The sequence below is a fragment of the Cervus elaphus genome, chromosome 30 (assembly GCF_910594005.1).
Source record: "Cervus elaphus chromosome 30, mCerEla1.1, whole genome shotgun sequence".
NCBI classification, from domain to species: domain Eukaryota; kingdom Metazoa; phylum Chordata; class Mammalia; order Artiodactyla; family Cervidae; genus Cervus; species Cervus elaphus.
The window spans coordinates 83594516-83665711 of NC_057844.1; the positions used below are offsets into that span (position 1 = coordinate 83594516).

A 71196-nucleotide genomic window follows, 5' to 3' on the forward strand; every position below is an offset into this window, starting at 1 on the left:
GGGGTAATTACCGCCCAGCACTGCCAGTCAAGCCTTGCCTCTTACCTATGTGCTCAGCTGAAGCAGGCCCTGTTCACAAACACAGCATCCACGCCAGGACTTGGACCAAATAGCACCTCAAGCACAAACCAGAACAAACGGCACTAATTTGCTTGAACCCCAAATGGAGCCAAATTCGAAGCTTTTATTTTTGAAACTGCTAGTAGAAGAGAACCACAGCTTCAAAAACACCAGGAAAAGAGCCTCAACCAGACATTGCGACAGGAAAGATTCCTGAAATCTATTTCAGTGTGAAAATGCCATGGCGTTCTTACTCTCCTTTCTAAAACTGCTGAATCTGTCATTAACACGATAACCTACATCATCTGACGGCCCCTACATGGAGCCACACTTTATTTACCCTAAGATCTCTCAATCAAGTGGAGACATAATCAGTGTGATCAATTTAGGGATTTCTACAGTATCTATTCCTGTGACACATTAAATCTATGTCTCTATAACAGAAGTAATTGATTTTTTTTCCCATAGCAGGATTTTTTTTTTTTTTTCAGTTCCAAGAACAGCTGAGGGCTGCAGAACTGAGCAGATGGCCCCACGGAAGAATCTGCTCGGTAGATAAGATAGTTTATAAGAAATATTGTACATCCTGAATAACTGTCAGACTAGGTCACTTTCGCTATTGGATTGGACTATACCAAAATATTAGGTCTCAATTTTTCCAGAGCTCACAGTAACTTTCCTGCCTAGACCTGGACTTAAGCTTGGATTTTCCCTCATTCACAGAACCTGGCCTGTGACCACGTCTGGGGATCCAGTCTTAACTCTGCTGACCGCACTGGGGTCTTAATAATTATACCACGTCTGACCTGAGTAAAAGGTTGTGGCTGCCGTTGTTGGGTCACTAAGTTGTGTCCGACTCTGTGACCCCGTGGACCTCAGCATGCCAGGCTTCCCCGTCCTTCACTATCTCCCAGAATTGGCTCAAATTTATATCCATTGAGTCAGTGATATTATCTAAACATCTCATCCTCTGTCGTCCCCTTCTCCTCTTGCCCTCAATCTTTCCCAGCATCAGGGTCTTTTTCAGTGACTTAGCTCTTTGCATCAGGTGGCCAAAGTAGTGGAGCTTCCGCCTCAACATCATTCCTTCCAATGAAGATTCAGGATTGATTTCCATTAGGATGGACTGGTTTGATCTCCTTGCTGTCCAAGGGACTCTCAAGAGTCTTCTCCAGCACAATTCAAAAGCAGCAATTCTTTGGTGCTCAGCTTTCTTTATGGTCCAACTCTCACAACCGTACATGACTATCGGAAAAACCATAGCTTTGACTATATGGACCTTAGTCAGAAAAGTGATGTCTAGCAGATGCTGTCTAGGTTCTGGGTAGTAGATTCCTAAAGATAGGGTTCAAGGACTTAGCCAAGCCCTGAAGCAGAATATGACTAAGCAACTTTGTAAATCCTCAGAAAAGTACAGCGAGGTGTTTATCAGAGAAAAGAGATGCTCCTTACCAAAGAAAGAACATTATCTTGGTCTGAGAAAACGGTAGACTCTCTCCTTGCTGCCGTGACGGGCAGCCTCTACCTTGAACAGCAAATTTGCAGATTAATGAAGACAGTAAAATATGGTGCATCCTGCTGCCTCCAGCTGCAATATTTTATTCACGTCAGAGCTGTGGGAGCCTTGATTTATACGGACTTTCATTAATAGGCAAAATTCAATGTGAAGGATTCACCTCCGGGCTCCCTTAAATTCAACACTCGGTCAAACGTGATGGGTGCGCCCCTTCCTAAGGTGATCCTTCCCAAGAAGACAAAGAAAAAACAGGGGGAAAGGAATGACAAGCAGGTTAGAAAGGTGGTCAGATGAAACCATTTAAGCGGCTGGAATAAATTGTGCAGGTCCCAGTATGGCCCTGACTGTCCCAGTCATAGATCAGCATCGGTCTACAGTGGAGTCATTCTACTTTATTTCTAAAGCTTTGTACTCCCAAGTTGGTTTTTTTTTTAAGAAGTATACTTGATTTACAATGTTGAGGTAATTTCTGGTGTATAGCACAGTGATTCAATTATATGTGTATATATATACTCTTTTCCATTATGATTTATTGTGTGTTAAGTTGCTTAGCCATGTCCAACTCTTTGCGACCCCATGGACTGCAGCACACCAGGCTTCCCTGTCCTTCACTGTCTCCTGGAGTTTGCTCAAACTCATGTCCATTGAGTTGGTGATGCCATCCAACCATCTCATCCTCTGTTGCCCCCTTCTCCTCTTGCCCTCAGCCTGTATTAATGTAATGTATAATGTAATAAAGGTCGATTACAAGATATTGAATACAGTTCCCTGGCTATATAGTTCCTTGCTGTTTATCTTTTCTATGTAGTCCTGTATCTGCTAATCCCAAGCTCCACATTTATCCCTGCCCGCACTTTCCCCTTTGGTAACCTGAAGCTTGTTTTCTATGTCTGTGCGTCTGTTTCTGTTTTGTAAGTAAGTTCCCTTGTATCATTTTTATAGATTCCACACACGTGATGGCATATATTCACCTTTCTGTCTGACTGACTTCACTTAGTGTGATCAGCTCTAATCTGTCCCTGTCGCTGCAAATGGCATTATTTCACTCTTTTTATGACTCAGCAATACTCTTCTGTGTATATGGATATATATGTACCACATCTTCTTCATCCACTCCTCTGTCAATGACCTCTAGGTTGCACTGATGTTTCGGCTATTGTAAACAGTGATGATGTGAACACCGGGGGAGGGGGGGGTGTATCTTCAGATCAGAGCTTTCTCAGGATATGTGCCCAGGAGAGGACTTGCTGGACTCTAGAATAATCCTATTTTTAGTTTTTTAAGGACCCTGAATACTGTTTTCCATGATGGCTTCGCCAATGGACATTACAATCCTACCAACAGTGCAGGGAGGCGGGGGCTTCTCTTTTCAGTAGAGACATTTAAAATCTCAGATAGCTAATGTATGGTGTCAGATGTTTGAAAATGTGTGATTTATTTTCTCCATAAATTGTGAATGCTTTCCAATTTGCCCCAAGCTTTTAAGAAGCTCTAATTGACCCAATGCAGAAATTCAATTACATATTTTATCATCATTTCTATACTCAAGTGCTTGATTTCTTTAGGTTCGGAACTTTCATTCGCTCACTCACTCATTCACTTGCTTCCGAGCCTGACAGCAGAATTGCAGGGAGGTATAAAACCATGTGCATGCGTGCTAAGTCACTTTAGTCAAGCCCAACTCTTCGCAACACTATGGACTGCAGCCCACCAGGTTTTTCTGTCCATGGGATTCTCTAGGCAAGATACTGGAGTAGGTTGCCACTTCCTCCTCCAGGAATCTTCCCGAACCCAAGGATTGAACCTGTGGTTCCTGCATTGGCAGGAGGGCTCTTTACCATGAGGGCCATCTGGGAAGCCACCATAAAACCATATAGGGCCCTCCAAATTGATTATTTTTTACTTTTCTAACCATTAAAATGTAACTCAAACTCACAGAGTTAGAAAAGGAACTCATGGTTGCCAAGGGGAGGGAACAGTTAAAGACTTTGGGAAGGTCACGTACACATTGCTATACTTAAAATGGATAACCAACAAAGACCTATTGTATAGCACATGGAACTCTGCTCGATGTTATGTGCCAGCCTAGATGGGAAGGGAGTTTGGGGGGAGAATGGATACATGTATATGTATATGTCTGAGTTCCTTCACCGTTCACCTGAAATTATCACGTTGCTCATCAGCTATACCGAAGTACAAAATGCTTTTGGTGTTAAAAAAAAAAGTAACTCCAGTACATAAATATATCTGCCAAGAAAGGAAGCGGGTGCTAAGTGTTCTGATAGAGTAGGACAGGGCAGTGGGACCCCTTGGGATCTGAAGTCCAGCATTTTAACCTTCAGGCTATTCTAAGTCCTTGGCGATCACCCATGATACTGGCGCAGAACCCGCGGCCAGCCCCCAGATGGCTCCAGTCTGGGGCAAAGCAGGGACAAGCAGAGCCACCCACCCCGGGAGCTCACGCCGACTGCCACTCCCGAAGGAACCAGAAGGGTCCACCTTGCCTTACACAACTCCTAAGTTTAATCTGGGGCTCAGAGCGGGAGGTGGCTCAAAGGGTGGATGACCTGAGGTCACCTGTACTCTGGCAAGGCATCTCTTGAGCGTGGTGAATCGGCGCGGTGGCCCTGTGCCCAGGGCAGAGATTTGAGAAAATCACCCGTGGCAACAATGAGGCCAGGAGTCCTCAGTGACTGCCAGGAAGCTTGCTGAGTGTTGGAGGGAGAGAGATTTCATGTGTAATCCAATTTGGAACAACAACAACACCAACTGAACGCTCCCGGTTCTGCAAGGGAGAAAGCCAGCCCGAGTCTGAGGGGACCCTGATGGTGTCACTGGCCGGAGGTGGGGGCTGGCTTCCTGGTGAGACATTTATCTCATCAAGCTGTGGTCTCCACGACTGCAAATCGGGAGCCCCTACCTCAAAGGTTCTGTGAGGCTTCAAGGCCAGCACCTAAGTACTCCGCAAACCAGTTATTATTTCTATAAGCCTCTGGGTAACTGTGACGGGCCATGCCAAGCGGCAAAGGCCCCCTAAACAAGGGGGGACCCTAATTACCCTAATATAAGCTCCACAGAGACGCTCTCCAGGTTGGCCCTCAGAGTGGGGACCTGTGAGAAAGAGGTACAAAGTTGGCATCATCAGCGACAAGAGGGAAAATTCAGCCTCACAGCCTTCTTGCAGACCTTCTTGAAGTCTTGGAGAAAACTTCAACAAGGAAGAAATAGCAGCACACAGAAATGAACCTTAGCAGCAGGAAGGAGCCTCTCTGCGCCCCAGCTGCTGCTGCTGCTAAGTCACTTCATCGTGTCCGACTCTGCAACCCCAGAGGCGGCAGCCCACCAGGCTCCCCTGTCCCTGCGATTCTCCAGGCAGGAACACTGGACTGGGTTGCCATTTCCTTCTCTAATGCATGAAAGTGAAAAGTGAAAGTGAAGTCGCTCAGTCTTGTCTGACTCCTAGCGACCCCATGGACTATAGCCTACTATAGTAGTCTATAGTAGGACTATAGGCTCCTCTGTCCATGGGATTTTCCAGCCAAGAGTACTGGGGTGGGGTGCCATTGCCTTCTGAGCCCCAGCATCTCTGACCAGAGGGATGCAGATCCTGCTGGGTGCTAATTAGGTGAATGAACCTTAAATATAAGCCTCATTTCCCCATGGAGACCCTCCGCCTTCACGCGAATGGACAGGCTGTGGCCACTGGCCAAGGAGCAAGATATGGGTGAGGACCAGTGATGATGGGGGCAGGCTAGTCTGCAACAGGGTTCCACTCTACCTGCCCCCCAGACATCTAAAAACCTTTCCCAGGCAAGGTATGATCCCAGAATGAAGCCATCTTCCCTCAACATCCACTTTTATTCCACATATTTTATGCAGCAGGCAATGTGCTGACTGTTTTAAGCAGGTGATAATTTCTAATCCCCACAATGACCCTGAGACGTAGTATTATTGAACCAACAAGCTGGATAAGTGAGGCTCCCAGAGACTGAATCCCTGGCCCAGCTGAAGACACATGGATACATGTAGCACTTTGCTCGTCCCATGTTCCTTCCTCTCCCCAGGATTCTGAATGCAGGTGGATAGAGAGCTATCCCCAGGGGTGGACTCTGAGCAGGGCTGCAGAACCAGGCCCAGGTGTGGGTCTGGTCGACCAGTTGGGTAACAGTTGCAGGGTCGGGCTTGGGGCCTTCGTTCCTGCCCTGTGTAATCGCCAATCCTCAAGCCACCCCAAATATATATTGGCTATAAGCTAGAACACACTCCTTGCCGGGCTTCCCAGGTGGCGCTAGTGGTAAAGAACCTGCCTGCCAACGCAGGAGATGTTGAGAGATGTGAGTTCGATTCCTGGGTTGGGAAGATCCCCTGGAGGAGGGCACAGCAATCCACTGTAATATTCTTGCCTGGAGAATCCCAGGGACAGAGGAGCCGGGCAGGCTACAGTCCATGGGGTCGCAAAGTCAGACACGACTGAGGGACTTCTCATGGCCTGGCACGAAGTCCTTGCCAAGAAATTCAGCTTCAGAATCGGCGCCCTCCACAGCTCACCGCCCCCCGCCCCCAACAGCCCTTCCCGTGGAGACCTGAGGCTGCGCCTGCCCTGGCCCGTTCAGGGGGGAGGACCCAGATGACAGAAACGGGGCCTGCAGAAGCCCAAGGTCCAGGGCAGAAGGCGCTCAGCCACCAGTGACAACGCTGAGCGGCATGGGAGGCTGACCGCGTGGTGCTCCGGGGAGCACGTGAGTCCGTCGGAGCCAGGAATTCCCGGAGGGAGTGAGAAAGGCCCGCGTGTTAGACAAACCGGGGACTCACGGGGCCGACGGGACCTGTGCGGAGATCTGGAGGGCCGGGTGGCCGCGTGTGGGAAAACCCGAGGCGCTTGGCACGCCCAGAGGAGGGGAGGGGCTCGAGGGGCCGTGCCGCCAAGCTGGCGCTGGGGCTTCCTCGTAAAGGCCATCGGGGGGGGGGGGGGCGGCCTGGGGCCCAAGGCAAGACAGCTGCAAGCATCTCAGACGGGAAGCTAACCAGTGCCAGGGCTGGGGGGTAGGATGTTGAGAGTAACCATCCAGGCAAGAGGCAGGAGGCGAGTGGAATTGCCAACGGCAGCGGTGACCGACGAGACGGGACAGAAACGTGGTGGAGACAACCTTCACCGCGCTGGAACCGGGCTGTGTGAAAAACTACGAAGACGTGGGCAAATTTCACATACAGGCGAAAATACGGTTTTCTTCCGGGGCGGGGGAGGGGGGAGCTTCAGTTATTAAAAGATGTCCATGACCCAAGCAAACGTCCCTATCTGATTTTGGAGACGCGCGGCGTCCAGCGGGCAGGACGGGGTACTTGACCGGATGACGAGAGGCAAGCAGAGGGCATCACTTGTGCACAGGCTTCTTCCGGGGAAGCCTCAGAGGAGGGCGGCCTACAGACGCGCCAGAGAGCCGGCCGAGCCAGGAGGGCACACGCGCCCACAGGCCCCGCGCGGCTCAGCTGCGCCTGCTCTTTAATTGGGTTAAGCGGTCCAGTGCCAGGGGAAGCGCGCCCGTCCAAGCCAGGGAAGGCTCCAGCTCCTTCACACACCTCTCCCTGGAGGGACCACGTGATGCTCGGCACGCGGAGGACGTGACTCACTCCGCCCAGGGTTGGAGACCTCAGCCCGGGAAAGGAGCTCCCGTCTCAGCCCAGACAGGGAGGGCCCCCTCCGCACATTCCGCAGGTAGACGCAGAGGCAGCAGAGAAAAGCAAGCAGCAGGACCGAGAAAGAAAGGCCGCCACTCTCCCCATCCACGCGCTTTCAGGCTGGTCCCGGACAACTGCCAGCAGCCGGGGGGTGGGGGGGTGGGGGGGAGGCGGAGGAGGGGTGCGGGGGGGGGTGCGGAGAAGGCGGCGGGCGCGCTGCAGACGAAAAACAACAGCCCGCCCCCCGGCCGAGGCAACGCTGCTGCGCACAAGAGGACTGCCACGGTGGGGGCAGATCAAAGGGCCCCCGGGCACCTCGGGGGCGGCTCCCACACTTACAAAAGCACCTCTGTGCCTTTAACTGCAACCCCGGGAAGGGTCCCCGGGTTTCACAACCGGAATGCAGTCCGCAGTGATGTGGTTTGGAAATTAACCTGGCTGCTCTTCCCACTGCTGTTTTAAATATTAATTAAAGTGTTTTCCCCGATCAGGAATGCCTGCAGGCTGGCAGGGTTAAGCAAAGGCCCTTCATGCCTGCCACCCCGCAGGGCCCCTGGCTCCCTCGTGCAGGGTTCAAGGATTAAACCTCTCCCGAGTCTGCCCGGGGACCCTGGCCGCCCTCACTGGCATCATGCTGGAGGAGACACACCTCAACACGGCTTTCCAGAATTCATCCATCACTTCCTTCCCCGCCCCGAGGACGACCGAGCAGTGAAATTTAAGAGAGTTGAGTTGTAGAAGAAACAGCTGGAAGGGCGTCGATCTCTTCCTGAATCTGTAGGCATCTCATCCACGAGCCTGTTCCTTTCTTCTTGTTTCCTGTCCCAGCAGTGTCTGGAAAATTCACAAACAACTCACATTTCAAGAACAAAGGGACTACATACAGCTGATTCACTTCGATGTACAGCAGAAAGTAACACAACACTGTAAAGCAACTGTACCCTATCTTTTAAAAAAAAAAAAAGTGAAAAAAGAATACGTTGACTTGTCTAGATGATATATTTTTAGGGCATCATAGTGGCTCAAAGTTTGAAAACCACGGAAACCTGAACCCTCAACTTGCAAAACTGTAGACAGGCTCAGCTTCCAGCAGCCTGCTCCAATCTCTGACTCTGCATCCTCAATTTGCAACTTCTAATATTATAATATCATGTTTTTAAACTGAAGGTTTGTAGTGGTGCTTAAGATATACAATCATGCCGGGACTTCCTCATTACGTACATGTGGTTCATATATCTGCCACCAGGATAACAAAGTTAAGTCATAGTTACTGCCATAGGTTTTAGATAAGTTTAGCCTAATACATCCTTTCCAGTTCTGAATTACAATTTGGACTGTATCCATAAACTTCTTGGATGATGTTAAGGATACGTCTTTCTTTGTGATTTCAGAGAACTTTGTTTCCTGTAAAATCAAGGGTCAGGTGATTTAAATTCAACAATGCAAAATGTAAGGCTAATTGGTCATCTGTAACAAAGGCAATTCAGTGTCTAAGCCAAAGAGCAGATTATTCCAAACTTTATGTAACGTGTGGAAGTAGATAGCAATATAAATAAGGAAATCCAGTTGATTTACTGAAAATGGAGCTACTCTATTTCCCTACTTGGGATTCCCAGGTGGTTCAAGTGGTAAAGAATCTGCTTGACAATCCTTAGGTCAGGAAGATCAGCGTCTATTTATAAAATTCAAAAGAGGTGAATGAAGGTCAAGATTCATTGTAATGAGCATTTAGGGGTGCTCATTCACCCCTAAACACAGAGCGCCAGCAGAAACTCTTATCACTGTCGACTTACGCTTTGAGTCTATCTCTACAGTATACACATACCCCGCCCCCAAGCTGCAAACTTAGCATGAGCCAGTTAGGGTGTCAGAAACCCTGTACCAAACTAGTTTATTTAATGAGGAAATGTAGTCAGTCCAGAGGCAGGGCCCACTACAGCCTAGAGGACCTATCAGTCTCCAGTCTCAACCCTCAGGCTCATCCATCCTGCATTAGCTCTGCCCCTTGGCTGGCACCTCCTGGAGTCCTGGGCTGACAGCCTGAGAATGTGCCTACATCCACTAAGGCCTGCACGGGCATCGGCAATCTCTTAGAAATGTCTGTGGACTGGCGCTGGGGAGTCTCCAGCAGAGGAACAGGCTGTGTGCAGTTTCAAGCCCCTAACCCCAAAATAACGCAAGGGGATGGAGTTCATTGATCCCCCAGGATTTCTGCACCGGGAAATAGGACTCAAGCACTCTGAGGCTCCTTCCAACTCCAAGAGCCTGTGACAGTATACCTGTTTGAGACAGTCCCACTTTGCCAGGATGGAAGATTCACACAGCATTTATTGAATGCCTACTGTATGCAGGGCACCCTTCTTCTAGGGTCTGGAGAGCAGGTGTGAAGAAGGCAGACCTCACCGCCGCGGGTCACTTACGTTCTTGTAGGGAAGACGGACAGCACACAAGATCAATCAGGGAAACACACGGTCTTGGGAAGAGCGACAAGCAAGACAGGAAAGTGCATATGAAGTACTGAGGCACTGCTCAAGTTTTCATTTTAAATAGTAGCCAGGGAAGCACGGACCGAGAAAATAATTATCCTAGTCTCCCGCCTCCAATCTTTGTCCCTGAGGCAAAGATCTGGGTTCAAGTCTTTTATCCGGGAGCCAACTCCAGGAAGCCCAGCAGGGAAATCATGGGGTGGGCGGGAAGCAGGGTGCATGGAGATGTAAGAGTGAGCCCCTCTGGGGCAGTGGGGACTCAGGGTGGCTAAGGACTGGTAGGGGAACAGCTCGGATGTCCCTCCAATAGAGGACCAGGTGGAGTCGAGATCCTGGGGCCCAGGGAGCCGCCCTCTACAGTGGGCACAGGGAGGTGTCCACGGGCAGCAGCCCCTGCAGGGAGACTTCGGAAGACGCAGGGCTGGAGTCGGGGGCGGGGAGGCAGAGCCAGCGATGGAGACAGAAAGGTTTCCAGGACACAGACTTTGCCTCCAAGTGACGCGGGGACACATCTGACCTGTTTTCTTAACAGGGTCACGATGCTTCCGAATGAAGAATGAACTGAAGGGCAGCGGGAGCGGCGAGCGGGGGCAGTCTGGGAGCAAGCCAGGGGCTGGGTGGGGGCCTCGGCGGTTCTGGGGACCACACGGAGAGGTGCCGCCAGGGGAAGGGGGGTCAGGGGGTCCGAGGCAGCGTTAGGTCAAATCTGCATGACTGAAAGGTCCATTGAAAGGTCACGCAGGAAGAGCGAGAGCTGGCTACAGGAGCGGGGGCGAGAGAGATGCATGGAGGTGGACAGCATGAGGAGGCTAGAGGGACGGGAGAGGGTGGGCGGAAAACCAGTCTCTTCCTGCTGCCATGTTTGTGTGTCCGCCCCTCTGACACCAATCCAGGACGGCACACCTGAAGTGCAGCGTAAGAATATGAAGCGTCCAACTTACTACAGTGAGGAGATCCTTGCATTTGCTGCTGATGGGGTAGGAAGTAGGTTTGGGGAGTGATGTCCGTCCTTTTCCATTAAGATGCATCGGCTTCAGGGAGGGAACACCAGACCTGCTGCCCCCTCAACCCCAACGCAAACTGATTTTATTCCCCTTCAAGTCTCCATACCTTAAAAAAATGAATGTGCATGTTATGAGGTTTAACATAATTTTCATTGAGCAAAAGAATTCAGGGAAAGAGCTGCTCAAACGGCCAATATCAGCTGGTTAGACCGTCTAAAGAAACACCTGTGTGGTTGCAGGTCTGTCACTCGGATGCTTAGCTCAGATTATGTCAGTGCTCGATGCACACACTCAGGAGATCCCTCTTGGTACCCAACAGAGTCCAAGCTCTTCTCCTTAGGGTTCTAGGCCCTTACGATTTATCTCCAGCTTCTCATCTGAGGATCCCCAGGGCCGTGTGGCCCAGGAACAAGAGGAAATCAGGGGCCCTCCCTACACATTTACGTGTAGGGAGCGGCCTGCTCCCCACACAGAGGTGGGGACCAGAGACAGGCTGGAGCAGAGTCCAGCGGAGCAGGTGCAATTAGCGACGTGTTAGGGAAGGAAGGGATGGAGCTGGTGAGACCCCAAAGACAGAAATGGATGGGACATGGGGAGGGCCACGGGGGCTATCAGAAGGAACTGCCAGCCTCATTGACTCAGAGGAAACAGTCAGCAGGCGGAACGGGTTGTCAGGGAAGACAGGGATAAGCTTGTTAAGTAAGTTAGATTTAGGATGCCATTCAGAAAACCAGGAGGAGAAGGGGGTGACAGAGGACGAGATGGTTGGATGGCATCATCGACTCGATGGACATGAATCTGAGCAAGCTCTGGGAGTTGGTGATGGACAGGGAGGCCCGGCGTGCTTCTGTCCGTGGGGTTTTGCAAAGACTTGGAGGATATGACTGAGCGACTGAACAACAAGAAAATCCGACAGAGGCGGCCTACAGGACCCTGTGAGTGTGCGATCCTGGCTTGTGGGCTGGGGAGCAGCTGCAGAAAGGCGGGAGCAGAGGCCAAGGAGGAGGTCGCAGAGGAGGGAAACACAGACCCAGGAGGTCACGGAAGGCACGCCGGGGTCCACGAGGGTCAGAGGGCAGAGGACGCAGGGAGGGCTGGAGGAGGCGGCCAGCTGGGCGGCTAGAGCCCGGGGGAGGCAGCGCCATGCGTGCGGAGGTGTGGAGCCTGCGCGCCGTGCGTGCGGAGGTGTGGAGCCTGACGCTCCGTGCGTGCGGAGGTGTGGAGCCTGCGCGCCGTGCGTGCGGAGGTGTGGAGCCTGACGCTCCGTGCGTGCGGAGGTGTGGAGCCTGCGCGCCGTGCGTGCGGAGGTGTGGAGCCTGCGCGCCGTGCGTGCGGAGGTGTGGAGCCTGACGCTCCGTGCGTGCGGAGGTGTGGAGCCTGACGCTCCGTGCGTGAGGAGGTGTGGAGCCTGACGCTCCGTGCGTGCGGAGGTGTGGAGCCTGCGCGCCGTGCGTGCGGAGGTGTGGAGCCTGACGCTCCGTGCGTGCGGAGGTGTGGAGCCTGACGCTCTGTACCCGTCTGAGCGCACTCTTCCAAACTCACACACCTGGGGAAATGGGAGCAGCTCTCCACCCAGCTCCCCCGTCGTGTTCTCAGGAGAGCTGCGTGAGGATGGACGCAGAGCGGAGGGTCTCGTCGTGAGCGGCCCGCAGAGAAGGTGCTGAGGATCCATCGCTGGCGGGCAGGGCCTGCAGTCACCACGGATCTGCCCTGCTCCACCCGGAAGAGGGGGAGTCCATCCTCCTTCCAAGATGGAGCTGACGGGTTCTCTCTCAGACGCTCTCCGTGACTCTGCAGAACAGCCCCGGGGGCTCCAGCGTCCCGCCTCCACTAGTCTTTGCTCTCTACATGAGGTCCGAGGGGGGCTCGCTGACTTTCTCACCCCAGCCCCCCACCCCAGGTAGCCTGCTGCTGCTGCTGCTAAGTCGCTTCAGTCGTGTCCGACTCTGTGCGACACCATAGACGGCAGCCCACCAGGCTCCCCCGTCCCTGGGATTCTCCAGGCAAGAATACTGGAGTGGGGTGCCATTGCCTTCTCCACCAGGTAGCCTGAGAGTGACTCAAACAAACGGGCACGACGTCGCAGAGGCAGGAAGTGGGAGGGAGGGTGTTCTGCATGGGGGACAGGACCTTGTGGAAACGGGGACCCCCCCTTCCTGTGAGAAGACAGGGTGCTGGGGGGTAGCCAAACTGGGGGAGCATGAGAAAATCCAGGTGGGCATCCTGGGGGGGCAGGAAGGGAGAACGGGTGTCCCCTGTAGGAGGCCCTGATGGCGGGGTCCCCTGGTCAGGAGGTGAGGTCTGTCTGGACTTGCCAGGCTGACTGCTGGACTCTGTAATGTGGATGGAGAGGCAGGTGGGACCACCGGGGGAGGACGGGCTGGGGGCCGGACAAAAGGGAAGGCAGTGGTCACCGAGGGTGGGGGGCAGGGTTGGGGGGCGGGGCCTAGGGGGAGGAAGTTCAGGAGGAGAGCCTCCTGCCCGGCGACGCCACCCATGGAACCAGCAGGGACACCCAGGGCTGCACACACCTCTCCCTCTGCTCCGAAGGGCAGGCCCTGAGCCTGTGAGTCAGCAGAGTGACTCCTCGTCTAGCCTGGGCTCTCGTCCGGGGTGGGGACAACCGGCCTGACTGGTGTCTGCTCCGCGGGCTCCCCCATCGGCCAGGAGACCAGCCCGGGCCTGCTCCGCTGCCAGGGCCAGTCCCCGGGGAGAGCGGGCAGGAGCTGCTGGGCTCATGGAGGACCAGGCCTGCTGCCTGCCGCTGGCTCCACGTCCTCCTGGACACAGCGGGTCACAGCCAGGCCCGGGTCAGGAGAGGGACACACACCCTGGCTCCTGATGAGCCGGGCCCTGCATCAGTTCTCGGGGGCGGACACGGGGCCTATGAGACCTTGGCCATGGGTCATGTTCAGCTCCTGAGACCAAACGAGTTGCTGGTTGATACGATCGTGTGTCCCACAGAATGTTTAGGGAATTGCAGGGAGAAGGATCTCCCGTGCTCCCTATCTGACTTATCTCCGTGCTTGTCATTCATTACAAAACTAGTGACCTTTATGAAAAACCTATGCCTGCTGCAGCCCATGGGGTCGCAGAGTCAGACACGGCAGAGCAGCGGAACTGCGCTGCACTGTGCCTGCTCCCGGTGGGTGCTGAGGGGAGGCATCCGCTGGGCTGGGCTGTGCTTATCGCTCAGTCCTGTCCCACCAGGCCCCGCTGTCCACGGGATGCTCCAGGCAAGAACACTGGAGTGGGTTGCCATGTTCTACACCAGGGTATCTTCCGGACTCAGGGATTGGACCCGCATCTCCTGTGTCTCCTGCATCGGCAGGCGGGTTCTCTACCACCTGGGAAGCCCCCACAGAAAGAATGCAGAAGGTAAAACCCCCTTCCCAGAAGAACCAAACCAACCTGTGCCCTGCGGCCTCTGCCCGGAGCCACTGCCTGGCCCTGCCTCCCGCCTGAGTCACCCAGTGAGCTGCGCTGGGTGCGGAGGGCGGCCTGCCTAGCCGTCCTGCCCGGCTGTGCGCGGCCCTCGGGGGGGCAGATATTTACTCACGGGTTGGAGCAGATTTTCAGCCACACCTGGGTGCCTCCCGGTGATCAGGAGAAAATGTGGAGCGGAAGGCAAGCATCCCTTTGACTGAGGGGAGTCTGCTTACAGGAAGGTTGAGTGGTGGGCGGGGTCAGGGAGCGGGAGCGGCTTTGCTTGCTAACTGGAAACATTTGTGGTGGAAAGCTTTCTCCAGGATCCAAGGACCCTCTGGAGGAGGCCAGACAGGGGCCATGTCCAGAGCGACTCCGGAGTTCCTGCAAACCCTGGAGGGCCCCCCGGAGCCGCCAGCCTGCACGCCCCGGTGGGTGGGGGCGGGCGTGAGCCACAGGCAGGTGCACTGTTTTCCCACTATGACCCCGTGGCCCCAGCGGGACTCACCGTCCTTCGGGCAAGTCCGCAAAAGTCACTGAACTCAGCAAGCAGCCCAGAGGAGAGGGAGGGGACCAGGTCGCCGGGCCTCTGCGCGGCTCTAGGTGCTGCCCCGGGAAGGGCCGCCCTGGCCACTGGCCGGACGTCCTCGGTCCAGGCCGAGCAGATGAAAGCAGGAAGCAAGGTCCACTGGCCTGGAGCTGAGTGTTTTCAAAAAAATAGACTGGACGGGAGGAAGGACTCGGGTCTGCTTTGAGAGCAGGGAACAAAACCTCGGCTGCCCGCCGGGGAGGAGCTGCCATCTCCCGCAGATCCTGCGAAGCTGGAGGCTGCTGGGCCTCTTCAGGGGACGCTCAGAGGGTGGTGGGAAGGCTGTGGGCCCGGGGTGGGGGTCCCTGCTCCCCCCTCCCTTGGAAGGGGAGACAGAGGAGCCCAGGCTGGCCGTGGGGCTCGGGGTAAACCCCACCAGGGCTCAGCTCCCCGATGGAAGAGGACGTGGGGAACGGCCAGGCGGCATCTCCTGGCTCCTGCCAGGACAGGACTCCTGCACGAGAAGGGACCACGTGGTCCCTGAGGCAGCGCCAGGCTGGGTCCCAGCCCAGGGCTCCTCCCTCCCTTGCAAGGAGTCTGAGAGGACTGCGACCACATCCATAAAAGAATTTTGTAAAGATAGGGTTTTTCCTAGGATTTTGCCATGTGATGCCCTTGTAAATTACTAACAACCTGGCCTTTCTCGATTTTTAAGGGGGAAAACGGTTTCCGCACACCCGACACGACACTTAGCAAGCAAATCTCTACTCTCGTAAAGTCGCCGCGGGCGTGGTTTCAGGGTATCCTCTGGCTTCGCCTGACGGTGGAGTGAGGTGGCAGGTGGAAAACACGGTCACCGGCAACTTGATGACAAGCTTATCCTCAGTTATTTTAATGGAGGTGCCAACATGCCCGGTTGTGGGCTCATACCCTGAGAGGATGAGGGTCATGAGTCTTGTGTTTGGCTTTGTTTGGACAGCATGGGCCTTACTGTGCTGATGGTCACCGTAACAAGATCACAGCAATGTGATAACGACAGTTATACCCACGGATGAGGAACGTACACTGAGCCACTGATGCCATCCAGCCATGGACAAGACACAGAACCCGGCGATCTGGGATCGCGCCAACTGATCACACGCACTGTTAAACGAGGGGTGATGGACCCAGCGCCGTCAAGATCTAAACAGGCCGTGACCCCCTTTGTCTTTCAACTGGTGGCCCTGAAGGGTGGAATGGATGAGGAAGTCAAACACTGGCATAGCTCAGGGTTAGACATACACAGCAGTGACGGGCCTGCCCAAGCAGCCTGCAAACTTGCCAAGTGACCTTTAACGTGGGACTCGGGGCTTTGAGACGGACCAGCTGTGATCCTGCCGGTGAGCTCAGAGGTGCTGTCATCCTTGAGGGTGCCCATCCGCATCATCCACGCTGCCCACAAACGGCTCAGAATCAAGCTCTCTCCAGTCAAGGCGGGGGGCCTTTAGCCTACATCTCGGGATGCCCTGTTAATCTAGCCTTCTCCAAGTTCAGAAATTGGTTTCTGGTGAATACTTCCAGCTTCCACAGGACCTTGATAAAAGCCCCTCACTCCTCTACTTACAGTCAACATTTCTGGGTAAAGACACTGATTCTTGCCTTATATGTCTCCCCTCCCCTAGAATGACAGCCTTCTCATCATTAACATAACAGATTTCAGGGGCATCAACACCTGTAGATCATGCCTCCTCCTAGGTGTCTAACGGGAACCCCCAGAACAACCAGTCTCGGCACCAACAGGCCGCAAGTCATCACCAAGCTCCCAGATGCCACACAGGGCTTACCAGGCTTGAGATTTAAAAGCCAGCATTCAAAAATCACCTTCCACACTGCTCTGATTTTATTCGTTCAAAAGAGATGGCACTGGCGTTATTGCATTTCAGTTGATACAATGCCAGTAAAGTGGATGTATAAAAAACTGGTTTCTAACAAGGAGGTCGAGTTGTCCTTGATAAAAATCACTAGAGGTCCTTTTCCTATTTTCTGCACCTCCTGGCTCCGGTGCTGTGACCTCCCCACACCCTGGATGCTGTCTGTCTGGCAGCTGCATCTCAGGAGTCAGGCCGCAGCAGGCACCCGGGCATGGACTCAGAGGGTGTGCTTCCACACTCGAGTCCTGGTCCCACCCCTCCTGAGCACTGCCCCCACCCCAGGAAGTCCTTTAACCATTTTGTGCCTCAGTCTGCTCATCTGTAAAACGGGACAGTGATTCCCACCACCGAAGGTTATTAGGAACCATCAGGGAATTAATATTTGCCCAGCATTTAAAACAGCATCCAGGATTCCCCTGGTGGTCCAGGGGTTGGGACTCTGAGCTTCCACTGCAGGAAGCCGGGCTTCGATCCCTGATGGGGAAACTAAGATCCCTCATGCTGCACGGCCAAGAAAATAAATAAAATAACAAAAAAAAAAAATCAAGGCAATAAACAAAATAACGAAACAGCATCCAGTATGCCTGCAATGACTCTACGCTCGGTAAAGTGAGTTTTTTGTTGTTGTTGTTTTCTTAATACGTCGCCTTTTCATACACGTTGTGGCGTGGGCGGGGCGGGGGGGTTGTTTTCTGGTTTCCAGAATACAACTATTAAATGAAGATGTAACAAAACGTTTTTAAAGAGCCAAATATTTACTTAATGACTCCGAACACCAGAAGAATGGCTTGATGTCAAATTCATTATCCACACAGGAAAAAGCATCATGCAGGCGGTCTTCATTTCATAAATAATGTATTTTATTGTATTGCATATGGCTATTAAGGAGAGCATCCATGATCAATACAGACTAAATACAATGCACTAGTCTAGTTCCGTGGAGTCTGGTTCCCAGCAGTGCCATGTCGGTCCTTCTGTACAGCGGAGACAGTGGAAGACAGCAGGAGAAGTCAGTCTTTCGTCATATCACGACAGCGAGAAATATATTTAACATCTTGATCTCCAGAAACAATACGTATCCCCCCAAAAGAAAACACTGTTTAATAACTGTTAAAGTTTATATAGCAAAAAATATTTTAACTTTAAGGTAAGTCAGGCAAAATGTACAAAGACCCAATATACATTGTGAAGTTTTAACAAACATAACATTTATACATTTTGGTTCCATTCTGTAAACTAAATTAAAAATGTAAATATTGCATATGCCTTTTTTTTTTCTTTTTTGAAATGTACAAGATAGAAGAAAATTTAGTATATTATCAACTTTTTTATGTCGCTCGTTTGAAGCGGCAGGAGGAACATGACCACGGGGAGGGTGGCAGGACCACGTGAGGGAAGGGGAGTCTGACGCTGCATCCAGCAGGGTCCATGTCCAGTCCTGCGGGGAGGGGCGGTTTCCATAGCAACTCCATCCATCCCGCGTCCCAGAACTAAACCAAACCTTTAGGACACTTTATACATCTTTTTCATAAAGTCTCTCTATATACACACTGAACATGACCTTCAAACCAACATCAGATGGTCTGTGCACGGCTGTGCTGCGTGATTCCAGAAGTGAAACTTGAGAAGCTCTCAGGGAGGTCACTTTACATTCAACTTTGTCTTGCGATACAATCCTCTGTTCCGAAAGGTCAGCGTAGAAGGAGAAAGACGCTTGCATTGCGATTAAATATAGGTTTAAGACATCGAATCTTTTTGGTCTTCCTCTAGAAAAGCCTCATTTTATGAATGCATTATTCTATACTGATATATATCTATATATTTATATATATTTTTTTCTCCCCCTACCACCCCACCCCACCCCCAAAAAAAAACCCAACTCGTATCTCCAACGAATTTGCTTAACGTCTATAGGACTCTCAGAGAGGCACTGAGGATGGGCCCGTGGGAGTGGGGGCACCTAGAGCCCCCCTCCCCCGCGTGTCAAGGGAGCGCAGAGGTGAGCTGACACTCTGCAGGTCAAGGGCGGTGGCTTCTAGGGACACCCTCGGTGACCGCCACAACACTGGTATTTCCAGAACACTGAGAACACACGAGGAGGGGTCCCCTCGTCAGGAACTTCTCTGACAAGTGACGTGCACTGTGAGATTGCTCTGCTTCCCCCGTGTCCCAGGATGCCTTCTTTATCAGGTCCTTTTCGTTTTCCTGTCTGTGTCTTTGTTGTCGCTGTTTGGGGCAGCCTCGTGGCCCGACACGAGTGCGTCGTCATCAAGATAATACATTTTAGAAGAAACCTGCCCAACCCTTGACCCCTGTCTTGGAACGGCTCGCATGCCTACGTGAATTTTTGGTTAGAGAAATGCAAGCTCAGGGTTAAGGACGGCAGAGACATTTGAGCTTGTCAACAGGATCAAAGGCGTCTGCAATCTGAAGTGCCTACATAAACATCTACAGAGAGAAGCTTGAACAAGTCTCTTAAAGGTAAAAAGAGATACTCAGCCCACCCCCAACCCCGGCCTTCCCAGGCCCCGCCCCTCCCACCCTCCCCCACCCCGTACAGTTGATGATTTGCCAAAGTAGCTTGCTTTCGTTACATGTAATAATTATTATTTATCCATCCATCTTCAGAGTCCAATCTCGAGTTGCATCTCCGTGGAGAGATGTCAGTCCCACGCGGGGGCTCTGTGTGGGAGTAAACACATAGGTCCCTGGGCTGGACTTGGATGAGCAGCTGTGTCCGGGGCTGGGGGATAAGGCAGATGACCGCGCTGGAGACTCAGCCAGCAGAGGGGGATTCCCCCCCACCACGCCGACCCGGCTTCACCTGGAACTGAGGTAGGACGGTGGTAGTTTTGAGCGGATGTCCGTAAACACCAGATTTTACCACTTGAACGCGAGCTGGGAGAATCTCCTAGCATGCTGCGGGATACATCTGCTGCGTCAAAACGAGGGCGAGGAGAGAGAGAGACACTGGCCACGACCAAGACTGTCCGATCTTCTCGTGAGTCACTCCTTCCGCTCATGTTGAAAACCAAAACACAAACCGCGAGAGGAGGACTGCACCACCCCCTGCCCCGGAGACCGGGGGAGACGGGCATGTCCGCGTCTGACTGGGTCACAGGTGCGTCCACACGCGACAGTCGCTCAGATCCAAAAGGAAATGGCAAGCAGCTTCCGATGTGTTTTAAAAAAAATGCTGAGCATCTTCTTCCCATGGTTTTCTGTGATGCGTGTCGTCACAGGGGTGAAGCTGGATAGGTCTTCACTCTGCAAGAGGAAGCAGACGCATCAGTAGGCTTACTGGGCGCACAGTCACCCTGGGTGGGGAGGCGAGGTCCCCTCTTCCCCGTCTTTGGTCACTTTTCAGGAAGCGATCCACTTTGGGAAGCAAACTTTTACTCACTCTGTTTTCCTAGAGACAAGCTCGATGGGTAAAACTCCCACTCAGCCTCCCTGGAAGCTGGGCTGATGGATTCACAGTGTGCTAGTGAGATCCATCAAGTGAGGGTCCCATTTTCAATGCAAGAAAACCAGCCAGGACTTTCCCCTTGGCGGGCAGAGAGGCCGTGTGGCCTGGACAGGGCCCCCTCACCGCCCGGGGCCCAGACCTTCCTGACAGAGGGGGCAGGACCACTGCCTTCCTCACGGGGCTGTGGAGACAATGAAAACCTCGCCACGCGGCGCAGCATGCTGTAAACCACACGGATGGCGCGAATGTGTCACAGTAAGACCGGGGGAGAACTAACAAGTCCACACGTCTGCCCCAGGGAAGCCCTGCTCACGGATCCTCTGCCTGTTCCTCGTCCAGTTCAGGTCAGTCGCTCAGTCGTGTCCGACCCTTTGCGACCCCATGAATCGCAGCACACCAGGCCCCCCTGTCCATCACCAACTCCCAGAGCTTACTCAAACTCACGTCCATTGAGTCGGTGATGCCATCCAACCATCTCATCCTCTGTCGTCCCCTTCTCCTCCTGCCCTCAATCCCTCCCACCATCAGGGTATTTTCCAGTGAGTCAGCTCTTTGCATCAGGTGGCCAAAGGATTGGAGTTTCAGCTTCAACATCAGTCCTTCCAATGAATATTCCCTGTTCCCAAAATGACCCTAGATTTCAAACCCTCCCGTTACACACTCCCTCCCTCTGCCGATGACCCCCTGACGGTGACCTGGCAGGATGCCCACCAGCTCCGCCGACTGCGTCCACCCTTCTGGGCTGAGAGACTAAACTTCCTCAACTTTTTCCAAATTCTCTCAGCTCACTTCTGCTGGCTCCTTCTCCAGGGGACACAGCAACCAGGAAGACTGACATGTCGCAGCACACCGCCTCTTTTCGGCTCTCAAACAAAGACGCCAGGCTGAGTACCCCTCCCCCGGTCACAGGAGCGCCCGGCAGGTCACGCGCCGTCGTAAACAGAACAGTGTCGTCCCGAGAGGCTGTGAGTTACTTAACCAGCATCTCTGCATATTACTCTAAAATCACTTAGAATTCTAATGATCTGTCCTCACCACACTCCCGGATTTACTTCTCCGTACATCTACTGTTTTTTGTTCATCTTGAGCTCTGAGGGCTAATCCCAGCGAGACAGAAATGTCCAGGGTGTCCCACGGCCGAGAGTGGGCACCTGCTCTGTAGCCAGGCGATGCCCAAACCAGAGCCAGCATAGACGCTGCTGTCTACCCACAACATAAACACTGTCACTTTTCATGACTTAAAGTTCCCAACAATGTGGTATTTTGAGACAGTGCCACTTTATCTTATTATATTAAAAAAGGCTTATGTCTTTTAAGAAACCTAATAGGTAAACTACTCGGAACATGAAATGTAATGGAGAACAGGGCCCCAGAGTTCCTCCAAAGGAAAGGTGTGGCTCCATCTATTTCAAGTTCTCAACTGAGAGCTTGAAGGTTTGCATCCCTTAATTACACAGGCAATTGTCAAAATCTACCTGAACTACCGAAGAATTGATGCTTACGAACTGTGGTGCTGGAGAAGACTCTTGAGAGTCCCCTGGACTGCAGGGAGATCAAACCAGTCAATCCTAATGGAAATCAACCCTGAATATTCATTGGACGGACGGATGCTGAAGCTCCAATCTTTGGCCACCTGATGTGAAGAGCTGACACGCTAGAAAAGACCCTGGTGCTGGGAAATATTGAGGGCAAGAGAAGCGGGCAGCAGAGGATGAGACGGTTGGATGGCATCACCAACTCAATGAACATGAACCTGAGCAAACTCCAGAAGATGGTGAGGGACAGGGAAGCGTGGCGTGCTGCAGTCCAGGAGTTGCGAAGAATCTAACACGACTGAGTAATGGACGGAACCACCACCTGAGCTGCGTCTCCCCCTAAATGAGGCTGCACTTCGTCAATCCGGCCCTGACCGTGGGAAGAGTCCTGTGGCCACCGCAGAGGCAGTCATGACCCTGTGGGTCACACTTCCAGAGAGAGTTCCGTTCAGAGTTTATTTTTATACTAATGATTAGCTAAATGTGGCTAAATCGTCTTGTGTTAACACTCAACCCCATTACCTTGAAAACAGCTAAGCAAGTAAGTTCTCTAACCCCTCAAACTCTAAACACACATTCACTGAGGGTTAACACTTGCTGAAAAACTTACTTTCCTTTACCATCTGCAGATTGACAGGGCCATGGACATTTCTGCTCTGTTTTTAAGGGTGTTTTACAGCTATGAACCAACTCCTGCCATTAGAGCGCCATCAGCTCTAATCAAGTGAACGTGTCACTTCCTTGAAGCACACAGCACAGAGCTGTCAGAACTTCAGTTTCTAAGCGTCAGCCTTCTGAAAGCAGAGCACTTGGGGGCCAGAAGTGAACTGTGTATTCCCAGTGACCTTTCAGCCTTCTTCCCAATTCTGCTCTTGAGTGGCGCCTCCGGGAGGCTCGCGGGAGGATGAGGAAGGCGGTTTCCGCTGGAATGGGAGTCACAGGATGGCTGTTTCCCGGCAGGGAAGCAAGGACCTCTTTCACAGATGCACTGCCCTCTGCAGACACCTGCGTTCCGAAGGATGCTCAGCTGTGGTCCCCAGCGAAGGGAGAAGGCGCTCTTCAAAGGGCACAAGCGCGGGCCGTCAGCAGCCCAGGGACACGGCCAGAGGTGGGGACAGCGAGGAACAGGGCTCCCCAAGACGCTGAGCCGACAGCTGGGCAGCCCCAGGCTCCCAAGGAAAGGCAGGGGCAGGGGCGTGGTCCTGCACGCGGCCGGGGGAGCCACGAGGATGCGCGCACACACTACACATGTGCCGTCACAGGGAGTGGGGTGTGCTCACAGCACGTGGGGAGGATGTGGGCAGGCTGAGGCCAGAGAGAGGACAGGCGTCAGCTCAGAGATGAGCGTCTGGGCGAGAGGTGTGCGGCGCTTCAAACGCGGATGCATCCAAGCATGTGGATGTGTCCTGGACCGAGCCAGCGGCACCACGTGGGCACTAGCTGTCTCCCGCTGGGCCAGACAACAGCGGCCCCGAAACACCTCCGGTCAGGGCAGGGAGCCTCCGCATGGCCCCCCGGAACGTCAGTCCAGGCCGCCCGCCCATGTCACCTGCTGCTGAAACCCTCGAGGTTCACCCTGACTCACAGGGCGATCCTGCTGCATGTGCTCTGCCAGGAATCCTGACCCAGGATCCTCAGGAGGGGACCTGCGGGAGGAAGGTGCAGGGACCGCTCAGGGGATGAGCCTGGGGTACCGGGCTCAAGTGCACTGAGCAAGCAGACTCTCTGCACTCAGGGGGGCATCCAGAACCACCCTTGGTCCTGTCGCTCCTTCCCGCAACCCGCATCCTGCATCCCGCATCCCGCAACCTGCATCCCAGGGAGAAGGGGCCAGAAGCAGGACCTGAGTCCACGGCTGCCACGTATTTATTTACTTCTGAAAGTGAAAGCGTTAGTCGCTCAGCCATGTTCGACTCTGTGCGATCCCATGGACTGCAGCCCGCCAGGCTTCTCTGTCTGTGGGGACTTTCCCAGCAAGAACACTGGAGTGGGAAGCCGTTCCCTTCTCCAGGGGATCTTCCTGACCCAGGGATCGAACTCAGGTCTCCCGCATTTCGGGCGGATTCTTTACCATCTGAACCACCAGGGAAGCTTAAAATCGCTCCTCCCCGTGAAAATTAGCCTGGTTCAGTCAACTAGGGAGAAAAAAAAACCCTCTAGATCATCACCCCTCAACTTTATTAACTATGGATTCCAGCAAAACTGTATTTATTTTATTATCCATGTTAATCCTACTACAGGCAAAGAACAAACAATTAATTTTCTGATCTCTCCACACTGCCAATCATGATATGAGACACTCTCTGAACTGAGGGGGTGCAGGGGTAACATGAGGAACAAATGTGGCCAGAACCACGTGCTACCCAGGAATACAATCACAGAGCAACATACGCTAATTCTGACTCTGCTCCTGGAGGTACTGCATCTAGGAACAGTGGAAACTTACTGACGCACGTTGACCTGGTTGTATAATTACACGCTGTACTGCTCTGAGCTTAGACACTCCTGTGTAAAGAGACCCATTCACAGAAGCATCGATCGAGAACTACTTGATTAAAAAAAAAAGTTTCAGCAGAAAGACTGAAGCTGTTCCACAAGGCACACCACACAGCCCAGCCACGCCCACCTTCTTCTTTTCACTGTCACTGGTGACAAATGGCATCCACGTGACGGATACAGTCCTTTCAGTTACTGTAAATCGCTGGGGACCAGGGCTAATTCCGCCCTTTCTCCTCCATTTAAAAGATCAACCAGAATGCAGATGAGCACAATGTGGTCAGCAAAGGCCCACCTCCAATTTGCTCTATTTTTTAGAGAAAGAAAGAAAAAGGAAACATATCACTGAAAAACTCTGTCCTTGAGTCAAGCAGGGGAGCCTCCAAGCCTCGGACCTGGACACACGTCACACCACCACCAAGCAGGCCTCCCAGATTCCATGCACCGTGGTGGAAAATGCGGTGAGCGGTGGGTCGAGAAGTTTTCAGAAATAAATCGGGGAAATGTGCTCTGGCAAAAAAAGAAAAAAAAACCTCAAACAGCACTCTGGAGCATGTTCTGACTCACGGCTTTTTAAAGTGATTTCCTGTGATTATTTGGGTTTGGATGTAGACAAGAGTCCCATGTGGGGCTCGTGTAGGCCTCCCTCCCGGGGAGGGACCGGGGCCTCCCAGGGCTTTGGTGAACAGCAGTGCACCAGAAGGAAAGCAAACCCAGGTGGCAGGTGCGCACGGGTTAGTGTTTTCAGGCAGGCCTGAGTAAGGGGCAGCACGGACACGTGTTTGCATGACAAAAAGGAAACATTATACTTCTTAAAATAAACACTTATATTTCCAGTAGCAAACACAATTAAAAAAGAGCTAAACCCTCTGGGGAGCCCAAACATGTCCTAGAAGTTCATTGAGACTTCTTATGACAAACACGGAATGATGGGAGAAAATAAACTTTTCAGTTACATGAGAAATTCCTAGAAAAGGCAACCTGATAATTCAGTATCTCCCCACTTTACTAAAAGCAAAAACACTCTTAGGATATACAAAAAAAAAAAAAAAGTAAGGTTGGGTGTGATAACAAGCAAGCCAAGGATTCTAAGAAAAACGGTTACTTAAACTTTGCAAGTGGGGTTGGGGGGGAAACTCACAAGGAAAATACGGAAGCATGGAGTCTTCCAGGACAAACGGGTGTGGTCAGTGACTTGATCAACCCAACTTGTGGAAGACCTAGAACCTTCTGGAGGTGAGCTCATCATCTCCACGGACAATTAAAATCATTTCATCCCAAATGCTTGTGATTAAAGGCATTTCCTGGCATCAAGTTGCAACTTGATGTTAATGACACAACAGGAAACAGGATGAGACAACCAAGTGTTCACGTGAGGCTGGGGTTAATACAAGGCGTCTCTCCTCTAGCTCGAGTTTAATCCTGCACATGAGACCTTCATCACCGAGGACGAGAGCCAGCAGGCGTCCCAGACTCTGCATGTGCACCTGTGTCTGTGCGAGTCAGTCACTTCAGTCGTGCCCGACTCCTTGTGAGCCCAAGGACTGTAGTCCACCAGGCTCCTCTGTCCCTGGGATTCTCCAGGCAAGAACACTGGAGTAGGCTGCCATTCCCTTCACCAGGGGATCTTCCTGACCCTGGGCTCAAACCCGGGTCTCCTGCCTTGCAGGTGGATTCTTTACCAGCTGAGCCACCAGGGAACCCCGGACTGTTTGTTAACACGCTTCAAATCCCACCCCCCTTCTCAATTATCCACAGCAACTCGGGTGAACTTCACAGTGAGTAGCCTGCACTGGCTTTATGTCCTAATGCTTAAGTGTTCATTCCTTTCCTGTTTGTTACTTGAAAGCCTGATGTGTGGATCCTATAAGCTACTCTTCCAAGGCAAGACTTTTCCAGCATGACAGGATAAACATTACTGATTCTGCGCCAACTCTCTGGGGGCTCAGATAGTAAAGAATCCGCCTGCAGTGTGGGAGACCTGGGTTCGATCCCTGGGCTGGGAAGATCCCCTGGAGGAGGGCAAGGCAACCCACTCCAGTATTCTGGCCTAGAGAATCCCCACGAACCGAGGAGCCTGGCGGGCTACAGTCCATGGGATCACAAAGAATGGGACATAGCTGAGTGACTAAGCACTTGATTCAACTCCAAAGACCCAAAAGGCAAAAACGCCCCTGGATTGTCAGCGGACCCTTCTCCTGCACGCGTGCTCAGTCGCTCAGTCGCGTCCCACTCTCTGTGACCCCGTGGACTGTAGTCCACCAGGCTCCTCTCTCCGTGGATTTCTCCGGGCAAGAGTACTGGACTGGGTTGCCATTTGCTCCTCCAGGGGATCTTCCCGACTCAGAGACCGAACCCATGTCTCCTGCATTGGGAGGTGGATTCTCTATTGCTGCGCCGCCTGGGAAGCCCAGACCCTTCTCTTATAAATTATGAAATGTGAGGTCTTTCCTAGGTAAAACCAGATGCGGGAGCCTCCGTGACTTGCCAGCCGCCTCGGAGCTAATCAGCAAGAAAGGATAATCCTTAACTTCTCCCAGAAGTCTCGTCATTGCAGCACCGGGGACACGGCTGCCCCTTTCTGCAAATAAAAGACGGGAGGGCCTCGGGGAGGAGTCAGGAGGACTCCTTTTGGGTCCTGGAGCCTAAACCTTTACATGCGACCATCAGCTGTTTGTAAACTCCCCCAGGAGACGGAACCCTGCAGATGGTGGATCTCCGCTTGGCGTGCCTGGACCACCTCCTACCCGATACTCAGCGCGTGCCTGTTAAAGTCCTTCACGAAGCGCTGATGAGTTCAACAGAAACCAAAGCCCACTTGGTTGGTGTCAGTTCTACAGGCACAAAAGCGGAATAAAAATCTTCTCAAGGAGCACAAAAGGGACTCAGGACTGTCCGAAGCCCAGGAGAAAGGAGTGGTCACTTTCTCCTGAGAGAAGAGGTCAGCAACGCATGACCAAACCTGGCCCTTGCCCGTTTCTGGAAATGAAGTTTTATCAGAATGTGGCCCTGGTCACCCACTCAGACGCAGCCCCATTTCTCATCCTCAACGGTGGGGCTGAGTGAGGGTGACAGAGACGTCGTGGCCCCAGAACACGAGGACGATGAGGAGGGGAAGGAAGGGTAAATTTGTGCGAGTTACAACGCATCTCCCTCTGTGTGTTACACCTCGCAGGTAGCCCCTTGGAAAACTACCTGCAAGCTTATGTGCTTTCGAGGTCTGATTCCTCCACGTACAGCCTGCTATCCTGTTACAGACCCTCCTGAGAAGGAGGGAGCAAGTCACAGTCATTTATGAAGCCACCACGCTCTTTTGGAAGCGGTTTTCCTTACGCGTCTATTCGATGTTTCATGAATAACAGCAGAATCGAATAAATCGGATTATAACTAAATATATCCTACAGTACTGCTCTTTCAACTCGAAAGGAAGTTACATACATTAGACCTGCAACTCAAAAAGGGTCCAAATCTCTTCTCTTTCTTGGGTCATTTGAAAATGCAACTCTAAGTATTACGTGTCTGCCCTCGAAAACAATAAATGTTAGTTTGGACCAAATGATAGAACTTGCATTAAAATTCCAACTATGCAATGAATGGTACAATTCTTCCCTTAGCTGTATTATTAAAGTACACTATAAAAATGTTAATACCATGTCTAGGTGAAGTTCTCAAGCCTAAATACTATACTTTTTTCATAAAGTGGAAACTATATATATATCAAACCTAGATACTACAGTTTTCCTATAAAGGACTTTCCTGGTGGCTTATCAATAAAGAGTCTGCTTGCAATGCAGGAGACCCGGGTTCAATCCCTGACTGGGGAAAATCCCCTGGAGAAGGACATGTCCACCCACTCCAGTATTCTTGCCTGGAGAATCCCACGGATAGAGGAGCCTGGCGGGCTACAGTCAATGGGGTCGCAAGAGTTGGACACGACTTAGTGACTAAACCTACCTACCTGTAAAGTGAAAGGAATGTAGAATAACAATTTATTCAAAATATAACCATCCCCAAATATCCTGTTGTTACATAACATTTCAAATGAACTGTTCTTTCCTTCGGGTATTTAAATATTTAAGAGTTTCTATTAGGTCTTTTATGTTTTATAATTTGATTCATTTTGTTTTTATTATTGAAACTGAAATAAACATTTTCCAGAAATCTGAAATTATGCCAAACACAACTCAAACCCCCTCTAAAATATCACTGAATAGGAAACATACTTATGAGTATAGTTAAAAAGATATACCTTCAGGAATCGGAAACTCTGTTTTTTATACTTAAGGATGGTGCAAAAACTTGGGAATGTATTAAAAATAGGAGCCGTGAAAGACTTATCATATGAAAAAAAAAGGATTTAAAGAAAAAAGGGGGAACATATCCTGACCCACCGCCACCCCCCAGCCAGTGACCTGAGCCGTCTTCCAGCACTGGACACAGACTGCGGGGGCCTCAACAGTCTCGGCATCCAGACTGTGGGTCAATCTCCCACCGACAACACATCCCTGACCAGGCGGCCGGCTCCCTTTCTTGGGGGAAGAATCCACCCGGCCTTCAGGCTGAGATCTAGGCTCTGCCTACAGAGGGGAGGCCACGGGCCCCCAGCCAGGCAGCCCCACGCTCCGGAGTCTCGGGGCACATCTGCCATCGTGGCCTTTGGTTCATTCAAACCTACACCCGTGAGTGACGTCACCAGCAACTGCAGCTTCGGGCAGCAAGTAAACAGGCCATGAATGCACAAACACGCGGGCAAACAGCTCCCGGAAAAAAATGAATAAACTTGTTTTCACTGGAAAGGAGCAGAACAGAAGCAGGATTGTTTTTTGATTGGGGGGGGCGGGGGGTAAGTCCGGGCTGTTTGAAGCGATCGTTCTCGGACGCGGCACAGAATGCCTTGCTCAGGCGCCTTCTGCACACCCCGGGCACGGCCCGCTCGTCTGGGCGGAGGCCCCCGCCAGGTGGGCCACGGGGCCCAAGACCTCGGTTCCCTTGGGGTCACACACAGCCGCGCCCCCCAATGCAGACGAACATCTCAGTTCCTCTGTGGCTGATGAGAGCCACTTACAGCCTGATGAAAGTACCTGATTGAAATTTCAGTAACAAAAAGTGGGAGGTGCGGAGTTTCAGACCACCTTTATCAGGTTCGTTTACTGGAAACAAACAAACAAAAAAAAAGGGTGGGGGAGACAGCAGCTGATGGCCACGCCTTCCCAGGGAAGAGGGGCCGGGGTAACCCAGACTCCAGTACCCCCTGGTCTGTAGATGACCGCCCGCGCCCCGCCCGGCTTCACCTGCAGACATCAGCTGCCTGGCCGGCCAGGTGAAGCTGCCGGGTACCCTCGTCAGCCCACGGGCCACAGTGTCTTTATGTCTTCAGAACTGGAGCCTCGGCTGGCAAACCTGCTGGGAGACCTGTGGAGCCCCGGCACAGCCTGACCTCCACACAGCTCTTCCTCCACCTGCTTGCTGGGAGGGACCCCACTCACCCGGGCCCCTCGGGAGAGCCATGGGAGCCTGAAGTTGGAACCCTGGCCCCCGGCCCCTCCTGGAGGGCCCAGGGCCGCCAGCTGTCAGACACGGAGCAGGGAGGTGCCTCCGGGGGGAGGACAGCAAGCGCGAGACGGAGGACACCCAGTCCTGTCCAGACGGCACACAGACGGGACCAGCTGGGACAGCCGTGATCACAAACCCGCTCCCCTTCCCCTCTCCCCTGGAGAGAAGGCAGAGGGCAGGAACTCACACCCAGGCACGCCAAGACAGCGTCCCAAGCCGCTGAAGAGTCACAGAGAAAACACGGGGAAGACAATCAACTCAGTGTAAAGACATTTCTTACAGTAAAAGGAAGTGCTCATCGATGTGAACACATCCCTGGGCTCCAAAGGCTGGGCGGGAGTTCTCTACGACTCCCGAGAATGGAGGTGGCTCCTACCCACCTCTTCAGGAATCAAAAGGACACACGTGACTACAATGATGCCCCAAGATTACACACACAGGCCCTTCCCCCCAGCAGAGCATCGCGCAGACAAGGATGCCCCATCCCGGCAGATCCCTTCCGCCTCGTCACACTTCACAGCTTTGCGATTTTGTGACACTCGCTCTACGTGAATTAAGATAAAATAACTTATTTCCTCCATCATCCGTAGAGGGCAGCTGGCCATTTTACAATTTCTACTTGTTGTATCGAACTGAACGTGAACTGAACAGGAGGCTTCACGGTGTCCTGACCCGTAACTGAGAGGAACAAGAGTAAACCTGCCCACGCATCAGACGTGTCCGACGGATCTGACGAGACAACGCATGCATCCAGTTGTTTCCGAGTCTACGTGTGCCGTCTGCCTGCAGGGCCTGGGAGGCAGACACCGAGAAAGAAACACAGCCCCTGGCCGCATGTCCCCCGCCGAGACCCCGGGCGCAGGTCACAAAACTCCCGACACACAAACACGCAGCCTCCTGCCGGGATCCCTTACCCACTAAATTCTCTGGAGCAACTTTATAAACCAGAGACATCAAGAGGCCCACGCGCGTAAGCGTTGTTTCCTAAGATATACACTTGACAGAGGAAACGGAATTTCATCCTTCCAGTCTAGGATGATGTCATGGCAGCCCCTAAGGGAAGAAATAACGACTAATACAGATGAAATAAATAATCAGGACGACATTGTTGCTTTTCTCTTGTTCAAATGGGCAAGGTTCGTTAAGACACTTCACTCAGACCGTTGCTTTCTTACGCATTTAAGAAAAATTAAGTAAAACTCCGCCTACATTCCAAAGATAGACTTGAATCCATGTTAAGTCCTTAAAAGTCAAGTAAGTTACAAAGAACCACACATGAGACTATGCATCAAGCATGCGGTTTCCTGAAAGACAGGCTGAAAGGAGGGGAGGGTCTTTCCCATGTGACTCACTAGCTTCTCTTGGGCTCTGACACCCTCAGCTCCAAAATCACCCCACCAGCGCTTTCCTCTTCGGGTCCCATCTCCAAGAAATAGAGGTAATACTGGCTTATCTACCCCTTTAGTTTCCCAGTCAGCTGAGGAAGGAAACCCATTTGCTGCAGAGCCTGAGCCGGGGCTCCTTTCAGGACGGCACACCTGGCGGATGGACGCCCTGGGGAGGAGGGAGTGACCGACCCAGGTTTGCAAAGGAGGGTCCCGGGTACCGAGGGGACACTGAACCCCAGGCAGCCTGAGCCGCCCGGAGCACCGCTCCCCACCGCCCGGCAGAGGCTCCCCGGGGCCCACCGACCGCTGGACCCCTTCCCTCTCGGGTGGTCCCTTTAAAAAACAAAAACAGGGGCTTCTTCTTCTTGGAGGGCCTACTAAACATGTGTTACAAATCCTAAGGCGCTTCCAGACGCGTCTGCGCAGCGGAGTAGGCGGTTCTGCGGCTGCACACGGGGCCCTTGGCGCCACTGCTCACCCTGAGACAACGTCCCCCTCGGCCCTCCCCTGTCCCCCTCGGCCCCCCATCCCCCTCGGCCCTCCCCCGTCCCCCCCCCAGGCCCTCCCTCGTCCCCCTCCCCCGTCGGCCCTCCACGTCCCCCGAGGCCCTCCCCCGTCCCCCTCCCCCACCCCACCCCCGGCCCTCCCCCATCCCCCTCGGCCCTCCCCACCCCAGGGACCCCGCAGCAGCTTCCCCGCCCCAGAGAACTCTGGGGTCTCTCCGCCTGTGATGCACGATCTTTGAGAAAGTCAAGAGGTGACACAGACCATGCTAAGTGGGAGAAAAAAAGATGCTCTGGGGAAATGAGAGGAAAAGCTTTTGAAACGCTGCACATGTGGGTCCAAAGCAACGGAACTTCTGCCTGTGCTGCTGGGCAGTAACAGTCTTCACGGCAGGCGCCACACGTCACGGGCGGCTGTCCGGGGGTCCCCAGCGCCCTCTGCTCGCTCCTGGCCGGCTGCACGGGTCTCCTCCGGGCCCTGGGACACACCGGCGACTTTCTGCCCCGGGGCCTTTGCCCCTCTAGTCACAGCCCACACGGACTCTCCCCGTAAACACCCCCGACCTCGCCTCCTCTTCACCTTCTGCCCGCCTCTCCCCTGTTTAGTTTCGGGAACACTTGTCATCACCTATATTACTTCATGCTCTGAACACACGTCAATATCAGATTTATGTCCTCAAGGTAGGCTTGAAGATTCGGTACCTTTGTCATTTTTTTTTGGGGGGGGGGGGTGGTTGTTTCTTTTTTGTTGGTTTTTCCACTTGGAAGCCAAACCTCTTTCATCCCAGCCTGCACTTTGGTATTTTTCAAATGGGTGACAGAGTTTTAAAGTACACAGCATGTCGCGATCTGCATCTCTGTTCCCAGGTGGCCCCAGTGATAAAGCAACCGGCTGCCAAGGCAGGAGACATTTGAGACGTGGCTTCAAGCCCTGGGTCGGGAAGACCTCCTAGAGGAGGAAATGGCAACCCACTCAGTATTCCTGCCTGGAGAATCCCATGGGCAGAGGAGCCTGACGGGCTACAGCCCATGGGGTCACAAAGAGTCGGGGACACGACTGAATCAACTTAGCATGCACACAGCAAGCTAGCTGAATCTGAAATCTGAAGGCAGAAGGACCCTCCCCAGCCTCCGTCTCTCCTGCTCCCAAGCCCACCTTCCCCTCTTCCCAGGAGCCCCTGAAAGGAAGTTCCTGTCATTTGTTTGCTTGCTTTTTTGAGGGGGAAAAAAAAAAAACAGATAAAACACACACTTTCTAAAAAAGGCTCAAGTCAGGGTGTGCCAAGCAGTTTCAGGCGTGCCTAAAGAAAACAGAACTCGCCTTAGAAAGCATCCGGACGTCTAAAAACTGAGCAAGGTTGAAGCCTGACCTATAGATAGAATTGTGATTATGTGAAACGTCTACAGATCGTTTATGAGAAAAATATTAACTGAAGTCAAAATGCTGACTCCTCACGGACAGCCACAGCCCTGAACACACCGCGCACTCATGACCTCAGCTCCAAGCGACAGGGCCAGGGGACCGGGACATGCCCGGGTCCAGCTGCCCCTCGCACGGACCGCAGGGGAGCGTCTCTCTCCAGCAGGAGTTGTGGGCAAGCGGAGACTCAGAAGGCAGGGGAAGGGATCCAGGGACCTAGCGAAGTTTCTGGGGCTGGACGGCAGAGACGACACATGGAGTGATGCTGGGAGTCATGAGGCTAGACGGCCCAGAGCTCAGAGGGGCTGGCAGCAGAATCAAACCCGGGGGTCCTCAGAGAAGAAAACTGATGTGGAAATTCCACTTCCCTGGATGGACTCCAAGTGAGTGTGTTAGGGGAGCAGAGGGGGCGGGCGGGGGGAGGCACTCTAAGTTGTGATTGCACTAGAATTTTCCAGCGGCAACGGTCCATCCTGTGTCTCTGGCCAAGAACGGCTCAAGCAGGAACGCAAAGATGAACTCTGAGCATCCCAGCTGAACGGCCACAGACTCAAGTGGCAAAGATGCACGCTCATCACCCAGAATTATTCTAGGGGCTGAATGAAACGCTCGCTCCACGCCGGGGAAACGTGGGCATTTTACTAGGGTGCAATATTTCATTTGGAACCAAGTCTGCTCATAAACCAGCACGACCCACAGGCTAAACCGCTTGCGGTAAGAAGCAAGAAGTAAACGGGCATGAAGTTCTGCCCCTGATTCCGGGCTCAATCCTCAACACCACAACGTCTGTCGGCTTGGAAGCAACGTGAACTTTAACCTTGGAGAGAAAATGCTCATTTCGAACAGCCGTCAAAATAAATGAAATCGAAAGAATGTTTCAAAATCCATGAATGCTATTTACGGGAGTGTGGCGGTATTTCATATTGAATATTCACATCATTCACCATTAAAGTCTACTTTTTTTTTGTTTACTCAATCAGTTAAGGTGGGTTTTCTGAAATGGACTGAGCTAAACGTCCACTCCTGTTTTATAATATTCGAAAGAAAAGAAGAAACAGATACTGCAGTTTTGCTACTAAGATATTTGGCGAAAATCCATCTAAATATTTTCAACTGAACTGTACGTTTATTAAAAGTTTAACTGGTGAAGTAAGAAGAGTTCCTTGTAGCAGTTTTGCCAAGCCTATTTGATAGAAATATTTGATTAGATATTTGTTTAAAAATTTGGTATAAATATAACTGAGCTTATGAGTTAAGAGCTTATGAGTAGTCTATGGCTTTGTTTTCCGTTTCATTTGCATAATATGGAAAGTGTTATTTTAGGTCTCTTTCATGCTGGAAAACAATTTTTAAAAGTACCTACATCATATAAGAATAAAACAGAAGCATGGCACCACCACAAATCACATTAACAATTTATCTTTGAAAAAATGCATGCAGGCTGTGGTGTAAGAAACAGACCCCTTTCCTTTTCTAGGCGTTCCCATTGCCTTAGCAGTTCAGGGGTTCTGGGCTGTAGCCCCCCATCCCTCATCTTCAAACAAAGTCAACCTGTACCACAGCCTCTAATTCACTCCCTGCTTAATCCTGCTTATTGCCTGGAGTTTCTAAAACACTACCTGCACAGTCTTTCAATTTAGGGAGAGCATCCTGGCCTAATTTCAAAACTTCTCCCCCACCTCTCAATTCCCCCATCATCCATCCATCCATCCACCCACCATGGTCTCCGGAAGCCCTATGAGAGGGAAGCAGCAGGGACCACGTGGGGCCTCCGCTGGGCCTGGCAGGCCAGGGAACAGGTGTGTCCCTCCCAGGATAGGTCAGGGGCTTCTCCATGGTGTGACGCGGTCACTGACCTCAGCCTCCACGTTCCATGGCTTTCCGGCACCAGCACCGGGCCGGGCAGCCAGCGCTTCGTCCCGGGTCCTCACAGGAGGGCTGGTTTTCAGGGGAGGTGCCAGACCTCCTCCAGGGAGACACTGCGGCTTTGATTTACAAACACGCGCATCTCGATTGCCATCCGCTTCCCACCTAACTGGGGAAGTGCTCCCCAGAGCCAGCGCCCCAAGACAAGGCCCCTGAACTCAGCTTCCATCAGATCCCAAGGGGCAGTTTCATCACTCCATTCACTCCCAGCCTGTTTAGCCCGCGCCGGGTGACAGCAATGCTGCGGGAATCGCTGGTGCACACGCTCCTGACAGCAGGCGCCTGACCCCCAGGCTGCGTCTGCCAGGAAGGAAGTGGTCTCTGCTCAGATGCTGGGGAGACTGACAGCTCGTGTAAACACCGCCCTGACCACTCCCCAGGGCGCGAGGCGGCAGAGCCCTGGCCACCCTTTCTTCCGAGCATGGAGAGCGGCTGTGTGAACTGTTACATATGTTTACATCTTCCTGTCTGCCTTTTGAAGGGGGCTCAGAGTCAACCCTTAGGAAGACAGCGCCTTCTGAAAAATCATTTCTCATTCTATAACAATGAAGGTAAGTAAATACACTTGTTTCCTCAAAAAAAAAAAGAAAAAAAATCTCAAAACCAAGAAAGGCACTGGTGAAATGATCCCTTCTGGAGGAGATCACCTCTTAGCACCACTGAAGGGTCCGCAGGCAAATTCTAAAATTGTTCATTTTCGGACAGACTCATCACCCAACAGAGTGATGGCTCATTTCTTAGGAAACTGTTAACGGACTTATCCATAATGAGGAGTATATGATATTTCACTTAGAAAAGGAATGCATCTTAAGGACCCCTCACAGAATGATGGAGACCACAGACCCACTAGATGCTGGCTCAGTGGACCAAGGTGACCCACCAACAAAGAAAAAGGACCTATGTTGTCCCAGATTGTAGAGGTCTTCTGATCTGAATTACCCCAAGAACGTTCTTTCTTCCTTCTCTCTCTCTTTTTTCTTACAAGGAAGCACATGAGTTTGACTGACCGCTGAGCCCTTGCCCTCTGCACCCCCAGGAGATGCTGCCCACGTGGGCGTTGGGCCATCACCCTGATTCCAAGCTGCTTCCTCATCTAAGTGTCTGCTTTCTCTGCTTCTGTCCACCATCACACCTCGTAGCGCATGCAGGAAGCAATTTCCTGAGAGGCTCCAAAATAAATAAAGACTAGTAAATAGCACTTCTACAGACAATGTCTCATCCCAGAGGGGGCAGGCCCTGTCGGAAGAGCAAGGTCTTCATCACCAGACAAAAGCCCGCAGAGACACAGAACATCCCATTCCTTCCTGAGAATGTTTACAAACACTGCTACCAACTAATTAAACCAGTGACCTTGCAGAAGATGCCCACCTCCCCTGGCCTCTGTTTTCACAACCTTCAAATGCGTTTCATCAGACCTGAGGGTTCTCCACCCCTTTTCCTCAAAGCAACCTTGGATTTTTTTTTTTTTTTCCCTGACTGTTACCACACTGTGTGGAGAGACTTCTCATCTCAAGCATTTGGTGTTGCAAGGGGGAGGTATCTTGTCAGACATGATATACAGTTTGTTTCATGAAAACAAAGACAGCTGAGGAATACAGGTGTCCACTCTGCAGGTCACTGGAAGTCCAGGAAGACACCCTGGGATCCCCAGAACAGATGACCAACCAACAATCCAATTCAACTCTGAAACCCACCAACACCACCAGAGCCTTGAAATAATATTGAATCCTGAGCTCTTCAATCTGGCGGGTGTGGGAACCATTTTAAAAAATAAGGGAGCTTTCTGACACTAACACAACATTATCAGTCAATTACAGGCCAACAAAAATGGGAAAAAAATTTTTTAATATATTTAAAAAAAAAAATGAGGGTGCTTTCCTTTATCATCCAGTCTTCCTGCTTAGCTGACCCATCTTACTTGAATGAATAATGTGTGGAAGAAAAGACAGGGAGATTCAGTATCACCAAGTGAAGTAACAACCCAGCTGTTAACCTGAAAGCTGCCTGAGGCGAGTCTACAGAAAACCCCAAGGTCACTACAGCAAATGAACTTCCCAAGCAGACAGCGTGTAGGGCCCGCAGAAGACGGGACATACTGGCCGGCAGCCAGGTGGTAAGACGGCATCTTTGCGAGGTTCAACCCACCACCACCCGTCCTGGCTCCGGGATTCCGAGACAGGTCGCTGGGACTCTTTGAGCTGCAGGCTCCTTATTCCAAAAACGGGGACCCCGGCAGCTCTGCTCTGAGGTAGGGCTTTTGGAGTATCACGTGAGACTCTAGGTATTAAAACCTCTGAACACTATAACATGACAAAAAGCCTACTCTTTGAATTTTTAACACTTCTTTTGACTGAAAGGGGAGAGAGAGGGACATGCAATTATCTTTCAACACTGACCAGAATAACGGTTGCATTTTCATCATCTCAGCTTTAGTAGCAAACTTTCAGCCTCATTCACTGCTTTTCAAGTTTTGGGCATTACCAGTTAAACTTATAATTTGGAGGCAAAAAAAATGGGCAGATATAAGTAAGGACTTTTGAATTTGCACTAAGTACTAGGTCACGTTTATAAATATCAAAGATTATGCATTGATTCTATGTAAAAATATAAGTCATTATATTAAGATATACATATGGATTTTAAGATAATTATTAAAATCACTAATATAATGAACTCTATACAGAACCTATTTTTTTTCACATTGAAAGAATTGGAATTTAACATTGTACTATAGTAATTCACTCAAGTTACCTGTACCAATACCTAATGGATAGACTAAAGTCACAGTTAACACTATAGATATACTTAAGGTCACACAGTTTTAACATGATTAGAGAATATTATTATTCCGTATTGGAGCTTGAATTATGAAAAAAATATCCACATTAAGCCTCTTGGAGCACAACTGGATGAGAAATTATGAAACTAAACACATATACGCACACACACATCACCCCCAAATAATAACTTTTATGGAAAGCTGGGTACTCTTTAATCAAAACTGATACTAAAAAGCCCAGTGTTTACAAAATGCTATGCGTGTAATCATTCATTAATGTATGTTATAGACCACCATATTTGACCAAATATTCCAAATTAAGCACCATAAGCAAAGAGCATTCTCTAAATCCTGTCTATGGGCATAAATATCACCCCTGGAATGAGAATGCAGGGCCACACGTGAAGACACCTTTGCCTGATCGACTCTGGACAGGTAAAAGCAACTGGATACAAACTTAACATTTCCTAATCCAACAGAAAAGAAATCAGAACCTCTAACTTGACTGTTACAACACTTGTAAACATGCAGCCTACAAGTTTTAACCCAATTGCATTTCAGCGGAATTCAATCAATTCCATTCTGATGCAATGAATTTAATTAAATGAGACCCCCCCCCACCTCGCAAGCACAGACGTATCTTGTATACTTTGCACCCACAAAGCAAACGCTAGTTTCCAACACAGACTCCAGCTCTCTCTGTCCACACTTCCTTCTGTGCTCTTTAATTCCACGCACAGTTAATGCAAGTCTGCGCCAGCCAGCCAGAAAGACATGGAAGAGTCAGGAGCAATTACTAGACTCAGCATTTCCTCGATCTTGACTGATGACTTCACCAGTTCTCTCCAGAAACAAATCTACAAATCTATTGTAGACGAGCTCTGTCTACAATATTCAGCCTTGAGTGATTCAGAATAATCACTGCCATCTTGAAGAACACATCCAAATTGATGAACTTAACACAGAAAGAATCGTCGCACTGAAATGTGGAGAGCGCTGTTCTCAGGAAACCTACAACCTGATCAGTAACGGGTTTATAACCACTGATTTTGCAGGTTCAGAAAACTGTTCGGCAGATGAAAAATGCCAGCATTAAAAGCCTTCCCCAACTTGTATGGAAAAACATTCTACTCATGTCTGCAGCAGATAAAGTCTACAGAAACTCACCTACTACAGGGGCCCTGGCGAAGACCCCGTGGCGGCTGAGGGGGCAGGACTCTCTCCCGCTGTTTTTCCTGCTCCGTGTACTTGGCAGAGCAGATAAAAAGAGTCCAGGTACATTTTCCCTTAAGTTTCTAAGGTGAAATGGGAACACTCGATTCTACCCCAAAAAAGCAAAACAAAAAACCCTTTCCACCTGCCAAATCTGATACCAAAAGTTAACTGGCTCTCGGAACTCCACTTCTACAGAAAATGCATTAGTGGGAATCTTAACAGAAAAGCCATTATCCCCGTGCTGGTCCTGAAACTTCTGCAAGTTCTTTGCAGAAAGAGACGCGTTTTAAATACTAAGGTCTAAAGAAAATAAAGCATTAATTATCTATTAAAATTCCTTTTCAGGAGGGTGGTGGGCCCACGGAAGAATGAAAGAATCAGACACTGGAGGTGTTCCTGACCAGCTGGGACAACCAGACAAACCAAAAACAGCGCAGGAGTGGCCACTCTCATTGAGTCAGCCCCGAGGAGCGAAGTCGCAGTCAAACAGTGATGACTCAGCAGCTCCAAGTTTCAGGGTTCTCTTTTTCTCTTGATGCTCTCCAGATGAAGGGCCAACACTGTCAATCTGAGAAATCTACACTCCAGTTACACATTTTCATCTTGACAATTTCTCTTAATATATGACCACATCATAAAAGGTCATCAGAAAGTGCGGTCCTCATGTAGTTTCAGGATTAGAATGCTATTTTCCTTCGCTATTACTCTACTATGTAATTTAAAACACTACTACATGACAAATTGATAATTATCTATGAAAAAAAAAAAAAGCACCTCAAGTGAAATAGAGATGGGAGTAAACAATGGCTCTTAGAGACTGGAGTGAAACCAAATAGAAGAGGCCTGCATTTCTCAGGAAGGTACTGAGTCCACGTTCAGACAACTATGAGGGTTTTGGGGTTTGTTTTTCATTTAAGAACACGCATCAACAGAAGTGTCTTTCCTGCACACACTGGGGGTTTCAAGGTAGTAAGCATCAACAGCATCGCGGGATTTACTGGCATACTTCTCTAGAGGAGCTGAAGCCCTCTGGATGTGGACAAGCTCCTGGACCGCCCCGTGGAGCACAAGAGGAGAGGGTAATAAGGGCCTTGCTTTGCAGCCGGAGAAAGTGAGACAGAGGGACTCCTCTCGTACGTGACTCAGCAAGGTCGGCAACTAGAAACCTGGTTTCCGGATCCCTGGGTCACTGCTCCACACGCCCTGCCTCCTTCTCTGAAGTACTGTTTTGGTAAAGGCTTCTCTTTCCATAAAGGAACTAGAACAAGTCACATGACTTTCATTCAGGAAAGCCTGTGTGTGTTTTCATCAGCACCTTAGTTGTCTGCTCCTGGGAACAGGGTGGGAGCCGGGCACATGATTGGCTTATTATGATAAGAGCCGGCCAACCAAAGCGGAAAAGCAAGCACGACAGCGAAAATAAAGTGTGTGTGGTTTGTCAAGCCATCTCCTTGGAGTTCTAAAAATATTCAGGTCCCCTGCTTGAAGACTTCAACAGACAACAGTTTTAAACATAAATTATGATGGTGTTGCTCTCTTATCCCACGATTCTTTCTGTGGGATATGAATAAATAGTCCTTTTATCAAACAAATTTAAATACAGATGCTTTCAGGGTAATTCTTATCTAATCTGCCTTGTACATACACACACACCAATTTTAGAACAAAAACCTCACTAAAGAGGAATACTAAAATAGCATAGCTTATACAGTATAGGACAATCTATAATCCTAACAACCAAACATACAAAGTTAATTTTAAAAAGCGGCTTTAATGCTCAGTAAATTCAGCAGCAGCAGGTCTGTTCCCAAACAACACCGTAAAGATGGCTTAGACTTTTCCACAAACACACCCACAAAGCACAGGATAAGTACCTTCTCCCTGCTCCCAAGTGAGATGCATAATTTAGAGTTAAAATTTCATCTTCTCTGGACAACCTACAAAGACATAAACACACGTCTGGGTGTCAATCTAAGGGGTACTAACTTTTTAATTGGCTCCAGCACGGAAACTCCACCCCCAGCCCCAATTCTACTGGAAACATCCAAGCAGGAAACGTTGCTGGAACCTTAACTCTTTGTCACCGCTTATCCAAACGCCAGACACTGCCCACGCGACCCCGAACGATTCCGACTCCGTGGAGCTCACGGAGCGTATCCACGCGGAGCCCGAGGAGCTGAGTGTGGAAACACAGCCACTGCTGAGGCTCAGGGCAATGCACCCCATGCACTCAGGAAGCGCACTTTCCGTTTTATCTTCAAAGAAATGCTTTGCAAGTCTTCCCTCCATAAATCATGCTCTCAAAGAACACTTATCTCCTGTGAACTTCTTATTTATGAGCATCACAAACCAATGTCTCTGCGCAAACAGGAGTGAAATAAAAGTGGACGCTTCTTTCTGGCTCCACAGAAACACAAGGAAGCTTCGCTCCCACCCCCCACCCCGTTAATCAAAACGAGAGCCTCCTCTTCCCTAGGCCACTGTTCTCTGTGCTCAAATTAGTCTACCAGAAATCCATTTAGCGTGTAGGCCTTTTTGAAAGAAAGGAAAAAAATAATATGGTTTGGACACAATGGATCAATTGTAGTTACCTATTTTGTTTAAAAATAGTCTTTTCCCGTTCTTAAAAGGGTGTTTACCATAACACTCACAGAGACTTTGGACAAACGGCAATCCAAAGCGATTTCAGTGACCACAGAATTTACAAGCTGTTTTGATTTCAGAGCCCTGAATCCTATAGGTTGAGAGGAATGTTATACTGGTGGGAAATAGGGGACAAAACAAGCCAGACCAGGCCTCTCGCTAAACTTATCTCTTGCAGTTTAAAAGTTTCTCTCTTCTGAAAAGGGCATTATAGCAGCAGTGAATCATGTTTCTGAATGTATCTACTTTATCCGAAAGGCCTTGGATTCCTTCAGGCCTGGAGGCACACACTCCAGCTCACTCTTCCGCTAACTGCGAGAACCTCCTCAATCCACTCCGGGTTTTTCCTGCCTCTGCTCTACCAGAGGCTGTAAAAGGTGTTGTGTTCTCAGGCTGTTTTTTTCTGATGAGAATCAGATTTCAGCAAGATGTACTCTGGTGTTCACTCTGGTCTATACCCCTTCCTGTGCCTGCGGATTTCTCCCCCAGTCAAGTCTAGTTACGCTGCTGTGTTTATCCAGCCTGTGTCTTGGACGGCACCTAATAATCCTTCAACTCCCAGACACACCAGCAATTTTTCAGACGCACCTGTAGGGCTTAAGTGCCTCCAAGAAAAGCGACCTTCAGCTGAGCATCACCATTTACGGGGCACATCCTGACGGCTTCCAACTTGCGTCATTAGATGCCGCAGGGCCGCGTCCCTGAGAGTTCTCTGTGCCTCTTTTCATCTTGTAGTCCATGATTTTAGAAAAAAAGCAAATCGCTTTCCCTCTATTGTATGAGAATAACAGGGTATCCACCCTACAGCTATAACTTTAATTTTTTTTCTTCTTTAAATTTATTTTATTTGGAGGATAACGTCTTTACAATAGTGTGGTGGTATCTGCCATACGTTAACAAGAATCGGCCACAGGGGTGCATACGTCCCCACCCTCTTGAACCCAGCTGTAACTTTAACTCCCATGGATTCGAGAAAACACATGCTGGATTTACCCCGCATCAGATGCATCTGTTTGCTTTCAGAACACAAGGTGTACAGATCCCCATGCTGAGCCCATCATCACCCTGCAACCCCGGCAGACTGCTGACCTCAGGCCAGCATCTGAGCACTGTTCACTACTCTGTCCTCCGCGGTTCCCATAGCGCTTCTATCTTCCTGCACGGAAGCAGCTATAAAATTAAGGAACTCTTTGAGCCCACCCTCCCACCTCTCCTCCCCCTCTCATTCGGGGTCTGAGACAACCAGGTCAAGGCAAGCACACCTCCGTCCCTGCGGATCTGCGAGGAGCCGGGGAGTAACCACACTGGGCGCCACCCCCTGGGGCTGCCCGCTCCTGAAACCACCCATGTGGCATCTTTCACTGTCTTCTCTCAAGTCCAGACTCTCATCGCCTGGGCAACAGGGAAAATGCTGGTGGCTGGGCTCCGCCCACTGGTCGCTTTCCTTGACTGCGCCTACCTAGGCTGACCCCCCAGGTCATTTCTCAGACCTGCTCCAGTGGTCTAGCTGGGGCAAGTGCCCCCAACTCTACCCCCAGTCAGCCTCCCCTTCCCTCCCGCCGCAGCACAGCACAACAGCGGAGCTTCTTAGGAAGGCACGGGAGCCACAGCCCAGACCCACCGCGTGGGGATCTCGGGGGTTCACCCAGCCCCGCGCCCTGGCCTCAGACTCTCCAGGTGATGCCCAGGTGGGCTCAAGCTCCAGACCTGGGTTTCAGAAGCATCACCCTTTCAGCCCCCTAGAGAACAGGCACGTCTCTGGTGGAGATGCTCCCACGGTCCCCACGTAAACTTGAAATGGCTCAGGGCTCCCTGCAACGGCCAGCCAAAATGGATGCTCGTTTCCTAAACAACTTTCGGCCTGTTTTTCTAAACTTTGAGGCTCAGCAAGAATTAGGCCGGCCAGGCTCCAGGAAAACAAAGAGAGAGGTGACGTCCGCGGGCCTGGGAGCCGCCAGTGGGTGGGCGGGTCCCTCCCCCCTCCCAGCAGAAGTTTCCCACTTCACAGATGGGAGGACCCCCTGGGCCACCTCCCGGCGGAGTGGCTGACCCCCCCCCCCCCCCCCCCGCAAGGTGTTCACAAACGGGAAGAGGAGGGGGGCTCTGGGGCCAAAGAAAACAGATCTGTCTCCCAGGTCGGAAGACTCACTGTTGAACTCAAAGGCGACCTGAGCGCTCTCGCGAGGTCTTTGGGAAAAGACAGACACTGGGCCAAACGCAAAACAAAGTGAGAACCCTGTGCCAGAACTTGGGCACTGAGGTCAAGGTACCCCCGAAGGGAAGCAGTTTCCAGACGACCCGCCAGCCCGCCCTCCTCCCGCCCCCAGGCCCTCACCTTTCACCACCGTGGCCTCTTTCAGGTGATGCGTCAAGAAGTCGATGCTGGCGTAGGCGTTGGCCGCGGGCAGAGCACCGGGGCCTGGCCCCCCGCACACCCCGGCGGGGCTGGCAGCGCCCACGGCGCTGATGAGACCCCCGAGGCTCCGGGTGCGGCCCCAGGCGCTCCTGTCGCCCGTCTGCCCGTGTGGGTGCTGCTGCAGGGGCGGTGACAGCCCCGGCTCGTCCCTCACGTCGATGGCGATGTAGTTGAGGCCATTCTGGAAGCCGGCGGACGTCTCCCGGCGCATGGGCGAACTGTTGCCCCCGGGACAGCCGACCAGGCTGCAGCCGGGCTGAGCCGGCGTCCAGGCCCGCGCCTGCTGCGGCGTCGGCGGGGGCTGGCGCGGCGACGAGGGGGGCTCGTCGCCCCCACCCAGGCCGCCGCCGCAGCCCCCTTCGCTGCCTTTCCTGAGAGAAACGTTCTCCACCGAGGCCGAGTTGTGACGCTTGGGGGTGTGAGCAAAGGACGGGGACACGGGGGTCACAGTGGTGGTCGAGGAGAAGGTCTCGGAGCTGTGGCGACGACGGCCCCCCTGCGGGTCCGCGCGGATGACCTTGGCCCCCCGGTGCGGGTCTGGGGGCTGGCCGGCCTGCAGGAAGGCCTCGACCCCCGACACCTGATCCATGAGGCTCAGCCTCTTGAGGCCGGACACGGGGCTGCTCACGCGGGCACCGTCGGGCTTCGGGGGCGCAGCGATCGGTTGCGGCGGGGTGGCGGCCACGCCGAAGGCCATCTCGGTGTAGTCACCGTTGTCCCCCGTGCCCGAGGACGAGGAGGAGGCCGCGCCTGGGCCCTGGGAGGTGGTTGCCGCAGGCAGGCGGTACAGCTCGCCCGGTGGGGGCGGCGGGGGTGGCGGCTGCAGGGCCGAGGAGGGAGCGGCCGGGCGAGGGGGCAGCGGCGGGTACACGGAGGCCTCTGGGGACAGCAGAGCGTCCAAGGAGCCCACGGGGTCCCGGCCCTGGGCGCCCGGCTGCGGCGACTTGGGCGAGCTGAAGTCGAGGTTCATGTAGTCGGAGAGCGGGGAGCGCTGCCGGCTGTCCCCACTCGTGCCCGGGGTGCCGGAGCCCAGGGACGAGGCCGGGCTGCTGGCGGACAGCAGCGACGACGAGGAGGCGGCCGAGGCCAGGAGCGGGGGCGCGGGCGGCGACAGGCGCGCGCCGGCCTCCCCGAAGTCGATGTTGATGTACTCGCCTGGACTCCTGGGTTCGGGGGGCAGCGGGTACTCGTGCATGCGGGGCAGGGCCGGCAGCCCCTCCAGAGACAGGCGCGTGGGCCGCACTGCCCGGCAGCGCTGAGCCAGGAAGCCGTCGGGGCGGCTACCTCCGCCACCGCCTGGCCTCCCAGGCGAAGGCACGGCGGGGAGGGGTGGCTGGGGGTGGCCGCTGCCAGCCACCGCGGCCGGGAAGGCACTGGACGCCTGCGCGGGGCCGGGGGCCGGCTCCAGCGGCTCCTCCTCCAAGACCCGGCCCACGGGCGAGCTCATGAGCACGTACTGGTCGCTGTCGCCGTGGCAGGCGTGGGGGGCCTTGTAGGAGCGGGGCAGGGAGCTGTAGCAGTAGCCGGGCACGCCCCGCAGAGTCTCCCCCGCAGCAGAGAAGAAGTCGGGCGGGGTGCCCGCGGTGCCCGCGTCGCTGGGGGACATGTTGAGGTAGTCCCCGTTGGGCAGCAGCTTGCTGTCGGCGCTCTCCATGGACAGCTTGGAACCGCACCACATGCGCATGTACCCGCTGTCCTCGGGGGAGCTCTCGGCCGGGGAGCCGGTCTTGTAGCCGCCCGCGGTGCCCGGGAAGGCCCTGCCGGCTGCCGACGCGGGCGTGGGCACCGCTGGCCCCGCAGGGGGCAAGGCGGCAGGCCCGGGGCGTGGCTGCAGGATCTGCTTCGGGGCCGACACGCTGGTGGGGCTCATGGGCATATAGTCGTCGCTCTTGCAGCTCCCGCTGCCCGCCCCCAGGAGGGCCACGCCGGGGGTCATGGGCACGTAGCCGTCGTCCGCGCCCAGATTACTGCTAGAGCTGCGGTGCGAGCCGATCTCGACGTCGCCGTAGTCCTCGGGGTACGGGTGGTAGGCCACCTTGGGAGAGGACGCGCTGCAGGACGGGCACAGGCGGCCGGAGCTGCCCGAGAAGGTGGCCCGCATCAGCGTGTACTCGTCCAGGGACGCGGAGGACGGCTGGGGCGCCGGCCGCTGCCGGGCAGGCGTGGTCAGCGAGTAAGTCCGCTTCCTCAGCCCTCGGTCCAAGTCCGGGGCGCCGTCCCCGGAGACCCTGCGGTAGGCGCGGCCGCCGCAGTGGCTCAGCGGCCGCTCCATGGTCATGTAGCCGTACAGCTCACCCGCGCTGCCATCCCGCGCCGGGGGCGTCTCGGCGATGGACTCGGGCGTGTTGCTCCGGTGGCCGCAGTAGACCCTCAGGTCCCCGGGGCTGGAGCCATACTCGTCCAAGGACATGAAGCCGGGGTCGCTGGGGGAGCCCGAGGCCGAGGCGCTGCCGCTCGAGGGGCGCTGGGGGTGCAAGGGGTGCTGCAGGTGCGGGTGCGGGCCGGGGGGCGGCGGGTAGGAGCCCGAGCCGTGCCCGCTGCTGGACGACAGGCTGCCGGGGCTGGTGGCCGCCGGGGGCGAGTGCGCCACGGGCATGGACATGGAGCGGCTGTGCTGCAGGCCGCCCCCTGCCGGCGCCAGCGCCGCCTTGCCCGCGCGGCCGCCGCTCAGCGTGTGCGAGCGGCTCAGAGGCGCGCGCACCGGGCCCGGGCTCAGGGGGCTGCCCGCCACCGACACCGGCCTGCCGCCCGCCGCCGCCGCCGCCGCCCCGGCCCCCGCCCCGGCCCCCGCCGCCGCCGCCGCGCCGCCGTCGCCCTCGCTGGCCGTGCGCACCCGGCACGCGCTGCACTTGGCGGCGGGCGGGGTGGCGGCCAGGCTGTCGGTGCGCGAGCGGCGCACCAGCCCCGTCTGGCTCGGGGGCAGGTTGACCAAGTGGTGATGGCGGCGCGCGCCGGGCACGCTGATGGGGTGCGTGGCCGACGAGCCGGACGACTGGCTCTTGCTGCGCGGCCGGAACTCGAAGAGCTCCTTGAGCGCCTTCATGGCCTCCAGGATGGTCTCGTGGATGTTCTGCGCCACCACCGAGTCGTCCGCCTGCATCCACAGCTCGCCGGGGCCCGTGACGGCGGAGCGGCCCACCTCGATGAAGAAGAAGCTGTCCGAGTGGCCGCAGCGGCGGATGCTCATGAGCTGCAGCGTCACCGACGGCTGCTCGCAGTTGAGCTTCACGAAGCCGATGGTGCGCGCCGACAGGCACAGGCGGTAGACGCCCGTCAGGTTCTTGCTCTGGCCCAGGCCCTTGGGCTTCAGGTTCACCTGCCACACCTCGCGGTAGGCGGCCGTGGCGGGCGCCACCAGCCCGTAGCTGTCATCGGCCGCGGCGGCGCCCGCCGAGCCGCCCAGGGCGCCGGGCAGGGAGGCGCTGCAGGACCCAGAGGTGGCGGCGGCGGCGGGGGGCGCGTCGCCGGCGCCCGCGCGGCCCTCGCTGACCAGGTCGGTGAGCGCGCGGTACCAGCCCTCCTGCTCCTGCTCGTTCTCGGCCGCCACGGCGAAGTACTCGTCCCTGGTGTAGAGGGCGATCAGGTACTTGTGCTTGGCGTCGGCGCGCTTGTTGATGTTCAGGCAGCAGTCGAGCGCGATGACCCGCTTCGGGGCGCCCGCCTTGCTCCGCCACTTCTTCTCGCTCTCGTAGTACTCGAGCCGCGGCGGCTGCGGCGCCGGGCCCCCGCCCGCGCCCGCCTCGTCGCCGCCCGCGCCGGGCCCGCGCAGCACGAAGAAGCGCTTGTGGCCGTGCTTCTGCTTGCGCAGGTAGCCGCACTTGCGCACGCTGTGGTTGTTGTTGTTGTTGTTGTTGTTGAGGTTGGGGCCGTCCCCGCCCGCCGGCCCGGGGGGCCCGTGCTCCGGCGGGCTCGCCATCGCGGGCGCTTCAGGCCGCGCCGCCCGGCCCGGCTTGGAGGGGCCGGGGGCGGGGGCTGGGGGCCGGGGGGGGCGGAGCGCAGGGGGGCGCGGGCGGCTCCCCACCACCTCCTCCTCGCCCGCCGGGGCCCGCGCCCCTCGGGCCCAGGAGGTGGGGAAGGTTCGGGGAGGCCCCGCGGGGGCCGGCACCCGCGCGGTGGCGCAGCGCCCTCCGCGATCCGGGGCCCCAGAAGGTGCCCGGTGCGGGCGGTGGCCGCCGCCCCCCCTTCCCCGCGGCCCGGCTTGCCCGCGGCCGCTGCCTCCCGGGCTCTCGGGCGGCGCCTGGGGGACTCGCTGGCTGGGCCGAGAGTCGGGGTCCCCGAGCCGCGGGGCCGAGCCTAAGGCGCGCGCGGCCGCACGGGTCCCGCCGCCGCGCTGCGCTCCGGGGCGCCGAGGTGCGCCCGGGGACTCGGGGTCCGCGCCGCCGCCGCCGGGGCTGCCGCTGCCGCCGCTGCTGCTGCCGCTGCCAACGGCGACCCGGGCTCGTCGCGGTCCCCGCCGCACAGTGAGTAACACATCGCGCACCGAGTGACTGAACTAAGAAGAGCAAAACAACATGTGACTCGGCGTTACGCAGGCACACACGGCGCGGCCGCCCCGCCCCGCCGCCCGCATTGGCGCCGCGCCCCCCGACGGACGGCGCGCACGGCCAATGGGCGCGGGCCGCGGGGAGGGCGGGCCGCGCGCCCCCGCCCCGCCCCCCTTTCTCCCGGGGCCGCGTTTCCCGCCGTCCCCTCCCCCGCCCCCTCCCGCGGGGGGCCCGGGCCGGGGCGGGGCGCGGCGGGGCGGGGGCGGCCGGGCCTCATTAATCAGAGGCTCGTTGCGGAGGCCGGCGGAGGAGATGCCACCCAGGGCGGGAAAAGGGGCGCGCGGGAGGGGCGGGGGCCGGCCGCCGCGCGCAGGGCCCGGCCCTCCCGCCTTTGACTCAATTAATTGGGCTCCGAGCTTCCGCCGGGGAGGGGACGCTGCAGGGGACGGGGGCCGACCGAGATCAAGGGGCGAGACCGCCAGCCCGGGCTCGGGGCTTGGGAGGGGGCGGTGGCACCCCCCCTCCACCGGGCCCCGCACCGCCTTGCCGCCGCCCCACTGGCTGGGGCCTGGAGGAGGCAGTGAACTTGGCTGCCCCTTCGAAATTCCCTACCCCCCGGCACACACTTGGGCGCGCGGATCCGGTGCCCGGGCTGGGGGTGGGCGCGCGCCCACCACCACCACCCCCGCCTCGGCGTGTTCGCGTCTGGGTGGTTCCCGTGGTGCCCGGCCCGCGGCTTGTTTACGAGCATCCCATTAGTCACCGGTGAGCTCAGGATCGATAGCAGCTTCGAGCCCCTTCCTGGAAAGGGAGCCGGGGTCGGCAAGGGGCGCGGATGGGGCGCCCCCAACCCCGGGCCGCGCGGGCCCCAGGCGCTCCCGGGGTCCCACCCGCTCAGGGCTGCCCTTCCCCCGCACCCGATCGTGGGCCCTTTCCGGGGCGTCATCAGCGCCATTCACTTGTCAGGTTCTCGGGAAGTTGAAATCGTCTGTTTGGATGTAACAGGAGAAAGGGGAGGACGAGCGGGCGGAGAAGACTGCAGTTTTCACCGTGCCGGGAAGAGGGCGGGCTCCGGCGAGCCGAGCCGGGTCCCTGCGGCCGCGGCCCGCCCCTCGCCGGCCCCCGGCCCCGCGCGCCGAGGCGCGGGAGTGGGCGTCTCCGGACCTGCGCGCCCGCAGCGGGTGCCGCGTGAAAGATGCCCTTGGATGCTTTAGATATTTCCATCTACGTGGCTTCTGTGACTTTCAAAGTCGATTACAAATAAGGACCTACCATATAACGCGTCTCCTAAATGACTGTGAGGGCTGCTGCTGAGGGTGGGAGGCCCCGAGTTCAGATCTCAGCAGGCTACTAATCCTGCGGAAACTAAAAAGGCTATAGACGCAAGCCTTGGTCGGGTTTTTTGGTTTGTTTTTAATTGTGTCTTCATGAAATAATTTTGAAACAAAAAAAAAATTTTTTTTTAACTGCTGGAAGTTTACCTTTGAATGCCGTCTATACCTTACAAAAGTGTTCGTTTTCAATGTCATGGAGTCTTACATTTAAGAATAATAATTTAAGATTGTAATTTTTGAAAGAGTGATAAATATTTTAACATGTTTGTAAAAATGGGACCTGAAAATTCTGCTAGTTAATATTATGGGCCAAGAGATCCCTATTCACCAAAAGATAGATCGCAGTAGTTTTGTTAGTTGCTATGTAAATTATGGTTACTGCTGAGTAACTTAAACAGAAGAAGGATCAATGACACAAAAGTCATCATAGAATTTGCCTCAAAGAGGTGTGTTCAAAGTCAATCCTTCATTTTGAACAAACCATGCTTTACAAAATAATACTTCTAGGAGTGGCGGAGCTGGGGGGGGGGGGCGGGGGGCGGGTGGCGTGCGGGTGCGTGCACGTTTCTGTGTGTGGCCATGGGTGTGTACGGACATTTGTGTGTGTGTGATTGTGTGTGTGTTCTATTCGTTTTAGATCTTGCTGTCCCTTTTATAGTAACAGATGTTGTCTAGCAAGTGTCCACCCAGCAAGGAGAGTTGATGGGGCTTCTCATCTGGGAGCTTCAAGACCATGTGACCCAATTCTGTTGGCCCTGTGATCATTTCCAGTAAAGGGGCCTGCCTAAATGTTCAGTAACCCTAACAAGCAGAGGGTGATTGTGGAGTAACCTCTTTCCAGCATCATGCCATAATAATTTCTTCAAAGAAAGGATTTTTCTGCTTGATTTTGGCTTTTCAAACAAAATTAAGCTTTCAAATACTCATTGAATATTTAGTTGCTGTGCCCTTCGGATGTCAACAAGTCCATCTTGGGTTGTTTCCCGCCCCCCCAAAGCTGTTCCAATGGGTGTTCAATACCAGCGTTCCAGTAATGGTGTCAGAAGTTCTCTGCTAGCAGCTGACACCCCCGTATACTAGTTAGTCGGTCCCTGGTTAGGGACAGACAAGCCAGGGCGAAGAATTTGTCTTCTGTAACAGTGGTGTTCTCATACTCTAGGATCACAGAGCTGCAGCAAAACTGCAAACTAATTGTCATTCTGAAGTCCTAGAGCCTCTAGCTGCAAGTGTGGGAGTACAATTTCCATTCTCATTAAGAAGTCAGCCCGTGAAACCAGCAGAAAGGAACTCTGTAATTAGAAACATCCCAGTCTTCCTCAACGAAGGAACTGGTTGTCTTTCTCCCTTTCCATTGCCAAATAAGCTATTTATTTATTTAAAGCTTGTTTGACACCTTGTGATTTTTCCAACTGTTCTCCAGCAAAAGTCAGCTAATAACATCTGCCAACCTGTTCCCTGTGCAGGGCTGGGTGCTGCTTGCGTGGCCTGTTGCCAGCTAGAGCCTGGATGAAATTTTTTCCCATGGCCCAAAATGGATAACAAAATGGCCATATCTTCGAACAAATATTGCTTTTTGTTTGGTTGGTTTTATTGTTGTTTGAATATAAAATCTTACACAGTTTTTTTTTTTTTTTTTTTACCAAACCAAAAAGTCCTTTCTGGAATAATTTAATTACCTTTCATAGAGTAGTCAATTTCATAAAAGTATGATATTAAAAATATATAATAATTCATAATACAAATAATAGTAATAATAATGTGTGTTAGTCGCTCAGTTGTGTCCGACTCTGACCCGGTGGACTGTAGCCCACCAGGCTCCTCTGTCCATGGAATTCTCCAGGCAAGAACACTGGAGTGGGTTGCCATTCCCTTCTTCAGGGAGTAATAATAATAATGAACATTAATCTTCTTCTCTGTTTCATATAAGGAAGCATATATAGCAGGAGAAGTGTTAACATGAGAGTTTTTTGTTTTTAATTCTTAACCCTGTAGCTGTTTCACACTATTTTTTGTCTTGATGGACTCTTTATGAACTGACTAAGCTGATCAGTCAGTGAAATATTATATAAGCAGTTAGAGTAGCTTTAACTTAAAATGTATTTTAGGAGTGGAGATTTTAACATCAGAGGTCTATGTCCTGGTCTTTAGAAAGAGCGGCAGCATTCCATCAGGTTTGCTGTATTAAATAATGTATTTCAGTTGCTCATGTAATACATGACCCTTCCTGTGATGAATGAACTCCAAGGACAGTCTTTGCCTCATCTAGGATCCATATGGGGACTTCTTGCACTTTAGCTGCCGGTTTTTCCTCACAAACACATTTGCTAATATGTTTCAACTGAAATTTCACAAGGGTTTTGTAATATGCCAGTGCTGTGCAACAGAATGTTTTACATGAAAGAATCTAACTGCTGTTCGGATCATTTACTGTCAAGGGGTGGCTTTGCAAATGTTTGAAAAAGCAGGATTTGTTCATAGGCTGTATCGTTTTCTTGGAACTGGTAAAGCTTTCCACTTCAGTATTTGCTCTTTAAAAATCCTGATGCATTTTTAATAATCCTTTTTAAAAAATATTCTTTTGGGGAAGAAGAGTTTTCTAAAGTAAATGATTTCTTATGTGCCTGTAGTCTTGACCAACCTACTCTGACGCTCAAGAATTACTCTGAAAAGTGTATAAATTGAATTAATACTGCTCAGAATAATGCTCAGTTATGTGGTAAGCACCAGGACAGCTAATCCAATATTTAGAACATTTTCATTTTTAAAAGAAAATTATATTGAAGAAATATTAATATTAACATAATATAAACAAGCAATCACATAGTGACTGCAGTCAGTGACTCAGATTTCTTATTCATTCATCCCTGAATTCTGTTGTGTTTGAATTTGGAAAATATGTTTCTAGGTTAAAACACGCACACACTTTTTTCCCGTAAAGACTTTCCATGACTGAAATTAAAAGTTTACATTAATGGGTATATAACATTACTGAATCATCAAGACAAGCAAAAACTGTTCCTTCGCAGAAAATCCCTCTTCCTTGGAATTCTTGGACCTGAAATATAATATACTTACGTTTTGCACGACTAAATTGATGTCCTGCTATGTAGCTGCTGAGTTGAAGTGTTGTTTATGTTCTATTTGTTTTGTTTTTTCCTATCAGATCAGAATTAAAGTGTCTGCTTCTCAATATGTACTTCCTGAGCAGATGACATTAAAAAGGGGGGGGGCTCTAAAATGACACAGCTCTATTTTCTGGGAGGGGAGGGGGTGAGCGGTGAGGTCAGCGGGGAGTGCCCTTGAACACAGCCCAGATGTTAAGGAAGGAGAAAGATCAGCCGGAGTTCATTGATTCCTCTGTTGCACTCTTTGCTACGGGAGCCAGCTTTAGCCCTGTTTTTGCAAACCGCTCAGGAGGTAAATAGGACACCGGCCGCCCGCTTGTCGCCAGATGCTCTGGGGTTTGGGGCTGTAGTCAGGAACCTTCCACTTTTCTGCCGTCGTTCACGTGCTGCTTCCAGCTCGCCTTTCAGTCTGTTTTCTAGAGTTGTTTTGAAACCCAACCTACAGATAAGAGAGGAAACATGACCCGCTCTTGTGAATGCTGCCACCAACTGGCAAGCCTTCCTCCCAAGGCAGGAGCAGCTCCCCTCTGAGCTCACACGGCCAGAGAGGTGCCTGCTTTGGGGCAAAGCTGCTTGCAAGCTCACCGACCCTGGCTGGGCATGAGTCTTCACATTTAGAGTCGATAGAAACTGCTTGACATAAAAGAGAAATAGCATCACGGAGTCACTAAAGACAATGTCAGATAACAAATGAGGAATGACTGTGTTAGGAAGCTTGATAATTCTTTCTTTTCTTTTTGGATTGAGTATCAAGCTGATATGGTCATATTTTCTAATATAGCTTATATCTCAATTTGCATCTTTAGTTACCAAGATCAGCTATTATATAAAAAATGTATATCATTCTCCTTTAAGATTTTAGAAAACTACCTAACCAACAAATTAAAAATAAGAATCTAAACAAGATTATTTTCAAATATTTCTTGGAGCAAACCTCAGGGTTACAATCAGGATACAAACTTTTGGTTGTATTTCTTACCTATCAATGTCTTTTTTTTGTTAAGAATAAGCCAAAATCATCTCGAGAGATTTTGAAAAGTAACATTTGAAAAAGTATGGAGGAAAGAAAATACATTTTCAGAACTATCAATAACATTTTAAAAGCTACAAAAGACAAATGGCAGTGAAATGTCAAATGTGCCTACCTTTTTGATTAATTTGAACTTATGAACTCATAGCTTATTTATCAAAGTTAAAAGTATAAATTATACCTTCTTTCATAATTGCTCTAGTCTCAGTTTTTAGGCAGTGCCAATGACAGGGATATTCAAGTTAGTGATGGTATTTGAGCTAATTTATCCAAATAGTGTGAAGGGATCAGAAGACATAATTTATTTGCTACCAAGTTTGTTCTTCAGGTACCTTTAACCTGGATGAAAGAGAAAAACAAAACCACAGCTTAATCCATAAAATAACAATGATAATAATAATAGCAACTAATGGGCGTGGTTTATCAGTGTGTTTACATGTTATGGCATTTGATTTTCACCAGTCTGTGAGAATCAAATCAAATAATATAATTTATATTATTGATATTAATATAATTAGTATAATTATGTCTGTGCTCAGTCGCCAGTCGTGTCCGACCCTTTGCGACCCCGTGGACTGTAGCCCGCCAGGCTCCTCTGTCCATGGGATTCTCCAGGCAAGAACACTGGAGTGGGATGCCATTTGCTTCTCCAGGGGATCTTCCAGACCCAGGGATCAAACCAAAGTCTCTTTTATCTCCTGCATTGGCAAACGGGTTCTTTACCACTAGCAATATAATTATAACTATATTATAATAACAGTATATCAATATATTATTGTAATGTAATAAATATGTATCATTTTCCCATAATGCCAATGTTATAAATAGATGATTCTGACACAAGCGAGCGTCCAGGTAGATCTTTAATTCCCCTTCTGGGTCCTATGAGCCCATATACAATGTTTAAGAATGACTAGCTATTTTTATGAGTGGGATATTTTTTGCCTTGTTTAAATCACTTAGAACACAAATGATATTAACTCAACTGAAGTAATTTGAGAAAAGAGGGATTCGTGAGGTTCACGAGAAAATAATTAGAGCAACAACTTGTGAAGTTAAAGCAGATGCCACTTATCACCATTTCCCGCTGGCTGTTCCATGTTAAATGGAGATTTCGGTTCAGATAAACATATTCTAAGAATCACTACTGGGTGAGCTTACATCATCTTGCATCTCCGTGTCTACTAGTTCTTCACTGAAATGTCAGCCTATCACCTTGCTCAAAGAGTGAGAAAAATAAGAATTATATACTGAAATTTTCTTGAAATTACATTTGATATAACAAGAATATCTTTTTAGGTAGTAGTAAGGATTAAAAAGCCATTTTTTTCACTGCTGTTGAGCAGCACACAGGAAATGAAATATATTGGTATTTTACTTTATTATTCTGTTTTTATTTTGGCAAGTTTGTCCCTGTTTTGAAAACTTCTACAGGCTAAAAGTGGTTTCAAATTCCAAAATGGCAACTGTATCCCTCATGGTATAAATTTAAAAGGAAAGGAATATGCAGATTGTTAATGAGTGTCATTGTTAAAAGTTACGTTACTCTTTACTTATAGAATAATAGAAAAGTAGGATTATTCTTTATTATGCAGTTGAATTTATATCTTTCTCAATTCAAGAGATAAAAATCAGCAAGCATCGAATTACTAAATGTATGATAACTATTTGTTTAAGCATCAAATGTGTTAGGAATTATCTAGAACATAGGTTTTTGCCCCTTTGGTTTACTATCTAAATAATAAAGCACTATTTTCCTTCAATGATCTACATTGGAGGAGTTTCTCTTTTTTTGTATCTTTTGTTACAATATTGTCACATGTAATTTGGAAATAAAAATTGTCTGTTATTACACTGATCGTATGACATTTTTCTTAATTTTCTTAATGCTATATTTTAGTTTGTAATGTTGCTATTTTAGTCTTTTCTAATTAATAAGATACGGTATATAAAGTGATTTTCATATTTAAACCCAGGAAATTTCATAAAGTTCCTCATATCATATCTTATAACGTTCAGGAAAATTCCAGGAAAAGGAGATAGGAAGATGTATTAACAACAACAACAAAAAAAACAGAAATGAACTTCATATTGGTTACTTGGAACGATCTTCTGATTAGAATCCTGTTTTCAGTTAGAACAAAGGGGATACATGGGAAGAAATAACAGGTAAACTGAGGCAACTTTAGCATTAATCTTGTTCGAAATGGATGTTTATTTCCTTGATGTTAGCTGTTGAGCAGTTCACACTCAGGTTGACTTGCAGGGACCCTGACCCCTCAGAGCACTTCCACCTGGTCACACAAGAGCGCCGTGGTTCCTCAGCCATGTGTAGCTGGCGCAACAACCCCGACTTTAATGGTATTGAATTCCTGTCCTTCATGTCAAAATGTTTCCTAACTGTAATTAAAACTATTTGCTGTCTCACTGCTGTTTTCCACTGGTTCTTTTTTTTTCCCCTTCTTTTAAATTCTTAAGCAGGCTCACTTTTCTAAGTGCTATTTGCAATCTCCAACTACTTTCAGAAGAGGGGGAAACACGTTTTTGTCTCCACAAGCTGACTTTTTGAATACTGTCCTCAATCCTGACTGGACTACAGCTTCACATGTAACAAGGCATCATTACAACATTTTAGTGATAATAGCAAGGAGATGGCAGCCCACTCCAGTATTCTCACCTGGAAAATCCCATGGATGGAGGAGCCATGGGGTGGCGAAGAGTCAGACACGACTGAGCGACTTCACTTCACTTCCCTTCAACAAAATGCCGATTTTATAAACAAGGCACATCTGTTTAAGAGAGATTTAGAGTGCTTAAATCCACTCCGCTGGGAATGAAAATAGGGGGGAAAAAGAAAGAAAGAAAAGTCTCTTTCATTTAGTAGAAATTCATTTCAACTAGTCAAACATTAGTAATTCTATTAAGCATATTTTAAGTTAATTTTTTAAGCTAACATTGTGGACAGTGATCCCGAAGTTCTATAATATGAGGACCTACCTGCTTTGTAGGAAACGCTATTAAGAAATGGTTCCCAGTTACATCATCTGGTGATAAATTCATATTAACCCAATAAAGTAGTTGATTGTATCAGATTTATCAATGTCTTAAACATCTGTTTTGTGCTAAAGTGTGTGTGATCCTATTGACTCCAAAATGCAAATCTGCGTCAGCCACCCAGCTGTGCCTCTTGGGAGGGGCTGCCTTCCAGGGGTGTCTCCCGTCCCCACACCGCTTGCTGGGTGAGTTGGATGTGCAGGTCCCTGGGTCCCCTTGACACTGGCCCCTTCTGGGCACTGAGCTTGTAGCAGTTGCCCTAAGAGATGAGGGCTTCCCTGGTGGCTCAGTGGTAAAGAATCCACCTGCCAATGCAGGAGATGCAAGCGATGCAGATTCGATCCCTGGGTTGGGAAGATCCCCTGGAGGAGGAAATGGCATCCCACTCCAGTATTCTTGCTTGGGAAATCCCAGGGACAGAGGAGCCTGGCGGGCTACAGTTCATGGGGTCTCAGAAGAGTCAGACACAACTGAGCAACTCAACAACAGCAAAAGGAACAAGGTGATGGATGGCTCCCTCCAGGACAGACAGCAGGCTTGCTTACTTCCTGCTTCGAAGAGGTGGATCCCCACGCCCGGTGAACCAGCCAGGACACCGCAGCCCCCGCTGCGGGGACAGCTACTGGGACGCCCCGTGTCACCCCCATGATGCTCAGGGAGGGGGCGAGAGGGGTGGAAGTCACGGACCCCCAAAGCTCACCTCCTCTTCCAGCGAGCATGTCTCTGAGTGACCGGCTCGTAAGGAAATTGCAGTGAGATCTCAGCCTCCCCCAGGGAAGCTCAGAGAGGAGGGGGGAGAGAGCCTGTGTGTACACAGGCGAAGCCGAGGGCCAGCGGCCGCTGGGACAGAAATAGATCCAGCTTCACAGGCGAGGTTGGTGTACGCTAAAGCGGGCATTTTATCTCATGTCTCAGGAAGATAGACTACTTGATAAATGATGTTGGCATAACCGGAAAATATATCTGAAGACACAAGAAAATTGCATCCCTGTCTCCTTCCACGAAAACGTCAGGTGAATCAAAGATGTACATGTTAAAACATGAAACCACAAAATGCAGGAGAAAGGGGAAAATGATAAATTTAACTTTCTGAAATAGAATTCTGTGCAGAAAAATGCAGTAAAGGCAAAAATCAAAGGACAGACAGGAAACTGGAAAGAAATCACAGACATTATCAAAGAGGAAGTGCTAATTGTGTGTTTATTTCATACGTTCAAGGATCCTGTAAAGGCAGCAACAAAGAGACCACAAACTCGATATAAAAAAGGGTAAAAGATCTGGACACAAAGGTCACAGTGATGAAAAGAAATGCAAGAAAGTCTTAAACCAATAACAGCCTGCTTCACCTTTCTCAAAATAAGATAAATGCAGATTAAAACCACAGTGTGGTACAGTCATTTATCCATCAGATTGGCACTGATCAAGAAGTTGGATCACACATGAGTCTGTCAGGATGTCAGGAAAGGTTCCCATACAAGGCTGCTTGATGGTACAAGCATCCACGCAGGACAATCCGACTATGTCTATCAAAGTGACAGATGTCCGAGCTCCTTGACTGACAATTTCATGTCTAAGAATCATTGGTACGTATGGGGAATGATTGCCTTGCAAGAGTATTTATTGTAGAGGACAGAACCTCATGTGCACATGAGAAGTAGTATGTACTGGAGGACCTTCATTCCAGTCTCGTCTGCAACAGCAGAAATTTGGAAGCAAGTCGAAGGTGAGCAATTCGGGACTGGTCAAACCATATATGAATGCAATACTATACAACCGTGACATGTCGAAGTTTTATTCATAGCATAACATCTTAAGGTGTGGGTTAAGCAGGGAAAATATAACACAAGGATCTGTTAAATATTCAGAGGTGTAAAAGTAATGTATTTTAATGTTTAAGGATTCTGTAGACCTTAGTGAGGTCATGGCTGTGATCTGAGTTGTTGAAAGGTTTGCTAGGTAGGCTGTCACAGAGGATTGGACTGGAGGTATCAGTTTGGGAGTGCAGGCATATAGCAGTATTTATCCGTGGGATGCACTAAAACCTAGACATCATATTAAAAAGCAGAGACGTCACTTTGCTGACAAAGCTCTGTCTAGTGAAAGCTATGGTTTTTCCAGTACATGTATGGATGTGAGAGCTGGACCATAAAGAAAACTGAGTGCCAAAGAATTGATGCTTTTGAACTGTGGTGTTGGAGAAGAATTTTAAGAGTTTCTAGGACAGCAAGGAGCTCAAATCAGTCAATCCTAAAGGAAATCAGTCCTGAATATTCATTGGAAGGACTGATGCTGAAGCTGAAGCTCCAATACTCTGGCCACCTGATGTGAAGAGTCGACTCACTAGAAAAGACCCTGATGCTGAGAAAGATCGAGGGCAGGAGGAGAAGGGGATGACAGAGGATGAGATGGTTGGATGGCATCACCGACTTGATGGACATGGGTTTGAGCACGCTTAGGGAGGTAGTGAAGGACGGGGAGGCCTGGCGTGCTGCAGTATTTGGGGTCGCAGAGAGCTGGACATGAGGTAGCAGCCAAACAGCAACAATGCACTAAACTCGCAGCGAGAGATGAGATCGGGAGGAGCGCCCAGACCACACTCAGGTTTCAAAGTCAGGGTCAGGAAGGGGAGCCGGCAGAGGACACTCGGGAGAGGCAGCCTTTGAAGCAGGGAAAGCAGCAGGGTTTGGGATCAGGAGAAGGCGTGGAGGGGAGCCTTGGGGATCGCGATGCTGAGTGACCCAGGGAGGCGGATCTGGTTCCTCAGATGAGGTGTCTGTGGAGAGGAGGAGGTCGGAAGGCAGCCCAGAGAAGACGGGAAAGGTGAGCCTCGGCCCTGAGGGTGAACTTGAACGAGGGAAGCTCTTCCGTGATGGGTTGCAAGTGCTGTCCTGGCAGGAGCAGCGGGGACGAGGGAGGACAGAGAACTCTGAGGGAAGCTGCGGTGGACAGCCAGCAGCATCCTCGGGAGGGAAGGGAAGTTCACGTGACGCAGACTCGGGTGGACGGTGACTGGGAGCTTGAGAGAACCACGGAAGAGCTCAGGAGATGCTGGAGGAGACAGAGCTGGTTGGAAGACAGCTTGGCAATTTCTTACAAAGCCATGCCTAATCATAGCGTACCATCCAGGAGTCAGGCTCCCTGGAATTTTCCCAAAGGAGTCGAAAACTTAAGTCCGTGTAAAATGCGAACACAGATGTTTATAGCGGCTCTCCTCATAATTGCTCAAAATGGAAGCAATCAAGACTACCGTTCACAGGTCAATGGATAAATAAACTATGGTACATTCACAGAATGGAATATTACTCACTGATTTCTTTAAAATGAACTCTCAAACCATGAAAGGTGTAAAAGAACATGAGATGCATGTTAATAAGTGAAAGAAGTCAATCTGGAAAAGCCACTTACTGTATAATTCCTACTATATGACATCCTGGCAAAGGCAAAACTAAGGCGTCAGTGAAAAGAAACAAACCAGCGGTTGCTGGGGGTGGAGGATCAGTGGTCAGGCAGAGCAGAGAGGATTTTTAGGTCAGTGAAAGTGAAACTGCACTTGATGTGAGGATGGGTCTGTGTCATTACACATGTATCCAAGCCCATAGACTACTGAGCTCCCAGAGTTAACCTCAGGTGATCTATGGACTTCGGGTGATTATAATGTGTCAGTATGCATTCACTAATGGTAAACTTGTATCAGTCTGTTGAGTGAGGTGATAACAGGAGAGACTGTACATGGGGAGTGGGGTGGGGGAAACCTCTAAACCCTCCTCTCAATTTCGTGGTAAACCTCAAATTGCTCTAAAAAAATAAAGTCTTAAATTTTGTCTCAAAACTATGTCCCTGGAGAATGTTACTACATGTCACAGAACCATGTATTGTAACATAGCTCTTTTATGTTATGTAAATTCTACCTACAAGAACGCACCTTGACTAAAGCTCTTCACCTCTACCGAGAGGGGTCAAGTAACTCCGTGGTTACCCTGTAGCACTAAAGAGACAAACTAAAGCATGATCTTGCCTCAAAAGATGTTCTTATTTCAAAAAGAGACCAGAAATGGATGGAGAAAATTAAAAAAGGGAAAGCGAGGCTGAAATGCAAAATGCTGACCTTCCCACATTAAGGAGAAGAGAACCAGGTAGTACCCTAATCCCGCCAGATCCAAAATAAAGTTGAACCAGCCAGCCTCTCCTGGGGGGGTTCTGGGAGGTGCCAGGCCCTGACTTTGAATCACCCGGGATGCCCTTGAACAGAAGGCATCGGGACCCACGCTCCTGCATTAACAGTGTCTGGGGGGACACCCTAATTTGATTGCCCAAAGAGGCTTTTAACCCCCAACCACATAATCATTTCGTAACAAACACACGTTTGTCCTCCCCATTGACCTCCTGCAGCACACGCTCACTTTCACCTGAGGCTTTGCAGCCACTGAACCTCCGTGTGTAAACACGTGTTTGCTGAGACTGTGGATGATTTCTATTGCTGCGTAAAATGCTACCTCTGAATTCTGATTAGATTACTGAAGGAATAATTGCTTAGGGAAGAAAATCTTTAGACTACAGAGAAGTGAATGGAGGAAAACCAAAAGGCAAGAGTGTCCCACCCAGAGGCAGTCATTGTCAACGCTTTCAGGACATTCTGGCTGTCTTTTTGTATGCGTGTGTGCTACTGTGCAAAATGGAAACCATTCTGCTTTAAGATGTTCCCAGTGTCATCAATGTCTTTCAGCTACATACCCTTCCATTTTTTTCACCGCAATCACCTGGTCCATTCACCAGCCTGCACTCGCTGCCCACGGGCCACCAAGCTCGGCATGTTTGGGAGAACCAGATCGGCCCGTGAGCATCGTCACCACTGTCTGATGGTCAGTGTCCCCGAGGCTCTGTGGCCTCAGCAGATGCTGTCCGTGGATGGGGACAGTGGTCCACACATTCTACTGCACATCTGTGAGCCTGCTGCATGCAGGAGCCCTGGCTAATGAGGACCCAAAGAGGAAGGACACAAAACCGAGCCAAGGAAATAGAAGACACAGCGGGGATGGTCCCAAACACTTCACCATTCCCATTTTATATGCGGTGAAAGTGAGGCATAGACAGTGCTTAATCTGCAATCCCACAGCTGGTGAGGAACACAGCGGAGATTCGGGGCCATCCCACCCCAAAGCTGTGTGGCCACAGGCGGGCTCAGGATGCATGCAGCCACTGTAATGTTTTCACGTTCCCACCATTAGCTGAGCAAAAGGCCGGCTGGGTCCTCCTGAGTGCAGCGTGATGAGCTGTGTGCTGGAAGAGACATCACAGTAATGGTGCACCGATGAAGCCGTGCTCACACCAGGAGGGACTTCCCTGGTGGCTCAGTTGGTAAAGAATCTGCCTGCAATGCAGGTTCGATCCCTGGCTTGGGAAGATCCCCTGGAGAAGAGAATGGCAACCCACTCCAATGTTCTTGCCTGAAAAATCCCATGGACAGAGGAGCCTGGTGGGTTACTGTTCATGGGGTTACAAAGAGTCGGTCACAACTGAATGACTAACACACACACCTGGAACCAAGATTAGGGTCCTAGCTTCCCCCTCCCTTCCTTCCTGGGGAGAAGCTCTGGGCGAGGGAGATGGGGGGAAAGGACGCGAAGGAACAGTAACCTGAGATCGCTTGTAGTCCTCAAATTCCTTAAGGAGCTGAGTTTGATTTGTGGAGTGCTCTGAGTTTCAGAGAATGACCTGTAGACCCTTCAGCCACCAGAGCGACACACAGAATCCCCAGGGGACCCCAGAACTCAGCCCACCTCTCAGAACCTCGATCCACTGGCTATTTGCTGTTCAGATGCTTTCAGTCAGCCCCTGGCAAGAGCCACTCTGGGGAAAAGCCCGTCTGGTATCTTGAGCAGTGCTGGAGAAGCCCATCTAGCATCGTGCTCACGGTACCGTGACCAAACATGAACTTGAAGGATCCTGCCGTGTTCAATAATCCCTGACTGTTCCCCGAGCCTGAGCCCTGGGCTCAGCATGGTGACTGGAAGCACCAGTGGAAGCTTCCAGTGTGATGCTAAGAGCGTTCCTGGAAGTACCTGGCTGCAGATCTATGAAAACCTGGCCCAGGTATAAAGGTCTGTAAGCTATGGTTCTTTGTCTGTAAATCTTTGGAACCGTCGTTGTGTATCCTGCCTCCGACCGCTTGGCAACGATGGGAAAACATTACCATGAGGTACAGGTAGAGCGCAGAGGGGCTCTGGCTGAGACGGGAGGAGGGGAATCAACCAGGCAGGAAGTTGGACCCCTTTGAAGAGCAAAGACACCGACTCCTTTGCATGGAAAGCACATCAACTAAAGAAAAAGAAAGGGGGACTTCCCTGGTGATCCAGTGGCTGAAACTCTGTTCTCCCAATCCAGGGGTCCAGGGTTCGATCCCTGGTCTGGGAACTCTAATAGATCCTGCATGCTGCAATAAACTAAAAGAGCCCAAGTGCTGCAGCCAGGAGCCAGTGCACCCAAATAAACACATAAATAAACAAATATTTTAAAAAAAGAAAAGAAAGGGATCCCAGGAGCGCTGACACTCCCCGGGGGGTCTGGGTCTGGGCGTGACTCTGCCGTCCGCCCTTCCCCGGCCCTCCATGAAATCCTGTTTGCCGCCGTCCCTCCTCCCCAGCTTCCTTCCAGCGCAGCTCCTACCATCCGAGTCAGAATGTGCCTCCTCCCTCCCTTCCGTGGGGTCACGGTGGGCTCACAACCTCCCTCTCTCCTTGGGGGCCCGAGGTCCGGGAGTCACGGGGTCCCAGCCGACGGGACGTGGGTGATACGTTCTGGACGGGCCCTCCCGGGGAGCAGGACACGTACTCCTGAGCTTCTGCACCTTCTGGAACCACCGAGGACCCAGAGGCGGTAGGTGAGTGCTGGGATGGCAGAGCCGCCTTGTCAGTTCCGTCTCACCGGCTTCTGGAGCCAAGCCAAGCCCAGGCCAGCCCCCGCCTCAGATGAGTGTGTGCCAAGCCTCTCAGCCTCCCCGCCTCGTCTCTGTTACCGGCCACGGCGATGGCTGTGAACTCAGGGAGGCCGCGGCTTGCCTCGTGCTGACCGCGCCTCAGCTCAATGCCCGCCTCTCCTCGTTTGCTCTTCCCCTGGGCTTCTCTGATACTGAGGACCCAAGAAAACGTCTCAGCGTTCAGGCTTATGCCACACGAAATCCTGGGAAATTAGCATGCCATGCAGCAACCCTCAAACAAAGGGGGGTGGCCCTTCGGCACGCGGAATCTTCCCGGGCCAGGGATGGAACCTGTGTCCCCGGCGCTGGCAGCTGGAGTCTTTACCACTGGGCCACCAGGGAAGTCACGAACAACTACTGAGTCCACACACCTAGAACCTGTGCTCCACGCAGAAGAAGCCACCGGAGCGAGGAGCCCTCGCAGGGTGACGGAGAGTAGCCCCTGCTTGCCGCAACTAGAGAAAGCCTGTCTGCAGCATGGAGACCCAGCGCAGCCAAAAACAAATAAAATAACCCCCCAAAAAAGCTATTAAAAAAAAAAAGGTGAGAGCAGATGGTCATGTGTGTCTCCCTTTTACACGCGCCCCAGGTGGTGGTGTACACACGTCCCTACAGAAGAGATGCCGAGACACGCAGAGGGAGCGCCGATGGCGTGACGACCCCCAGGGAGGAGCCGCCTGGGGATGGAGGCAGAGACCGGGGCCGCAGGTCTGTTAGAGTCAGAAAAGCAAGGACCGCGGGCAGCAGAAACCCCGAGGAGGTGCAGAGCGGCTTCCCTCATCCTTTCCTGCGCAGCTCGGCTCTGCCAACAGTACTTCACTGCGAAGCACTGGGGAACTGCCACAATTAGCCTGAAACGCGTTGTAATTCCCGATAATTACAAAGCAATAAAAGACGACCGGGTTTATTTCAAAAGAACTAATGAGCCAGCTTGACAAATACCCCCTTGGCCAAAAGGGTGCAATTGGAGTTTGAATAAGGGTAGAAACGGCAAAGACTGACGTATGTCACATTGGCTTCAGTCCTTGTGATCATCATGATATTTTGAAAAACCAAATTGGTCACTTCTTGAGAGGCATGAATAACGAGTCTATTATTTTGAAACCTCAGTAAATAAAAGGATAGAATCAAGCACTTTTAATGCTTATCCGCCATCAACTGTAGACATTTAACAAAAGATTAGATGAGGAGAAAGCTCTTATAAACTTATTCTAGCTAAGAAATGGAAACAAAATGATAAATTTTGACTCCAACTATTTACCAATCCCCAGTGAATCTACTGGATCGAGGCATCAAAAAGGACAAATAAACAGACATAACATACCTTCTGAGGGTATGGTTCAATGTGGCCTCGCTGCAGGAACTGATCCCAAGTCTGAATGAACCTCTGAATCCAGCCACACTCAGAAGGCACAAGATAACTTCTGGACTCAATCAGTAAGATCCAGTCTTTAGAAACACAGCTGGACAAATGGCCCACATTCTTCAACAGATGAACAGTAAGCCAATGAATTAGATGGTGGGGAGTGATGTGTGAATTCAAAACTCAATCAAGTTTAACTATTGGATTGACCAAAACATTCTTTCCGATTTTTCCATAGCATCTTTGAACTTTTTGACCAACCCAACACAGCACCAACCCAATACAACAATTCAAACTGTGGTGTTGGAGAAGACTCTTGAGAGTTCCTTGCACAGCAAGGAAGTCAAACCAGTCCATCCTAAAGGAAATCAACCCTGAAAATTCATTGGAAGGACTGATGCTGAAACTGAAGCTCCAATACTTTGGCCATCTGATGCAAAGAGCCGACTCATTGAAAAAGACCCTGATGCTGGGAAAGATTGAAGGCAGGCGGAGAAGGGGGAGACAGAGGATGAGATGGTTGGGTGGCACCATCGATTCAATGGGCATGAGTTTAAGCAAACTCCAGAAGATAGTGAAGGACAAGGAAGCCTGGCATGCTGCAGTTCATGGGGTCGCGAAGTCAGGCAAAACTCATCGACAGAATGACAGCAATACAACAATAAAGAAATGTGAGGAAGCGACCAGTGTCAAAGCCAGGATAGTGGTGGCTTTGGTGGAGGGGCAAGAGCTGGTGATATGGATAAGGACACAGCCAGGGCTTCTGGGGAGGCTGGCATTGTTGAACGTGTTGACCTGGTTGCCATTACAAACACACTGGCTTCACAGCCGCTGACAAAGGCCCGCCTTCCTTGGTGCGTCATCAGACCTGTGTTTTCCGGGCTTGGCCAGAGGGTGCGCCTCTCCCCTTTCCATTGTTTTCAAGCTGATGTCAACTCCTTGCCCTTTCTCTGCGAGTCCTCATTGTCTCTGAGATCATTTAATAAGGTTTACTTCTCTAGGTTGGACAAGTCTCTACAGAGACAGAGGTGCACTTCTCCGTGGGGATGGAAAGCAGCCTGACGTTTTTGGCAGTAGTGAACCTTGGTCATGAACTTTCACATGGAACGTTACTGGTCTGACACACCGGGGTGATGGCAGCGGGTCCATCTCTGTTTGTATATCCATCCAGCGCTTGCTGCCAAAGAGTGAGAAAGAGTATTCGGGACCTCTGCGTAAGCAGAGGGGAATTCCCAGGGGATGCCAAGTGGATGGGAGGGAACTGAGACAGCAGTAATCAGCCTGACATTTATAGGAACCTTCCAGGGGAGAAGTTAGTTTCTATAGACAGTGGACCCCAAGGCCTCAGGAATGGATGAGATTCAGGAGGTGTACCTGTCAGGACTCCTTGGCTTGCCATGAACTCAATCTAAGCTGAAATCACTGTCTTGGGACATTATTAATACATTATACTTCCCTCATGCCTCAGAGGTTCAAGACCATGGGGTGGGACTGTCCCTCATCGGTGATGAGAAAAGCCACAGTCCCTGCAGAAGGTCCTCTGAGATCTGTCACCATCACGTACCACCAGCCAGAATGAAAGGAGACGAGAAAGTCAAGGGGACTGGTGGCCGAGCTTGTGGGCCCTGAAGGCACTTGCTGGTCTTCTTTGGATTTTGTGCTCTCAAGTCACCTGACGGACATCCAGGGGAATCTTGGCCACCAAGGATGCACTTTCACGAAGAGGAGAGAACCCCGAGACCCTCACAAGACCTGCACTGCACCAAGAAGTCTGCCGCCAGGAGCCCCAGCGGGCTGACCGGCTCTCCTGGAGTGGGTGGGCGTGTTTGGAGGAAGAGACTCTTGACTGGCTCTTCCCTGGAGAAGCAGGAAGGCTGAAGTAGCCCACAGTGGCAGAACCAAAGATGGGCGGCGGGGGAGAAACACGCTCTTCCAGAATCGGGGGTGGAGAGTCCAGGGCGCCAGGTTTCTCCAGGGACCAGCTGGGGACCAGGAAAGGTCGCTGAGCGGGATGGAGCCCCAGGGCTTCTCCCAGGAAAGTGGAGGGGGAAGACAGCATCAGGGTGGGTCTCCTGACTCCGCAGTACACGGAAATGCCCCACGTCTAGACGTTGGCAAACAAGGAACAGACAGTCAGACCACGACACTGTTCAGGCAGGACCGTCTCCCGTCCCTTCTGTGGAAGCCAGTGTACCCAGGGAAAGCCACGGCATGGAGAACTGGAAGACAAATGCCAGCCTTCTTCTCTCCTCACCCATCCCCGCATTTCAGGGAACCCCTGAGCTGAACGGAAGGGCTGTTTGGCCAGGGAGAAAAGGGAAGTCTTCGATCAGGATGGGAATGGAATTTTTAGTGTCTGAGAAAGTGAGTGCGCCCATGATCGAGGAGGACAGAAGGGTCATGGGACCTGCTCAAGTGTCTTGAGGAGGCAGAAAGGGCAAAAGATGTAGAAGGCGTTTGAAGCCCGTGGTACCCACAGGTTGCCCTGACTTCATTAGAAAAAACTTACTGACCTGGAGCAGGAAATCTAGATGGAATGCACTTGGGACCTGGACTTTAAAGCTTAAATGGTAGAATATAACCTAGCCTCTCTCTCTCTTCCCCTCCTTCCCCTCCCCCTTCTCAACTTCTTTGTATTGCATTTTCCCTGTGGGCTCTGTGGTCAACAACTGCAAGCTGACTCTCTCCACGTGGTCGGAAAGATGACTGGGTCTTTGGTCTTTACAGCGAGTGACCCAGAGGCAGAAAGAACCTCTCTGCCAGCATCTCCATGTTGGTTTTTCACAGAAGGACTCCAGCTGGTCCTACCTGGACTCTATGCCTTGAATCCACCACTGAGATGGGCAAGTGGGACACCAGGATTGCCAGGCTCGGCCAGAGGCCCGTTTAGTGTCTGAGGACGGGGGTCCCAGAGGTAACCATCCAGCTAGAGTCACGTGGGATGGAGGGGAATGTTCTTAGTGGAAAGAGAAGTGTCAGGACCCATAGAATAAGGAACTGGAGAGGTAAGGGCCAGCAGAGGTACCGCAGGAGCAGTCGTGAGAGAACAGACCACAGAAGCCCCTTGACTCTCCCCCAGAAATGATGAAAGGACTCAGTGTTTTAGCGCCCGCTCTGCTGACATCTTCAGTGAAGCAGAAATGAGGTCCTATCTCCTTACTCACCTTTGTTGCTTGGTGTCTGCAGCTTTGAGATGCTGAGTGGAAGGAAAAGAAAGTACTGAGCTTGCATGAACATATTCAAAATAGGTAAACCTCAGAGAGGGCTTCCCTGGTGGCTCAGTGATAAAGAATCTTCCTGCCATGCCAGAGACGCAGGTTTGATCCCTGGGTGGGGAAGATTCCCTGGAGGAGGGCATGGCAACGAGCTCCAGTACTCTTGCCTGGAGAATCCCATGGACACAGGAGCCTGGTGGGCTACAGTCTATGGGGCTGCAAAGGGTCGGACACAACTGAGCGACTGAAAAACGACGAAACTGAGGAGGAGAACAGTGAACTGAAGCTGTGACCGACACAGGCAGCCCTGCTGGAAATTCCACCCCACTCCATCCGAGGCAGCGAGCGACACACAAAGGCATGCGTTCGAGTGGCCAGTAGTGCAGAGTCTCCCACCTGTGACTGATATTTCCTTTCAGCATACGACGACCAGAGGAATACAAGGGGATGCATCGTCCGCAAATTATCACCCAGCGTCTAGCATACATTTCAGTGCACATTGCCACACAGGCTACCCATCTCCCTCCAAGGAATCTCGAAGTGACTGCGTTTGCTAAATGACACAATAACTGAAGGTTTTTTTTTTTTTTTAATGGTGCAATTTAGTGGGAAAAGCAAATGTGTGAAACTAGAACATAGATATAATAATACAGTTACTTTTTTCTAACATTGTTTGATTCTTAAAAAGTGTTTAAGTAAGCTGTTCTAAATAAGCATTAACAGACACATCAAAAGAAGTCATTTCTGGCATGGCAGAGCCGACGGGCGTTTAAGTGAAGTGAGTAGCAGTTGTGGCAGCAACGCTGGACTCGCCGACCATCTGAATTCTGCTTCTGTCCCTACGACTTATAGCTACACAGTTACGGGTAACACACTCACCCTGCGTAGTGATACTTCCCGTCTAAACACATGCAGGTGCCTGGGTTGGATGTTTGCTGAGGCACCTCCCCGTTCTACAAAATCACAGTCTTCTACCACGTTTAAGGGCTTCCCGGGTGGCATTAGTGGTAAAGAACCCACGTGTCGATGCAGGAGACGCCAGAGATGCAGATTCGATCCCTGGGTCGGGAAGATCCCCGGGAGGTGGGCATGGCAACCCACTCCAGTGTTCTTGCCTGGAGAATCCCATGGACAGAGGAGCCTGGTGGGCTACAGTCCATGGGGTCGCAAAGAGTAGGACCCGACTGTAGTGACTTAGCAAGTAAGCATGCGTGCACCATGCTTAAAGGGCTTCTCTGGTGCCTCAAAGGTAAAGAATCCACCTGCCAATGTAACAGACTTGGGTTCCATCCCTGGGTCAGGAAGATCCCCTGGAGAAGGAACTGGCAACCCACCCCAGTATTCTTGCCTGGAAAGTCCCATGGAGCCTGGAGGGCTGCAGTCCGTGGAGTAGCAGAGAGTGAATATGACTTAGGGACCAAACAACAACAACAACCGTTTTAAACCCTCAGCCCTGATTTTGTGAGCAGCACAGCTTATGGCTGTGTCGTTGCGGTCTGTCAGTTTATAGGGGGCTAGGGCTTTGGCATCTCTTTGGGGGTTTGATTTAACCCAGAAAGGACAGCGGTGTCTCTGCATTCCTTCTGCACAGCGGGCTTTCTCTCAGGCAATACTTGGCTCCCTGTTCCATTCTGGGTGGAAAATGGGAAGTTCTTTCCAATGTCGGGTGAGGGACTCCGGCTCGGGGCACCTGGACGTTCTCCCATCCGCGTCAACGCTCTACCCACACGACACCTAATTCTCTCTCCCCTCTTCTGCTGTGTTTCTCATAACAAAGTTTTCTACGTAACTTGCAAAGAATATGTTTATTTATAATTTCCGCTGTTTGTACAGCGTTTCCGGCCTTGGGAGTCTAAAGTCCACACCTGGTGTGTTCACTGACGTGCTAATTGTCCGGAACCTGGTGGATCTTCATTACTTGGGGACGCCTCCTTCCAAACATTCTTTTTCTTGAGTCTGTCAAATAGTTTGGAGGATATGCCCCCTTGGGGAAAAAAAGAAAAATGACTGGTTTCGGTTTTTGTTCAAAATGATGTGATGAGCCCCAGATTAGGTACAGCAGCTAACCATACCAGTAAATTATTAATATAAAACAAATGTTGAGAGGCCAAGCTGGACTCTATTATTTTGACCAAAAGTAAAAGAACTGATAGATTTTTGTTCAGAGAATTTGTAGGAAATGTCGGGCTACTGAAAAGTTTCAAAAGTACTCTTTATGTTCAGAAAGGGGAAGGGCAATACAGGGGTAGGTGAACTTTCAGGGATAAAATAAGCTGCCAAGATAGATGGTACAAGCCAGGGAGCATAAGTCAGTATTTTCTAATAACTATAAATGGTGTGTAACATTTGAAAATTGTGAATCACCACATTGTCACTCCCATGACTTACACTATCGTGCAGCAACTATGCGTCAATACAATTTTTTTGAGCTGTTCTTTCTTGTGACTGAAAACAACATGTAAGGTGGAGGGGTTTTTGTTGTTGTTTTTACTTCAATTAGTGAAGTCGACATAGCGTGTCCTGTCGTTCGCACTTACTGAGAATGCATCACATATTTCTGCATCTTGGGACACTTTCTAGAAGCCTTTATTTTTCAATCTAAGTTATCATTGAGACAATATTCCTGTTTATTCAAAACATTGTTAAGAAAATTTCTGCTACTCTTTGT

At 51.4% G+C, this 71196-nt stretch overlaps 1 protein-coding gene and 2 long non-coding RNA genes across 3 annotated transcripts; 1 reads left to right on the top strand and 2 right to left on the bottom strand.

The window, feature by feature from the left end:
* Window positions 1–9614: 9614 nt before the first annotated feature.
* LOC122686603 lies at window positions 9615–12606 on the bottom strand. The gene is made up of 3 exons (XR_006338847.1): window positions 12289–12606; window positions 10680–10848; window positions 9615–9675 (listed from the first exon to the last, which is right to left on the bottom strand). It is a non-coding gene; the product is annotated as an uncharacterized LOC122686603 (long non-coding RNA).
* Window positions 12607–17445: 4839 nt separating this feature from the next.
* On the bottom strand, window positions 17446–47871 carry IRS2 (insulin receptor substrate 2). The gene is made up of 2 exons (XM_043892059.1): window positions 43870–47871; window positions 17446–19874 (listed from the first exon to the last, which is right to left on the bottom strand). The coding sequence occupies exons 1-2, from the start codon at window positions 47864–47866 to the stop codon at window positions 19870–19872; spliced, it is 4002 nt and encodes a 1333-aa protein (XP_043747994.1). The 5' UTR covers window positions 47867–47871; the 3' UTR covers window positions 17446–19869.
* A 1169-nt stretch (window positions 47872–49040) lies between these two features.
* On the top strand, window positions 49041–50091 carry LOC122686851. The gene is made up of 2 exons (XR_006338919.1): window positions 49041–49199; window positions 49401–50091. It is a non-coding gene; the product is annotated as an uncharacterized LOC122686851 (long non-coding RNA).
* The last annotated feature ends 21105 nt before the right edge of the window (window positions 50092–71196 follow it).

Coding starts and splice junctions, on each gene's coding strand:
- IRS2 (XM_043892059.1), bottom strand. CDS start 47,866: ATGGCGAGCCCGCCGGAGCACGGGCCCCCCGGGCCGGCGGGCGGGGAC.